The sequence below is a fragment of the Bactrocera neohumeralis genome, chromosome 2 (assembly GCF_024586455.1).
Source record: "Bactrocera neohumeralis isolate Rockhampton chromosome 2, APGP_CSIRO_Bneo_wtdbg2-racon-allhic-juicebox.fasta_v2, whole genome shotgun sequence".
Taxonomy (NCBI): domain Eukaryota; kingdom Metazoa; phylum Arthropoda; class Insecta; order Diptera; family Tephritidae; genus Bactrocera; species Bactrocera neohumeralis.
The window spans coordinates 54,754,063-54,807,495 of record NC_065919.1 but is presented as its reverse complement, the minus strand read 5'-3'; the positions used below and the strand labels follow the sequence as shown (position 1 = coordinate 54,807,495).

Below are 53,433 nucleotides of genomic sequence, written 5' to 3'. Positions count from 1 at the left end.
AATTAAATAAATGAAGGTAATTTTCAAAATTTCAGCCAAACTGAAAATCCTACCTTCCCCGTAATAGAAACTGACAGATACCGGCTAACCATACAGGTATGTAAATTGAGAAAACGGCCGTTAGTATTTTTATGTACATTTGCGCCTTCTCTATTTATTAACATTCTCTGCTCACATCAGCTAGTTCCCAAACTGTTTTGTATTGCTTGCTGTTAAGTTACGAAAGCTCGGAAAGCTGTTTTTAATAGTAACCTTAGTAAGCAACACTGGCTCTCAAAAATGTTTTAATGTCAATAGAAATATACTTTACTATTGGAAAAGTATTTACAATTTTAAGGGAGGAAACGTCGGAGATACTATAAAATATATATACAGTGCCTTTTAGAGTGATGTAATTCCTTATTATAAACACACACTTATACCATGTTCAGACCGACACTTAATCACACGATTTCGGCTGTTGAATGGATTATCCCACTAATCTTAAAAATTTATCAAGATTCCGCCATACAAAAATGACAGTTACAAATCACTTCATTGAAATGATTTAAAACTGATCCACGCTAAATCTCTCTGTGCGACTCTGATTTTACGCAATCTAATTGTCAGCACTGGAAATCTGTTACATTATCACAGCAGATTTAGACACTACAAAGGGAAAAAAATGTAAACAAACAAATTTTTTTAAAGCAATGAATCTAATTTCACCTGAAAATCAACTTAACAAATGAAAAAATGCATCCATTATTTCTATTATATGGACAATATTAAAAAAACGGCTTTTATTTCAAAATACTATATGACAATCTTCTCTTTTGATTAATATTAAGCGATGTGAATTCTTGAATGACAATAACAGCTATTTTTTGATCTTTCTAACCGCAGTGAGAACACTGTTGGGTTATGAAATGCTTAAATGTAATCTAGTCTTTTAAATTTTCGGTCTGAACATGGTATTAAATTGTGAAGGAATTTCAAATGCTTCTCCATTTAATATGAAGCACACTCCATACAATTTATCTAAATATATTACTATACAAATGGCATCCATGACTTTTTTTGCAGAAACGAATTCGATAAACCCAATATTCGTGTAATTTTTTCACTAAATCAAGTCGTATGTTATGGAGAAAACGTTCAATATTGACTTCTAAAGCTTGAAAAGAGTCTGGTCCATTGGTAAAGACAAACGCCACACGAAGTTGTTAAATGGTGTTAAATCATAACTTGTCGGAGGCCATTCAATCTCACAATTTCTTGAAATAATCAAATCTCCACATCTTCATATCATAATCATATTGCAGGAGCTACTTATTTGGACATTCTTCATTTTTCCTCAGTGACATTTACTAAATAATTTTTTGAAAATACCAAATTAGAAAAACCGTATTGAAGAATATGATTTTGCTAATTTCTTTATTTCTTTCAACAAAGTTAAAAATTAAGATAAACCCTTAGCTCAGTTCATACTCAATTTTCCAGTCAAAGATTCAGATGCTTTGGTTTAGTATATATTCAAATTACGGACTCTAACTTTGGACAATGGCTAATCGCTAAGCGATAAACGATAATGGTATATTAACCACTATTTACTATTATTATTATTAGCTAAGATTTCCAAAGAAATATTATGTAATTTTAGAACTAACAGAGAGGCTTAATTTATTTTTACTGCAGAAAATAATTTTTTGTTTCCATTTTTATATACATATGTACTTATAAAAACTTAGTACCCCTTTACTCGCACATTAAAGTAAGCAGGTAAAGCATACCCCAAAGTATTTAAGTAAATAACAATAAACTTGACCATAATTGTACAAAGAAGTAAAGAAGCACTGCTCGTATATGGCTAATCGATCGTAATAAAACATTTTCCGGTGCAATGACACTTGCGCTGCGTGATCTAGGCCCAACAGCGCCATTCTCAGCGTAGCTTCCACTTCTAGCGCAACTCGTAAGTAAATGGGCGAATTCCAAAACACAACGGTGCTTTCACGATAAGTTAAATGTTAACTGCTGTTACATACTGTGTCGTAATTTAAAATACATAATGTTGCATAAACAAGTAGGCAAGTGGGCGAGCGAATGCAAGCGCCATACTGACACACACACTTATTGCCACATATAGGAAAAGAACTCTTTTCGACCAACTATTGGCACACTTAGAAGCCATGGCGCGCACCTCTCCATAGGTGCATATGATTGTGTGTCAGTAGTGGTGAGGAAATTCTGATATAAAAGTAAAAGAAGAGACCTCAAAGACAACAGTTGACATTGGTCGCCGCGTTGACGTGAACCGAAGATTAATTCTAACGAAAAAAATGCTTGCCTATACAAAATTTTTGTTGTGCGTTCTAATGGCTGGTGTGGCCACGGCTGCGGATACCTCAAAGCCAACAACCACCAAACCCATTTCCATTACAACGGAAGTCATTGAATCATCCAAGGATCCTGTAGCGACGGCCACGCCTCCGGCCGATGGCACCACCGAGCAACGCGAAGCGCATTTCGAGATGATCGCACAACGTATGGACATCAGCAGCACTTTGGATGATAACAACGAGTATCATTACCTCTGCACAGTGGGCAAAAAGCGCACCCGTAAGTGCAAGAAAATTTTAAAGATTATTAAAAGTATGGTATTAAATTAGAATTTGCGTTCTTGCAGAGAACGTTATGTGCTTCGCCGAGGACAACACGCGCTGGGAGACACCGCACGATGTGAACTTGAAACTGCGTTGCCCCAAATCGGGCACAGGTTATGAGATCGCGTTCGCGCAAGTGGATGTCTGGATGACCTCTAATGATTTGGATTGTCGTGTAATTGAGGGCGGTGTGGGTTATGGATCTATTGGTCTGCAGCTGACCGCCTATAAAACAAATACGTTCCGTTATATTGCTGATGTCTTCTCGGTTTGACAATAGGAATCTTTGTTTATGTGGATGATATGATGAGGTATCAAATAAATGGTTTGAATTAAGCAATGATACGTTTGACTTTTCTAGAAAATTAAGAAATTTAGCTTGAAGACAACCATAGTAAGGAAGTACTGGAACAGCGACTAAAAGCGAAAACGTTTATAGAATCGGTCGTGTTTATAATTAATTCATTATATTGTATCATATTTATAACCAAAAAAAGTTTTGAGCAATAGCGGGATCTTAGAGACACCCAATGACGTTATGAGAAAGCATTTAATGCGAAGAAATACGTATCCCCCATAAATCTTGGTACAAAGTACCTAGTTCAAGCTAAGAGTAAGCATGACTGAACGATAAGGACTTCGATCTGAAAATTGCAATAAACTAAACGCCTACCTATCCAAAATTTATCCTGATATACTAAACATATATCCGGCATGCAAAGAATGCTTAGGCATCTTTATGCACGCTCCGTTAAGCCTACTCACCGAACACCGCTTACCCTTTGGTACGAGCATGCCGAAACAGCCTTCCGTTAAATGACTTCGAAGGTAGAGTTTACCCTCAAACATGGTCTAAATATTCGACAACAATAACCGAGCGTAGCACAATAATTATTATCTACTTATTTTTCGGCTCTCCATCAAACCGACCTTTTGTTTTATTATTCCGATTTTGCCTCTAAGTTTTCTAAAATCGATACCCAAATCCTCCTTCAGAACAAGTAGAAAAAGGGAATGGAGTTGATTAACATTTCAATTATAAAGGGTGATCCATTTCGAGGTTTCCTAGTTAAAAAACAAACACAGAAACTTCAAATCTAAGGGCAATGTTTGTTATCCTTCGAAACAACATTCTTTGGAAATTTGTTTTGAGGATTATCTCTTTTAAATGTTGACCGCGGCTACGTCTCAGATGGACCATCCGTTAAGTCCTATTTTCAATGACTCGTCGAGCATCTCAACATGTGGCTGGCGAATGATACGCGTGCTGTTTTGCTCCAAGGATTGGTGACCAATCTACCGACCCAAAAGTAGCGAATGTTTTTAATTAAGCTCAACGATTTGTTTTTCAGGCGTAATTCTTTCCATGATGAAATGCCAAACCATATGGAACAAACATAACATGACAGCTTGACACGACTCACGGGTATCTGCCAAAAAAAGGCTATTGAAAAAAGACCTTCGCTTGGATAAACTGTTATAAGGCTCTAGAGAGACTTTCTTGTTAAACTTTGAACTACTACGAATTATGAAGTTCAAAGCTTAAAATTTTCATCTTAATTACTTAACTCGGGTGACTCTTTAAAAGCTATAAAACCAAATAAGTGGAGAGCAGTAAAAAGTTGACCACACTTGCCTTTGAGGTCATAAGGTTATGTTCAACATTCGATAGAAAAAGTGCCGAAGAGGTTTGGAGATCGTATTTCAGCATAAACTGGAGCGTCCGTGTTATATTAGTCTCTTCGATCTCTGCGATATGAGTTTTGAAGTAAGAGCGATAAAATAGATATGACCTATAAAAAACAATTCGCTGCACAGATTAAAAAAATAAGTTAACAGTATTTTTAACATCCCCATCGAAACGAACGAAGTTTAAGTTAATTAAAACGGTTCATGGTACAGACTCTGCATAAATTTAGAAAACATTCTGTTTTCATTTTGTCAAAAGTGAAAAGCCTTCAATACAAAAATTTATTAAGAAACCCGCTCAGGTTTCCACACACTCAAATGGTAAATACGAGTACTTTATTTTAATCTTAAATTAGGCATTCGATCACTTCGATTGCGATATGTCAATTAAGTTGATATAAAATACAAACAATAACAATTATGGGTTCCTAAATACATACAAATGTACGAGCATATACACATACCACTCGTAGGCACCTGAGGCCCATACTTTTGCACTCCGTAATCAGTCTATTAGTTGATATCGGGACTGCGTGCCGACAAGTCGATTGATTTCCAATTAGAAATTGTTCAAACGCGTGATAAAAAATCATTTTTTTCCGTTATTTGCTTGTCTTTTTTTGTATTTTTTGCACTAATTATTGCCGAAATGCGTTGTCTGTAGAAAAATAATGAAAATGTTTGCTGCTTTTAGTGTAATTTTGTATGCAATAACCGCTTTATTTAGTCTGACAAATATTTTTCTGGCGTGTGGCGACAAAGTCAGTGTGGTGGAGTTGACCACTTTGTGGACGTTGAGCAATCAAAATGGCTGTAAGTGAAAGATTTCAAGAGAAATTAAAAAAAGTGCTCGTGTCTTGTAAATATTCTATACATACAGAGAATGCTCTATTAAACGGACGTTCTTTGAAGCGAACAGCTCTATTAACCGAACAAAAAGGCTGGCGTACAGTGTGAGATTTCACTGTCCAGTCGTCTTCAAAAAAGTAAATTAAATACTAATTTGGTTGTTGTAAGCGCCAAATCTTTATAACCTCAAAGTGCTCATATAAATCTCAGTCAGTGTAACTTATCGAATCAATTTGATTTTTGTGCGATGATTTCATATGCAAAATCACTTTTGCGATTTAATTTCACACCCTCTGTGATAACGGCTTTGTTTACTTTTTCGGCAAACCTTTGTAATATGTATGTATACAAATATGTATTTATATATATTCTATGCATATATATATATATACTTATATATATATATATATTTGAAAATAAAGAGTGGGCTTTCTACCTTTCCCCAAAAACGTAGTGATCCAGTGTAGCAATCAAAAAATATCTAACAATTTAGAGTACTCAATATAATTTTGGTGTTGAATCAATGCAATATATATGTATGTATGTATAATGCACAATGGAGATTCTTCGAAAACCGGTAACAATTTTCAGTTAGCCAAAGTGATATTAATAAATAACACGGAAAATCAATTAATGACTTACTGGGTTATAACCACTTATCGTCACAACAAATGAAGTCCTTAGGGGAAGACAAAACACTGGTCCCTCTTCCAAGAGACGGCGTAACGAAGAGAGTAAACTTCACAAAGAAATTTAAAATTACTCTCGGCAGTAAGGTGGAGTGGAGTAATTCTACGCTCAACCTTCTAATCAAGCGGCTAAGCGATCTTAGCTTATGAAGTCAAATCGCTGTTAGTGGAGGAGTGTATAGAAAGGCTAAACTGGCGGGTAGCCGGCAATAAGTTGGCCTACGAACTAGAACTACACCGTTCTACAGAACCATGCATATCGCTGGAGCTCCTCCACACTTTAAGGTAGTTGCTACACACGGAACAGAGAGTGAGGAGAGAATGACATTGGCAACAGACAATAGGAATGCTCCACGACAAATTACTATTGGGAGGTTACAACCTAACATGGGTTCTAGATATGATAAATCTCCCCCAAGACAAACTCCGTCTCCTTGTCGCGCTCTATACTGGGCACTGCAGGTTCAAAAAACACTGATCCAATATTATCATAGTGCAAACTGCCGGTTTTGCGGCGTGGAATCGGAATCTTCTAGATTACCCAGCAAATTGTAGAAGCAGACTCAAGACCGACTGCATGGACAGAGATCACATCACCTCCAAGCTACTGGAATTGTTTAGAGTGCTGGACCTCAGTGATCATATGTGATATAGGAGAGGGCACAATAGACCATAGATCATATTGCAAAACCTCAATTATTTTCTATCTATCTATTTTCTATACAGTTGCAAGTAAAAACCAATAATTATTTCAATAGATAAAAGAGATAATGATCGAAAGACTAGTCAAAACTTTGATTTTGACAAAATGCCGACTCCCTTAAAAAAAATTCGTTCTTTGTGAAAAAAAAACTTATATCTTCGAGTGAATTGAATTTATTCTCAAAAAAGCTTATTCCTTTCAACAATACCCGACAAATGTTTCAAAGAAGATTATGTAAAAATTTCAAGTCGCTCGGTCCAACCGTTTCGGAAAAAGTTTCTTACAGACTCTGAGAATAATGTTTCGAGAAAAAGTGTTTCAAATTTTGAAAGTCGAGGAGAATCTAAGTGAAAAGGTTCTTAATATACACTCATATCATCGAAACTAGCATTTTGCGGATCAACTTCAAAGACTTAAAAAAATAAGTGCTATAAGCTCTAACAAGTATTAAGTATAAACCAATTACTTTAAAAGTAATCATCAATAATATTGACAATTAAAAATATACTATATATAATCAGCATTGGATTTGAGTATGAGATATCTACGTCATATCCTTCCGTTTATGATAAATCATCGGTGTTATCAGTTTTTTTTTTGTTTTTATATACAGACATACCGTATATTTGTTAAGCAGCATGATCATTAACATTAATCAGTATCGTGTCAAAGTGTAGAAAGTGGCTGGAACATTCAAGTGTGACGCTGATAAGATAAGGAAAATTTTGTTTGTTTGTAGTATGTCAACTCTGTGCTTAATTGAGTGGCTTTCGAACACTAATAATCGTGCCATGGGAGTTTCGATAAGGCGGCTTGTTTACAGCGAACATTTTTATACGATTTATTAGGGAATCACGGTAAATAATGCTTTGCTAATTTAATGCCGGCGAAGGGAGCTTACGCCGTTTTTCGATATTTTGGGCAAAACGCTTATCCCCCCTGCCCCCCTGTGGCCATCTATATGTCGACTGGTGCATTAGAATCTGCTATCTTTATCGATTGTGAGTGAGAATTTCATGACATTTCATAGATTGGTAGTGAAGTTATTGTGTTTTAAGTATCAGTATGTTTGTGATACGGTGCGACCTCGTCCTTTTTGGAAAAATGCATTTGCCCATGAAAGGAAAGCGTTATGCAGACGTAAAGGCCATTCAAAAGGCTTGCACCGGCATACTGGCGGCCATACCGGCCATCGAGCTAAAACACTCGTTCGACATGCTTTTGGACCGTGCAAGAGCTGTATTGAAGCAGAAGAAGACTATTTTGAATAAAATAAAATGATTTTGCCAAAAAAAACCATTTGTTTTGTTTTTTTTAAGTCCTGTTTACTTTGGAACGCACCTTGTATGCCAATTTCGTAATCCAGATCCAATGGATGATGGAGATCTACACATTTTAAGACGGATTCAAATTACTAATATCTTAAGAAAAAGTTTTTAGCAGAAAGAGCAGTGGAAATAGTCAAGGGACAAGTCCCCTGCCTGAGTCATATCGTAGATGGCACTAGTAGAATTAAATATATAAATTCAATTAAAGATGATTTTTAGTAAGCCTAACCTCCAATAATTCATTATTTTGTGAATTATACCAACCGACGAACACATCACAAAAGTCCAGAAAATAATTTTGAAAAGATATCTTCTGTAAATGATATACTTACCATTTATGAATATTTTGGTAGAAGAAAACTCTGTGTAAAGTGGGAGTTCGCGCGGGCTTACTTTTGACTAAAAACAACGACGAGTTGATGATTCGGAGCAGTGTTTGGAGATGTTCAAGCATAATAAACCCGAGTTTTTGCATCAGTGTGGGACAAAAGATGAAACACGGCTCCACCATTTCACTCCGAAGTCCAATGTATAGTTATCCGAGTGGACTGCACACGATTAACCCGCTCGGAAAAGGCAACAGTCGTCTGGCAAGGTTACGACGCATAGAATAAGCTTTATTGACTACCTTGAAAAAGAATGATCATCAACAACGAATATCACATCGCGTCATTGGACCGTTTAAAGGGCGAAATCGCCGAAAAACGACCGTATTTGAAGACAAAGAAAGTGCTGTTTCACCAATCTAATGCACCGTGTGACAACTCAGAGAAAACGATATTAAAAGTCCATTAACTGGACTTCCACATCCACCGTATTCTCCAAAATGCTCGCTAAGAACAATGAAGGAGTGATCGGCGAAACTGAGACCTATTTTGAAACAAAGAACACATTTTACTGCAAAAATTGTATCGAAAAGTTGAAGGATCATTACAATTAGAATATCATCCTTGAAGGGAACTATGTTGAATAAAACAATGATTTAACGATAGATTGTACGAAATTAATTATTATTATAGTAAAATCATGCATGAAAAGTATTAGGGGAGTACGTATTTGTTTGTCATAAAGATATATTCTGATGCATTAAGGCCAGGTTCCTCCAAACAATTATCGATATGAACCAAACGGCATTCTACTCTTTAGATGTCTGGCTATGGCCTCAAGCAGAACCAGAAATATTCATTATTATTTAAAAAAGTTATAAACAATTAAAAGTGAAAAAAATGGTTAAAAAAAATTCATCGCCATTTTGAAAAAAAAATAAAAAAAAAAAATTTCAAGTAATTTAATATATGTACTTTCATATGTAAAAAAAAATTGATTACTCAACATGTTTTGTAATAAAAAAAAATCTATTGAAAAAAATTACGTTTTTTAGAGGAACCTGGCCTTAAGCAAATACCGATTGCTTTATTATTCGTCAATATTCTCTGATATATTTGTTTCTTTATACAAATATGTATGTATCATTAGCATTCAGTGAAAGTTTAGGTACTTCTTCAAGAGTCAAATCGAATGAAGTGATTAAACACTGAAAAGACGTTGCTTTTATATTTCAGGATTAGAGAAAAAACCTATTTTAATCATCGAAAATCGCTTAATTGTTTTTCAAAATATTCTCCATTAAGATCTATTTACTTTTGCACGTTTGCCACTCAGATTGAGAATCTCCAAAGCATGCAATTGCCTCTTTTTTCGTACACAAATAAAAAGAAATCATTCAGTGCCAAGTCAAGACTTATCAAAAGTTGTGTTTGCTGAAGAACTCCCGGAATTTGCAAGTTGCAAGACTGGCTAAAAACTATTTGGAAAACAGTGGCTGTGAAGTTTCACCTCACCCGTTTTATAGCCCAGACTTTGCCCTTTCTGACTACCATTTACTCCGGTCGTTGCATATTCTCGTGAAATATGGCCGCCCTCAATAAGACAGAGTATCAAAACATGGCTTCAATCAATCTTGGTCGCTAAACCGGCGCTATTGATTTGAAATGGAATTCACAAATTGCAAAAAGAAGGGCAATACTTTGAACACGTTTTCCTAAAATAAACGTCCTAATAAAAAAGAGAACGAAATATACTATTCTTTCTCACATTTATACCTTCCAGAGTTTGAGATAGAAGCCTCTACGCAATGGTGATTAATTTCTTGTTTTTATAGTTTGATATTTGGATTGCTATAATTTCATACATTTTAGCACATTAATACTTATTAGATTTCTTCTGAAATGCATTTACATAAAAAACTCACATGTGAGAAGTTTCCAGAGTCTCTCTATCTGTCTGAAAATTTTAGGCCACTCAAATAGTTAGTTATTCGATAGTTCTTAAAGTTTTTTATTGACTCGAAAGCAATAATTTTTTTCAAAAATTTCAAAAGCTGAATCTTCAACCTAAGAATAATACGTCGTCCACCTTTTTGGTCACTTTGTATATTTTTGTATACCTCCGATTTTCTTTGGAGATATCTGAAGACACAAATGTTCAAAACGAACTCGAAAAATACTTTTGGTACCAACAAACCTCTTAAAATACGCTATTTCTTTCGTATCTTAAACGCTAAAGTGTTTACACGTTTAATAACAGTTATCTTGTGATTGACAAGTATTTCATTAATTAAGTATTTGATAAAAAAACGAAACAAAAACACTTAAGTGAATGTCATATCAAAGATAATACTTTAGTAATATTGAACCAAAATTTAAGAATCAAGCACCTTCTAATAGTATTTGGTATAACAAAAGAGCTTCTGAAGCGAAATTTCTTTAAGGGGTTACATTGGACTACGGGTTTCAAAAAATTGAAATTTTTATTGTCTTATTAAATTCTACAATACTCTAAAATATTGTCCAAAATTTTCAAGTTAATCCGTGTAATAGTTTCGGAGATACAGCCTTGAAAACTTATGTGCTCGAGGCTAGCTAGGCTAAGTGCGCCGTCTTTAAATATTTTTCTTGTAACTGTGTTTTTGCAGTAGTTGGCAAGATTGCTCGAGAACTACTCAACCGATCTTCATGAAATTTTACACAAGTCTTTGAGATACAATTTTTAAAGACTTGGACAATGGATTTTTTTTCGATTACAACTGTTTGTAAACCAAAATTTCGCGAAATTTTCACTGAAATTTTAATTTTTTTTTTTTTGTAAAAATGCCAAAAATCCAATTTTCAGTTTTTCCCCTTTTAAGTTAAGGTTTTAACACGTTTTACTTTAGATGATCCTGTAAGGAGTTATTCTACCAACGGGGGGGCATCTTTTTTCCGAGGGGTCACCGGAAATGGCGTCGCAATGACCGAGTGTAAGATATTTTTTTTCCAAAAATTTTAGAAATCCTTTGCTAATAGTGTATATTTGTAACAATAAAAAATTCTAAAAAAATTGTTGAAAAATGTTGTTTCTTACCTCGAAGAAACCCATGTAACTCCTTAAACAGGCCATCCTAGGGAGTCTAATATCATTTGTATAAAATAGTGTTGTTGGCACCTGCTGAGATATGTTGAACGAAAAATTAAAAAAAAAAACGAAAATTTAGACACAAAACAAAAGGGGCTTTCACCTGTTTAATTTCGTTACTCAAATAAACCATCCAAATGCGGAAAACATTCCAATACACACTTAAAACCAAACAAACTTAAAAAATGTTGCTTGAAGTCAGTTTTCAGAAATGTTGACGTCAGTTTCAAAAAACATACATATATCTTTATTAAAAGAAATAGCAGATATTATGAAAAAGCTTCAAAACTTATTATTCTCCTTACTCGCAGCAATAACAAAGTCGGGACTTAAAATACCCATAAGCGTTTACTCGGCGCTGAGCTCAGAATATGGCGATGTTTTGCAGTCGAAAAACGATGTAGATCTGCGTTGGATCGCTTACGATAATTGGACCTTTACTAAGCATTTTAACGGTAATATAAGCCTCTCAGTCCATGTACACCTAAATAAATAATAACCCGATTAACCGATTAACTTCAGTCGAAGAAGAAGACTTTGCAAATGTAAACGCGATCAATCTGACGATTTACGGCATTGACACAGTGTCGACCATACGACTAAATGGCGTACATATTGGCAAAACGGACAATATGTTCATGCGTTACAATTTCGATGTGCTGCGTCTGTTAAAGCAAGAAAATATATTGGAAATAGAAATCCAATCACCTATTTGGAGGACCAAAGCGCTGGCGAACGAACAAGCGCCATGGATTATAGTGCCACCAGAATGTCCACCGGACTCTTTTAGAGGCGAATGTCATCGAAATCTGTTGCGTAAGATGCAGATGAGTTTTGGCAGTGATGTGGGACCAGCAGTGCCCTCGATGGGTATATGGTAGGTCACCGGCATTGGATTTGCTCTTTGAAGTTTAAGGAAATAAGATATTTTTTGTAGGAAAACTATAACTTTGGAGTATTATGAGGTCGCCATTTTGCGTGTAGTCGATATTGCCGTGGTGCCTAATACCACGCACTGGATCATGGATGTGCATACTTTCTTTGATACGAGTCTATCGTATGACTTCTTTGGAAATATTACTTTATTTGCACCGTAAGTAAAAACCGGTATAGTTCCAAGGCAAGCTCGAATTGATAAGATAAATCTTCAATATTTTACCTTTTTTCGACCAAACGATGTCACTGTTGAACTACCTGATTTAACTTCTTTAGAAGATAAATCTTCAATATAGTCCCATTTCATAACCAAACGAAGTCACTGTTAAACTACTTACCCGACTTCTATTTTATTCGAATCCTTAAACTAACGTCTAGCATAATTCTTGATTGACATTGCAGCGACCTATTAGATGAAAATCCACATGAGGTTGGTCTAAAAACTATAAGTTACCAATCGCCTAAAGTCTCCTTCGAAGTACCGGTGCCCAAGGTGAGTTTTGCAAGACCTTAACCTGAAATTAACTGTAAATAAACTCAAATGTTGTAAAACGGAACGTATAGGAATCAGTCAAACTATGGTGGCCTAATGGCTATGGCGAACCGAATCTCTACCCAATATTTGTGTCCGCGACATGCTGGGCTAAGACGGACAAGCCACTATTGATGGCAAAAACAATTTCAGAAAAATTAGTTTATATTGGCTTTAGAACTGTGGAATTAGTTGAGGATGCCGAAGAAGGTGTGTAGCCTTATAATAGTAATAAAAAATATATTTAAAACAACAACTGTGCTTCAGGACAGGGTCGCACATTCTACTTTAAGGTCAATAGTGTGCCAATTTTCATAAAGGGTGCGACATATCTACCCGCCGACATATTGCCCGAGAAGTATGATGACGCTGAAAATGGTGAGTCTAAAACTTATAGTTGATAGAGAGTACAATAGCAGATTGAGATTGGGCAGATTGCATGTATATTTTATGCGTTTTTTGTGACGTCAGTTTAGCGAGGCGCTACCGACAGCTTACTGACAGTAAGAACACCACAATCTTTGTTTTCTATCAATCATTTCTTGAAAAAAAATTCAAAAATTTCTATTTTCTTAATAAAGTGGAATACATTTTGCGTTTGGCTCACCAGGCGAATATGAATATGATACGTGTCTGGGGCGGAGGTCTTTACGAGTCAAAAACCTTCTACGATACCGCTGACAAGTTGGGTTTGCTGGTTTGGCAAGATATGGCATTCACTAATGCCACGTATCCAGCTTCTACCCTCTTCCTCGAGTAAGTAAAAAATATATGTAATTCCTCACAAAATTTAGAAGTTCTTATAAAACTTTTTCCAAATAGTTCAATTCGTGTTGAAACATCGCAGAATGCCAAATTTCTCGCGTCACATCCATCCTTAATATTAATAGTGACAAACGATGAGATCGAATTGTTTCTGGTGACGCATAAAAATGATTTTGGCTCCGAGCTTGAATACGAACGCTTAGAAAACGAATACAAACAATTATTCATGGGCACGATTAAACCGGAGCTAAATGTCATTTCACGCAATTCCTTCGATCCACGTCCTGGACCAATGATCTCAACACCATCAAAGGGTATTGAGGAGAACAAGAAAGATTTGCCACTCGATTTGCAGAGCATCAACTATGGCGATGGTTAGTTGTACATACATATATTTATAGAAAGTAGTTAAGTCAAAAATATGGTAATGCTTTCGAATTTTTCCAAACAGTGCACTTTTGGGAGGAAGATCTCGATGGTTGCGATCCAGATATATACCCACGCGCACGCTTTGTCAGCGAATATGGTTTTCAGAGTATGCCAGCAATAACATCGTGGAATCTGACAATGAAGACAAACGACAGCATCGCCGATTTGATCAAACATCGGCAGCACAACCCGCTTGGTATGACGCCGATGTTGCAGTTAATCGAACGCCATATACCATTTCGTGCATCCAGCTGGGAGCAAGACATCAACGACTTGGTCTACTTCAGTCAGCTTACGCAAGCTATGGCCGTTAAAACAGGCACGGACGTATTTCGCAGTCAGAGCGTAAATCGTCGTACGATGGGCGCCATATATTGGCATTTGAATGATGTATGGGTGGCCCCCACCTGGTCCAGCATTGACTACTACGGCAATTTTAAGGTACGTAAGCTTTTTTTTTAGATTATATGAAGACCGCGAATAGTTTAACGCCAATATTTTTAAAACTTTTGCTGGAATCTCCTTCTTCTTTATTGTCGGGTTTAGAACAGCGCGCCAGTCGTTCTTCCTGTATGCTGTTTATTACCAATTGAAGATTCCAAGTACAAACAGGTCTTTCACCACCTCCCTCCAACGGAGTGGAGGACCTCCCTTTGCTTTCCTCTTCTGCTTCCCCCGGCGTATACTACGTTGAATACTCTCAGAACTGGAATGTCTTCATCCATTCGGACGGCATGACCTTGTCAATGCAGTCGTATATCTTGTACAGCTCATCGTTCCATCGAATGCGATATTCGTCGTTCCCAATGCGCAAAAGACCACAAAACTCCCGCAGAACCTTTCTCTCGAAAACTCGTAACGCCAACTCATCAGATGTTGTCATCGTCCATGCCTCAGTACCATATTGCAGGACAGGGATGAAGAGTGACTTGTAGAGTTTGGTCCTTGTTCGCCAAGAGAAGACTTTCTCACATTCGAGGCGGTTTTAATATTTTCATTGGGTGTGTTTTTATGTGACAAACCCAGCGAATAACCCTGGGGAGTTGTGCGCCTTCTCACTTTAGCTCGCCTTCAAATGGATGTTTTTTAGCTACCCAGAGATATTTGGTCTAAGACCGGAAGTTTTGAGCTGCTTGAGCCATATGTAAAAGAATCGTTTCTGACCACTCCTAAGTGAATGGCGTTGAGAGAACTTTCCTCACTTTCGTGAACTTCTATACATGGCTCCATCCTCCAAGTAAACACTTAACTTAATGTTTTAAGATAACAATTAAATTTATTTCAAAAATTCCCGAACGACTAGTTGGTCCCAATTGAGTAGTTCTTCCTCAAATCTAACATTTTCCAATTTATGTGTTATGAAATAAATTCCTAAAATTTTCACTTTTGTTTCAGCTTCTTTACTATTGGTCCAAGGAATTCTTCGCTCCACTTTATATAGTCGCTTTGAATGATACCAACAATAAGCGCATCAATATAACGTTGATCAGAGAAGAGTACACGGAATATTCTGATGCGCGCAAATATGTTGAAACAATAAATTTCTACTATTGGGATAAATTGATTAGCAGAAAATCGATTACTCGTGATGAAGTTTTGGTGAGTTGAAGTACAAATCAAATGTCGTACAACTAATCGATCACTTTGACATCTCAAATGTTTTAGGAGACAAATTCGGCGCAAACGCGCTCAGTGTCGCTGGATGAAATCATATCTTCCCCATTTACTGTTAATAACTGCTTTTTAGAATTTACGCTGAGTAACACTAACGGAGAAGTACTGGCGTCAACATTTTTCTTGCCCACGAATATGAAGAACATTGTGGGCATAACTGATCCGAAAATAACGGTAAGTACTTTTATATACAAGTATAATATGTTGTAACCAAATTAGACGAAGTTTTTAACTGAATTCATTACAACTTTAGGAAACATTTGAATCCTTTCTCGAAAGTTTCGATATACAAAAAGTAACTTTCGAGAAACAGTTTTGATAAATAAAAAGTATTCATAGTTTAAAATGCTAAAATGGATTTTAAATAATCAAACTATTCGTTAAATTAATTATTTATAATTCTGGAATTTAAAAGGTTTTCAAAAACATCCACGTTTAGACTAATTATTTAAACTAAAACGATACTTTACTTTGGAACTACTAAAGTAATGAGGAATCCACAAAATATACATATAGTTTCCATAATATTCTCATTCTTTACGAATATCTCAGAACGTTATACTATCAAAAAAAAAGAAATCAGTTATAGCTTTACACCGGCAAAAGGATGGTGGGGCCCAAATGAGGACTACTCTTGTGTAACTCATTGCCTCTACCATACACTGCAGTTGTAAGGATGATGAAGGTACATTGATCTGGTGATCAATAAAAGATTTTTCCATACACGGCAAAGTGTATGGAAAGCATACAAAGAACAGTTAGAATGCATCCGTAGAACTCTTAGAAAAACGCCAAATTAGGCACTAAAACACATTTCTGTCCTCAGACATGTTATACGAGTATAAGCAACTAACAGCGAAGTCAGTTCTTAGACTGAGGGAATCTTCTTTAACTGACATTCTAAGATACTTAGCAAGGCTTTTAGAATTAAACTTTAATTCGGTATCGGGGATATTGCCTAAACTTCCACAGGAGAGTAAGATAGGGGTGAGGTGGACAAAGACACGAATCCAAACTGAATAAACCAGTGGTAGATGGTATATTTTCAGCAAAATAGATACCAGATTCGCCTTATGATTACAATACCACTGCAATTAAGAAAACCCTCCTTGTTTTGAGTAAGTAGTTGCTTGAAGCAATATATTTATATATACAGATAGCTTAGCGGCTTTGAAAACAGAAAAGTCTCTCAGTTTTTCATTGAAGATAGTGAAATAATGTCTTGCTCTAATATCCTAATTCACGACAACAATATTTCTGGCGACTGTGAAGAGTATGAATTAGCCAGAGCAATCACCACCGTACAATTAGATCCCCATAAAGAGGGACTATACCATACTTGCTTCTGGTTACTTGTAGATATTTAATCGGCAATCATGTTACAGATATAGTTGAGTATGGTCAATTCCTAACTTGCGCAACAAGCGAACTAACGTCGCGTGAATGGAATATGGAACACACATGCCGACTACTCATATTACAATTCAAAAAGAATGGCAGACATTAGAGCTATATTTGCTTTAAATTTGCTAACCGGTCATTGCTTTATTGACAGACATCCCAGCAGGTATCATGCAATGATTATTGTAGAAGCTGACAAGGTGTAGAGGAAGAAGAAGAAGAGGCTGTAGAACATACATATACCTTTTTCAACTGACGTAATTCAGCAGATGCAAAGGGTGGTTTAGAGAGCACATAATAGTGTGAGACGTTTTTAGTCCCGGTAGTTTTCCAAAGGGTTTACAAAAGGCCTAGGTGCGTCGTCAGACATCCCGACTAACTACCTATCTATATCAGACATCAAGGGTAAAGAGTCATATCCAACTTGAAGAAGCTCACCGCGTAGCTTCCACCTAATATGAATGTGCGGTATATCATTCTGAATTTCACTTGAAGAGTAAGGATTATTGTGAAGGAGTTTCGATACATTATGCGATAGCTGAGTCAATGAGAACCTTAGAAAACCAAATTACATAGAAAGAGGTGAATCAGACATTCAATATTCAACGGACAAACTAAGTCACTCATTTCATATCTGTATTTTTGTAGTTTGAATTTTTACAGCCACAGTTTTTGACCTTCATCTCCTTAGAACGCTCATTTTATTAAGCTTTTGAGGATCATTAACTGAGCAATCAACTAGTTTAGACTAGACTATAATAGCTTTACATTTTTTTCCTAGTTCCAAAGCACTTTATGATCACTAACTAAATGTTAAACGCTCTTTTTATTGCTCGTAAATTCCGCTCCCCTTCGCTATTTGACATATTTTTCAAATCTTTTAGGTCGAGATATCCTGGCGATATTGCAATGAGGACGCGCTGTCGCTAAAACGCCAAATCGCTTATAGTCTCTTGGTGCGTATCAATTCGCCAGCGCTGTACGTGTTCATACAAATCGTACATCCGCAAATCAAGAGATATAAACTCTCACATAACGGTTTCATACAAGCAGATCCGGTTAAAATCGTGCATTTGGAATATGAGCATGCGTCGGAATGTATGAGCATCTCGAATGAGAATATAAAAGTGCAAACCATGAACCAATATCTATTGGCAGACGCGGCGAAAAAGGCGCAAAATGCAACGAGCGCACGAAGACGGCGACGCCGAAAACTGGACTTGTGATAAGACGAATTTTCGATAACTGATGTTTAATATATAAGATCTGCATATACATACACATATCTAATATGTGTGTTTAGTGATAAGTGTGTGTGCGTTTGTTTGTACGTGTTTGTGATATATAATATATATGATTTAACAAGTGTTTGAGATTTATTGACAGGTGTGTCTTAATATGACAAAATCTGTTCATATGAAATGTTATTATTGTTATTGTAAGTTATAAAAATTGTAAATATATTTGGTTAAGTTATAAAGTACAGTGTCTGCAAATTGACGAAGCCTTCAATTCAATAATTTCAAGTGTTTTCTTAGCATCTTTATCGTTTTTGGCGCCAGCGGCCAACAAAATTTGCACGTGACAACTGTTCTAAGCCTAAGTTACTTGAATTTTATCTGCTAATTTGAAAAAATGCCGAGTGCACATTCAACAGCTGTTTTAGCCCGACCATTTCTTTCAATTTCGTTCGCGTATAAATGAAAGCTTTGCAAATCGTTTGCTCTCAGTCATAATTTGACAGTTTAACGGTGCGGTAACGGTAGTTTTATACCAGAGTTCAGAACAAATTAGTAGCAATATGATTTTAAAGAGGATAGCAGTCCTCTTTAGTCTTAGTTTAACAAGTTTGCTCCTTGGCGCGCGCTCGGAGCTGGTTGAAGTTATAGATCTCAATGCCAACTGGAGCATTACAAATCAAAATCTGAGTGAGTTCTTAAGTTCGACGAAAATTTCCAGAAATCTTCAGCATGGTTTTACTTCCAGCGGTAAGCAAAAGTAATATTCCACTGCCATCGGGCGTCTATAGTGTCCTATATGGCGAGGAAGTTTTGAACTCCTACAATGACATCAATATGCGTTGGATAGCGCTGGATAACTGGACTTATACGCGAACATTTAAAGGTAAAAAGTCTCTGAAAATTTATATTATCCAGCTCATCTACATTCTGCTGATTCCACATTCCTAAACTTTTGAAATTGAAAACTCTCAAATCGAAGTGACTTGCCGTAACCGCCGCTGTATTACTCGGTTAGGTCACATATTTCACTGACTTTTTACTCAACCTTCTTTCGCACAGTTGCTCGCAACCACTTGCCCAAGCACCTCTGCAATTTGACTTTCCACGGCATCGACACCGTCGCCGAGATACGCCTGAACAACCATGTCTTAGGGCGCACCGACAACATGTTCGTACGCTATAGCTACGACATAACCAAATTGCTGATCGAAGACAACGTTATCGAAGTACAGCTATTCTCACCGATACTGGCGGCAAAGAAACGTGCCGCAGATTTCGCTACTAATGCGACCAACTATCCGCCGAATTGTCCCTCGGACCGCTATCATGGCGAGTGCAATGTCAATATGCTGCGCAAGATGCAGTCCAGTTTTTCATGGGACTTTGCACCGGCGGTGCCTTCCATGGGAATTTGGTAAGTACAAAGCGTATGAATAGATCTAAGGAACCTAAGCGCATTGTCAAACACAGGAAAGGCGTATACTTGGAATGCTACGATGTTGCGATTATTCGAGATGTAGATGTGGTTATCAGCCGCACGAAAACGCACTGGAAAGCCGATATGTATGTGTACCTTGATGTGGGCGGATCAGAGGACTTCTTTGCTGAGCTCAAGTTCTACGCTTTGTGAGTTCACAATTTAAATATACTCAAATGAGGGCACTCAATACATTCTTTTGCATTTTAGTGGTATCTTGGAGGAGCCAGTTATCATTAAGGACTACACAAAGCAAAGGGTGTTGCGTAAAAATCCCGTTATAATGTTTTCACAAACTTTTCCCTTGGTAAGCTTAACAAATTGGCATATACATATTTAATAATTTTTCAAACATTCTCTAACGATCTATAGAACTCCGTTATTGCTTGGTGGCCCAATGGCTTTGGCAGCCAAAATCTATACACTTTTAATTTTGTGCTCAATGCATGGCTAGGTAACGAAGGGCCAAACATAGATTCGCCAACAGTCTCGCAGAAGTCAATTCGCATCGGTTTTCGTACAGTAGAACTTGTGGAACAGGAGCAAGCAAATCGTAGGAATTTGAAAAGAATTTTTCATATTTTCTAATGTAAAGAGTAACTGCGTCTGGGCTTTTCAGGTAATGGCTACACATTCTTCTTCCGCATAAATGGCGAGGACATCTTTATAAAGGGCGCCAACTATATGCCATCGCATGTGCTGCCGGAGAAGATGCAAGAACCCGAACGACGTAAGTACTTTTTATGCACAGTCGAAAGGGGCGTGATTTTAGGTGCAATTTTCGAAGCTATCAATAATATTTTGAAAGAAGTTTATGAACCGAACACTTTCGCACCTGGTCTCTGCTGTCAGAGGTCAATCCATGAAGCAGTTGTGATTAGAGGTCAAATTTTTATTGGTAGATGAAAGAATACTTATCAAGTTTGTAGCTTAAAAGCATTGAAGTCTCTAAGAGAAGCTACCGAAAAATATTTATAAACTCTAACATGTCCACTTTCTCACAGTCAAGCACCTGCTTACTTCCGCCAGGGATGCCAATATGAATATGTTACGCATTTGGGGTGGTGGCATTTATGAATCCGATCTTTTCTACGAACTCGCTGATACATTAGGTTTGCTCATATGGCAGGATATGACTTTCGCAAGCGCCATGTATCCAGTTGATGCGGCTTTCCTTGACTCTGTTCGCACCGAGATAGTGCAAAACGCACACCGCATCGCCTATCATCCTAGCTTGGTTGTATTGGCCGCCAACAGTGAAAACGAATTGGCCTTGGCTCAGAACCTGTACGGCACTTTGGTTGAACAGAAGCGCTTTGAGCATGAATATCGGACTTTATATGTGCATAATGTGATACACCAACTAAAGTCAATGCAACATCCCGCACGCGTTTCGCCGCTGTTGTCAACACCTTCGATTGGGAAACGAGGTGAGAAGTACAATTACATTGCGCCGGATCCACAAAGCGCACAATATGGCGATGGTATGAGTGTTAAATTTATTACACAAACAAACAAACTAATCTTTCTCTTCAAACGGATTGCAGTCCATTTCTTTGTGGTCCATGAAAACGGTTGGAATGTCAATATCTACCCAACGCCGCGCTTTGTCACTGAGTATGGCTTCCAGAGTTTACCGCGCACGGCAGCTTGGAAGAGCAGCATGAGGGCCGAGGATAATTTAATGGATATAATGCGTCACCGTCAACATCATCCCATGGCCATGCTGCCGATTGTGAATTTGATACGTCCAAATTTGCCGTTACCGCTGACGAAGGACGCGCGTTATACCGACGCACTGATTTATTTCAGTCAAATTGCACAAGCAATGGCCCTAAAAGTTGAAACCGAATGGTACCGCAGTCTACGCAACACCGAACATCGTACAATGGGCGCACTCTACTGGCAGCTGAATGATGTCTGGGTCGCACCCTCCTGGTCCACAATTGATTTCTACGGCAATTATAAGGTACTTGTTTGAATTTCGGTATTTGTTTTGAGTTCTAGATCTTAGCAGATGTCGCCTTAAACATAAACCAAGAGGCGAGTGAGAAAAATATGTGCTAATGTGACGTCATCATAAGACGCCATAAATCATAAAAAAACTTAGATTTAATCAATAAAGTAGCATATTTTTCTTGTTCCCCACAGCTCGCTTACCATTGGTCTAAGGAATTTTTGGCGCCGACAACGATCATTGCTTTACCCGACACCAACAACAATGCTATTAATGTAACGATTGCTTGTGATCAATTGGAAGTGAGCAGCGAAACTGTACATGTAACGGTACAACTTTTCAAGTATGACAAGCTAACCGCAGTGAATTATACCAAAATTGACACAACCTTGGTAAACTTGACATATTTATTAAATAAAGACACTACATAACCTCTTTTTTTTGGACTTTTAGAAAAGCAATAGCGCAACTAACATACGATCACTCGCCAAAAGCAAGATTTTCACCAATGACACCACTGAAAAGAACACCTTCTTGAAGTTTATACTACACAGAGGACCTATTGAAATCTCGTCGACTTACTTCTTTCCAATGTCCTTTAATAGCGCCGAAGGAATCAGCGATCCTGAGCTGGCGGTGAGTGTGCTTATGATTTAATTTGTATGAATTTATTTTTGTATGTCCTCTCTGCTCTTCGCAGTATGATCTACAATGGATGCACTGCATTGAAAAAGATCAAAAGTACGAGAATGCCTACGCTTTAAAGATCGCTGTAAAGCGTCCAGCATTCTTCGTCTTCATTGATATTATTCATCCGAAGGTAGGAAAGTTTAAGCTATCACAGAACGGCTTTGTTCAAACCAATCCCACCACGAAGGTGAATGTAATATTCAACGCGGATGAATGCATCATTCTACAAAATTCGAATGTGATAATTAAAACAATGCATGAATTTATTTCCTAAATGTGGAGAATACACTGCAATTAATTAAAGTAGACAAATTTGTGAAGAAAAAAATAATAAGTGTATGTGTTGAAAAATTAAGAAATATTGTTTTAATAAATTTTTCAAGTTACTAGAGCACAGGATTAGGTGTAAGAGGAAGATACTAACTCTGAAAAAGTTCGACCAAAAATAAAAATCTTCACATATTATTGTTTTAAATGCGAATTTTCGTTCAATATTAGAAAATATTTTGGTTTTTACTCGACTCAAATAATTCCTTTGACTTCAAGCCCAAGACTGAGTATTTTCAATTGGATTGTATAATATAATTCAAAGTATTACCATACGAAGCTTTAACATTTCCACCGCTTTCTAACAATTTGTGAATTCCAACCTAAAAAAACTTCACCAACTGATGGCCAAAAATGAGTTAAACCAGTTGTTGATAACATGTCCTGATTTGAATCATATTCCAGTGTGGGCGTTCTGCATCGACCGGAACAAATGATAGCCAGGAGGAGAAAGGTCTAAACAATAATGCGGGCAAAAATTCCCAGTCACTGTTTTCCAAATAGTTTTCAACCGTTCTTTCAACATGAATCCGAACGTTGTCATGATTGTAATTATTGCCTCATGTCTAGTCGTAAATTCCGGGTGTTTTTGGGCAGTCACTAGCTTTAATTAATTTTAGACGTATACAGCACACCCTTATGATTTCACCAAATGCAGAACCAGAGAACGTAAATTACGTAAATGATATACGTTCTCTGGATATTCGTTCTCTGGTCTCGACGATACCAAAATACGATGCGTCAGTTAGAAGCCTCTTGAGGTCGGAGAACAAGAAGAGGTCGTTTCAAGTTCTAAAAATGCTGAAAACGATCCAAGCTTAATGCATGCAATTTTCCCACCATGTTCATTGATTTCTGGCACGGTAAATTGGCCGATTGTGAGGACGCCACTTTCGCAGACCTTTATATACCCAAATATTTATGCACCATATAATCAAAACCTTTCTTTAATCCTTTTAAAGTGTATGAACAAGTATATGAACGGGTGTGTCAAGAAGTTTGTAACGCCCAGAAGGAAACGGCCCCGGCCGCATAAAGCATACAAATGATCAGCATGACGAACTAAGTCGATTTAGCTACAGCTATTGACAGCTAATTAGAAACGCTCTCTTTTTATAAGGTGCTCATGAGTATAATGATTAATTGTTTTGGTATACCGTTATTTATATTCCTAAAAACCTTGTATTGCTTTTGTTACTCTATGTACTACTAGTTTCGCTCAGTTTTGTAGTTGCGCAGTTGAAGTTCTGTTAATTTTTTCCCAAATAGTAAATGCGTTACGATATAGAAGGTGAATTAAGTGCGGCAGCTAACTAGAAGCAGTTGATTAAAGAATTAAAATTCCTTCTGGTACTAATTTTTATTAATCATATTATTGATTTCTGGTAAGGATGAGTTTCAAAGTTGTGGTTTAAAATATATTAAAATGTATTATTCAAGTTTTATAATGAGAAAAGGCTGCAGCTGTACACCTGCCCTACTTGGTTACAGTTTTGACCTTCGTCAGTCTGGAAAGACGTACAAAGAAATTTTGAATTAGGTCAAAAAAGTTTTTTTCATTTAGAATTTTGAAACTATTTCGAATGTTACACGCAAAGAAAAAACTTTAAAAACTTCAACAGAAATAGCGCGCTGAATTACTACCATCGCCCGAAGAGATCCAAAAAAGAGTTCCACTGACATTCTACATAAAACTCAAGACGAATATAATGTCCAAATATCCAAGAAAAACAATTTTCTGGCGTTTGGTCGAGTTTGGACTTCACGGCAGGGCAGCAGTCGCAGGAAATCGCTTCTGACTAAAATTCGAAGTAAACAACGCGTAGAATTTTCCAATTCTTATTGATCTTGGAAAACAAAACAATAGCAGTATGTTGTGTGGGGCGATGTACCAAAAATAATCGCATAGATCCTGATGGTCGAAGGTATGTTCGCCGGCCAATCTATCAAAAATTTGATTCTCGCTATGTTTCATGCGTAGTGAAGCATGGTGGAGGATCAATCATGGTGTGGGAATCTTTTTCCTGGAATAGTTTAGGTCCGTTCCATATTCTAAAAAATGTCCTTTCTGCCATGGACTAAGGAGGAATTTGAAATCAATTTTCGTGGAGCTTTCTCGTAGAAATGATACGAACTGTTTGCCCGGTATGGAAAAGTGTCAGTTAATGACAGACCTAATTATTACGGGTATTTTCAGAAAAATATAAGCCAAATACTCTTATTGAACTGAGAGAGGCCGAAATGTGTAAGTACGAAAAGCTTGACATGCTGGCCGATGGCGGTAATGCTCGGAAATTCTACGAAAAGATGTGGCGACTGACAAATGGTTTCAAGACCGAAGCATATTCTAGTAGAACATACAGAGGTAACTCTAGAACCGAGCATACTCGGACCTTATCAGTGCGGCTTCAGGCCTGGAAAATCAACAACTGACCAAATATTCACCATGCGCCAAATCTTGAAAAAGGCGTGAAAAAAGAATCGACACGCACCACCTTTTCGTCGATTTCAAAACTGCTTTTGACAGCACGAAAAGGAAAGTCAGTTCTTCTCGCATTCGGGTTTTAACCACAACCACCACGATACTCCCCGAGGGGCAAGTATTCTTTATCGACAGTGAGGCCGGGGGGGAATTCATAGCGCATCAAAACACGATAATCACATCACCTTACTCTTCGATCACAGTAATATCCAGCTGTACGCCAATAAAAAAACTTTATTTGAGTTTTGATCGCACATCAATTTCTTTTGCCATGTTCAATACACCCCTTCTTCTATCTTCTATCAAAATTAGTCAAAATAGTTCGAGCTTTTAATTGAATTAGTTTTTTATTACAAAAAATAATACATTCAGTTTGAATTCACATCTTGAATTGGACACCGACAGGCACATACACATTATTTACACGCTTAAAGCTAATACACAGTGAGAATTAGGCACATCATTTTCGATTACTATTTAAATTGTGCATCGGTAAACACTATAATTTAGCTAAAGTCAATTAGATTAGCCTTAATGATACATATAATTAGTACTTATAGCTATTTTTCCTACAATACTAATAAATTTCAGTTAAGTAGTTATGTTTAGAATCGGCTAATATTTCCACATTTCACTAGAGTAACCACTTCAGGAAGCTGCCTAAAACAGTTAAACCCAACAACAGCGCTGGAACTGTTACAGTAAGAAAGCTGCGTGTGCGATTACCCGAACCACGCGCCGCACGATAATCCTCTTCCGGCAGATACTCGCGTATGTGGCGGGTCTTATTCATCATCCAGTGGAAGGCCTGCATGTTGCCCTGGCGTTTCAACTCGCCACCGACAAATTCGCGCACTTTCGCATTGTACTCGTTGAGGTAGCGTTTCTGGTGGGGAAGGAGAAGAAGCGTGATCAAAAAATAAAATTATTTATCAAAAAGAAAAATGAAGTATGTATATTGAAATTTCAATTTTTTACGAAGCTCTGATGACCTATACAACTTTTCTCACCTCCATTGCATTTAAGAGCGTTGGATCGATTAACTTTGGCTCAAAGGGCACTAGAGTTACTTGACGAAATTCCAGAAATTTCATGCCATTCGGATGCGTCTTGCCGGTGTCGACTACTTCCAGCACATTTTTAAGCCGTACACCAAACTCGCCAGGTCGATAGAAGCCAGCCTCTAAAATATTGAAAAAAATCCGAGCCATAATTAACAGCTGCTTTACTACAAACCCTAAAACTGTTAACACCCACCGCTTGAAAAGAAATAGCCCTCCAGAAAACTATGGGAGCCTTCCTCGCCGTAAGCAATAGAGATTGGAGCTATGAATATAAATATATATTTTATTCTTAAAAAATATCTGCAAACATTTTTTCAAATTATACTTCAACTTACGTTCCTTAACCGCTCCGTAGGCGCCTATACCGCTACCCGTCGTCTGTGGATAATCCACCATATTTTCCCACTCCAAACGTCGCACCAAAACATCCACACCGGATGCACGCAAATTGGAGGGAAACCGTAACTTTGCCAGCACCAACATACCAGCCAGCACATTCGTATAGGCGCGTTTCATATCGGCTGTCGGCTCACCGAAAATAAACGTACGCGATACATCGGTTGTACCCTCGTAATATTGGCCACCCGATTCAATGACCAATAAACTCTGGTCGGTGACTTCGATATCGGTGACATTGCTGGAAATGTAGTACGGTAATGCGGAATGTTCGCCGAAAGCTACAACGCTACGCTTCGAAAGACCACGTGCATTATTCTGCGAGAGGCGCGAACGATCGATCTCATATTTCACCTTCTCCTCGGTCCATTGCTCGATGAAGAACTGCATTTCGAAATGAGAGCATTTAATAACTAAATTACTTCAACATACATCGGAATTCGTGGACACTTACTCTGTTCTCTAAAATGCTCATGGCTTCACAAATGGCTGCGGCATCACGCACATGCGCCTCACGCATGCCGCGCTGCTCTTCGGGAGTTTTCTGCGCGCGCATAAAAATTATGGGCGAAGCCTCGATGTAAACTATATTGCTTGGCAGTGCCGCGTAGACGGCCTCAGAAGCACCTTCTTCATTCACACATGGACCCGGTACGAATACACGTTTCCAGATTTGCGCATAAGTACGCAGATCGCTCCACACTTTGTTGTATTCTCGAATTCTGCGAGAATAATTTGTAGATTAGAAAAGGTGACATGTAAAATATTATATAATTTTTACTTCACACAACGTTCGTTGTAACAGTCTGTACGCAAATGGAAGTCGATGCCCTGTGTCATCTTACTGTGGTCAACATAGAAGAAGATCTCATCGTGGCTCACTATGAGGTAAGACTGGAAAATAACGAGTTCAAACTCTATTTATCTGTTCCTCTCGCTATATGTTTGGCAAACTTACCTTCACCACCGGTGTATATGGCAAGTCCAGTCCACGTATATTCAGCAAGTAGGCTATCTCGGTGAGTGATGTAACGATCATGGCATTACAACTGAATTTCTGCAATTTCATTCTCAACTCGTCCACTTTAAACTCCCACTTGTCGCCGGCGAACTGTAGTTCCTGCACGCGTATTGTGAAATTGGATGCTGGCGGACGATCTACCCATATCATGTCCAGCAAATTGTTATTAATTCTGCTGAGCACCAGCAGCCGATTGCCCAGCTCGCGCTCCCAACGCATCCACAAATGGTGCGGCACAAGATGTGGATCGGCACCAACACGCTGATTTGCATACAGTTTAGACTTCAAACATAAAAATATACAATTTTTAGTTATTTATCTAATATCAATTCTTCTTTGCCCTAACCGAAAGCCATCCCGTTATCGTTACAGTATCGTTCAGCCGATAAAGCTCCCATTCACAGTCGACTTCCACATCGGCTTGCTGCACATAACGATTGTCCACCCAGACCGCCGCCGAACGCGCCGTAACGACAGCAAATGCTCCGATACCCGTAAAACCAGTTAGATATTGCACGCGTTTGTCATTCTCGGCCATTTCCTGATTCAAATGCTCATCGTAGGGTGATAATATGTATGCATCGATCTCGAGACCGCGCAGCGAGGAGCGTATCTTCATCTGTTCACGCAACGCATGCAGACGTTGTCGGTATTCGGTTACAGGTCTTAGCTGGAAGAACCATGTACAAAATTTGTCGTTATATTGTGAAGGAAAAGAAGTAGTAATGTAAAATAAAATACCCTTAACACAAAATATAAATTTTAATCCTTTGAAATTTAACTCTCTAGGCAACATTCCTTTTAAAAAGCTCTGGGTTTGACCGTACTGTACTTCCGGAGTTTTCTTAAAGGGGAAATTGATTGTGTTTATAAGAGGTTGAGGAAATGTAACCATTCCTGCAATGCTCGATTTTTAAACTTCCACAGAGCAGGAGAAAGGAGAGAGAGGTTATATATGGAGGTTATGTTATATAAAATCTTACGGATGGCTCGAAAACGATGTAGTTGGTGCGCGAATATACTGTCCAGAATTGGGACAAACTTTTAATCTGCCGGACTACTGCAGAACATTTCAAGTTGAGGTCTTTGCTACTGCGAAAGCCTCAGAGCTGGCCTCTTATGCACCTTCAGGCAATTCCAGAGTTAGCATCTACGTAGACAGCCAAGCAGCAATCAATGCAGTAACCTCGTATCGCATTTCGACCAGAAGTGTCTTGGGAAGCAGAGCAGCAGTGAAAAGTGTTTCCTGAATTAAGCAACTTCACTTCTACTGGATGGCAGGCCCTAAAAGGAATCGCGGGCAATGAAATAGTGGACAAAATTGTCAAGAATAGTGTACTGCTAACATCCGAAAACGTGATCAACATTGGGAAACAATGCATTGTCTACACGACAATCTGGACAGGAGCATGATAAAGAAAGTCAAAACCCGATGGAGCGAACTACCTGGGTGCAAAACTGCAAAAGTTATGTACAAAACAATAAATCGGAAGTACACCCAATTTCTATTGGCACTGGATAGAAGAAACTGAAGGAATATGAAGGGAATACTAACTGTCACTGTCTAGTGGCGACACACACTGAAAGATCAAGAAGACTGCAGGAAATGTCTAGAGCAGGGCACCAGGGAAACAATGAAGCATCTCTTGTGCACTTGTTCCATATTGGCAAGACTACGCTGTAAGAATCTGGGATCCCTGCAGTATAATACATTGTAGGAGGTATCGATAGTGAGGCCGCAAAGTCTGTTAAAATTTTCGTCAAACGCAGGCATCCCAAAGGATGATTACTCCTCTTGGACCCAGCAACTGAACCCAATCTGGTATCCTAGAGGACCAAAATTGGTCAATGCGTGGCTTATTGGCCTACCAGATTAACCTTACCTAACCTAAGTGTAATTGAAAGAGAAGACAATTGACTATATCGGATAATTTTCCAAGGAAGGCGGATTGCAGTCACAAGACTATTTTAAAAGTTGAATGCCAGCTACGCGCAATTTAAAGAAGGCTTTGAAAGTCCTCCATTATCAGAATATATTCCCAATGATTTTCCCTACTTTCCGAGCATATCTTCAGTTACTCGAATTGGGTATTACCTAACATTAATAGCTGAATACTGACGAGCAACTGCTCTGTGGTATGCCAAAGTGTTCAATTAGAGCTTTTAGAAATACACAGCAACTTTCGTTTAGTCCACAATTAGTACAAGAACCAAATTCTATTTTACTGTACTCGCTAAACTTATAGGAATGCTTTGATTTACTTTAAGGCCTGGAAGTGAAAATCCTTAGACAAAACATTTTTCGCTTTAGAAACTCTATTGCCTCTTATGAGTCGACAACTTCCGCTCGCATGCAGATTGCAAACTTCGCCTCAGTTGTGCGGAAGGAGGATAATCATTGGGTTTATTATTATCTTATAACGCCAAACAGATATTGTTATTTCTTAAACTATCGACCAATGGCTAATACTTAAAAAATAAATGAGGGAAAAATCTTAAAATTCACTTACCAATTTTCCCTTGCGATATTTGCAGACCTCACGAAAGTATCCGGTCGGTTCATTGGCCGCTGAGCTGGTGACTAGCACAACTGTAAAAACAATACAACACAACCAAAATTATGAACTCAATTAGTTGATCATTCAATTACTCATTAAGTCATTAGTAACAAGAAAACAGGCTTTTCGAGCGATCATTTAAAGTGTTAACAACAAATGGGATTGGTTCTGCGAATGACATAATGCCGGCATTATTCGGATTACCGAAAATGTTGTTATGGATTTGAGTGCAGAAAGATTTGAAAGTACAAACTGCAAATAATAGAAAGTACAAAAGAGTATACAATATAAAATTGAGAAATTGAGAGAGCTTTTCAGCAAAGCACTCAGTGTAAACACTCCTCTAATAAGTTTGTTTTTTTTTCGTGTAAAAATAATTAAAATAATTTAGTCTCGGTAAATATAGCTCACATGCGTCACACGTTCATCTCTGTCAAGTTCTACGTCAAATGGAAAATTAGTTTCACCCCCACCCCTTTTTTTGTTCACGCAGTATATTGGCATCGCAATTGCAAAGGCACCCCCATTTATCATAGCCAAGAGATATTTATATTGAGAGTGTCGGCATTTTGTCAGCTGAAAGTCAAAATGTCCATAAAATTTGGTGAAATATATGTTAAACAAACATACACAAGACTATATTATATAGGTGCCATAGAAACTGGGTGAAATGCTTGTGCAAATTAGAGAGGTTTGCCACAAATTTTATGTCAGCGCTACTAATTTCCCCATTCATTTATATATTAAATATTATCGCTTGTATTTGTAGCATTGCAACAGCTGTCGCGCGAATTTCGAAATGCGATTTTTGAATACTTAAATTAAATTCGTAATTTATTGCTCTATTTTTGTGCAAAGATTATTTAGAGAAGTATTAAATACGAATTCCTAAGGTGGGAGTATGAGATTTATAATAAAATTTAAATAATAAATTGTATGTTGTTAAGAATGAAATCATAACATCAATTGATATTAATGAACTGAATGTTTGTCAAATATGTGTTTCAAAAAATAAGACTGTATTCAAAATGCTCAAAAAATATTTGTATCAAAGAAAAAAGCGTTAACTTCGGCAGTACCGAAACTAAAGTGTAATCCATTTAGAAGTTCCCTACTTAAAAAAAAAAACACAGAAACTTCACATTTATTGGAGGAGTGTTTATTATCGTTTGAAAAAACATTCTTTGTCATTTATTTTCTGAAGATTATTTCTTTCAAATATTGAAAGCGCCTACGTCTCAGCTGGTCTATCTGTTCAGTCCAATTTTCGATGACTTGTTCGAGCATTTCGACTGATAACTGGCGAATAACACGGGTGATGTTTTTCTCCGAGGCCTTAATCGAAGCTGAGATCACGAGCTTTATTTTCAGGTATCAAATATTCGGTTATCAGTCGCGTTAACGATCGCCATTGACGGTTACGTTCTCACCGGCATCATTTTTGAAGAAATATGGACCGATAATTCCACTGACCCACAAACCACACCAAACCGTTATTTCTTCAGGATAAAAAGACAGCTCTTAAATCTCTTCAGAATGCTCTTCGCGAAAATGCGAAAATTTTGCTTGTTTACATACCCATTGAGCCAGAAATGTGCCATATGCTTGAACAAAATTTGGCTCGAAAACGTCAGATCTTCTTGGAACTTTTCAAGAGCCCATAGAACGAAGCGATATCGCTTGGGAAGATCGAGTTTTTGCACAAGCTGTATTTTGAATGGTTTCAATTTAAGATCTCGACGTAAAATGTGCCAAGTCGTTCCATACGTCAGTCCGAGTTGCTGCGAACGGCGCCGAATCGTCCCTTCACGGTTTTCATGTACCATCTCAACTACGCTTGCAATAGTTTCCTCACTGAGTGCTGGACCCTGGCTATTCGGTCGAAAATTATCCAATAATGAATGGTAGGTCGCAAGATGAGTGATGGTTTTTCGAATAGTACGCTCAGTAGGCCCATTGTGTTAACCATAAGTTGAGCGAAGCGCGCGAACCACTTCTTTCCGAACGAGAATATTCGTAATAAAATTGAACGATTTGTAAACGATACTGAACAAACCGAAGACAACATGACAAAAGTTCACACTCTCGTATTTTCTGACAACCGATTGAATAAGCGAGGGATAACTGAAGCTAACGAGACCACATGCATCATATCATGTATGAAATACTATACATTTTGGACATGAGAAAGCTGTCGGCGCGATATGTGTCGCGTACAATCACTACGCACAACAGGGGCAGCTTTGAGATCAGCAGTTTAAAAGAGTTTGAAGGAGTTTCAGAGTGCTTTCGTGACCGTCCACGACACATATATATGTTCTAAGGAAGGCGAAACTGATGTATTGGCCGAATTAGCTATCTGTTTCGACGGCGTATTATTCAACAAAAACAAAGAGCTTCAACCTTTTTCACATCCGAATGAATGTTCTTAACCACCGATCACTCTATTACCAAGTCACTCCACAACAAACTTCATTAAAATTCTGTATGAAGTTGAATCTGTTGAATCGTTGAACTATATCCCTTTAATCATAGCGCACTTTAAAAACTAAATATAATATTAATTTATAGCATTGTTATGCCTGAGCTGACAGGCTACAAATAATTAAAAGTTAAATCCCCTAGGAGATTTCACGCATTAATATATACAATATTTTATATAAAAAATACGAAAAGTTAAAAAGTGCCGTTGAACCAATTTCATGGTCGGCAAAAAAATTAAGAGCATATGGCCCACTGTGGATTGATGCTGCCACAGTTGAGTGATGACGCTACTACCGATCATAATTACCGCGGCAACCGACCACATCACACAACTATGGCGGTACCAGCGCAAGTATAAACGCTTGATTTATTTCCAAAGTGCCATGACAGAAGATTTTCGAAAAAGATTTCAAGAAAATAGTGCTAAATACTTTATGTTATTGTTAAGTGACGGCAGAGTCATGCTTGTTAAAAATATGAAATTACTAAAAAGCGAAACGAAATTATTAATCACGTATACGCACCGTGCACCGCCGCATTTACTCATGACGTGCACGAATTAAAAATAAAATCTATTTATCAACAGAAAAAGGCTCGATGTTTGTTTGTATATACATTTTATGTAGACATTGTGTTTAATGAATTTGAAGTGGCTTTTGGAAATAGAATTTTTTGAAAATTCATTTTTTTGTTCTAGTTTGAAGGCCGTTATTTTAAGGTTTTGAGTTGAAATTACTATTGAAATTTTTTTTAACTACAATTTCACTTGAAATGTATGTACTATATGTTTTTGAAATGAACTTGGAACGAAAACGGTCCAATAAGCATTTAACCTGTAAATGAACAAGGAAAGTTTTAGAAAAATGGCGTGTCACTTTTCAACACAACCATCTTTTGATTCGATACACAAGAATTAGTGAGGTTAAGTTTTTTCATTCAACATTTTACTGTGATAAAGTATCAGTACAGCTGCTGGCGTATGATGATGATTTTGATATCATAGATCTCAACAACCGCGCCATTACTTCTGTTTTCTCTAGACTGGACAAGGAAGCGAAGCAAATGGGTCTGGTAGTGAACGAGCGCAAGACGAAATATCTTCTGTCATCAAACGAACAGTCGTTGCCTCGCGACTTGGCTCCCACGTCACTGTTGACAGTCATAACTTCGAAGTCGTAGAAAACTTCGTCTGTCTTGGAACCAGCATTAACACTAACAAGAACGTCAGTTTCGAAATCCAACGTAGAATACCTCTTGCCAACAGATGCTACTTCGGACAGAGTAAGCAACTGAGAAGTAAAGTCCTCTCTCGACGAACAAATACTAAATTCCACAAGTCACTCATCATCCTCGCCCAGCTATATGGTGCAGAGGCATGAACGATGTCATCATCTGATGAGTCGGTGTTACGAGTTTTCGAGAGGAAGGTTCTACGGAAGATTTATGGTCCTTTGCGCTTTGGCAAAGGCGCCTACCGCAGTCGCTAGAACCATGATATATTCGACTACATTGACATAGTTCACACTCCAGTGCTGAGAGTATTTAAAGCAGTACTTTCCGGGAAAATCAGAGGAAGAGGAAGGCCTCCACTCCGCTGGCAGATGGAGAATAACTACACTTGGAATTCAATTGGCACCAAATAGCAAAAGGAAAGAACGACTAGCGCACTGTTGTAAGCTCGGCTATAAAAGCGTAAGCGGTGTCCACGCCAATAAAGAAGAAGAAGATGTAAAGTCGGACAAGGTGCAAAAGCACATTTTCTTCATCGAATGGTAACTTTTTTTAGAATTTGGCTTCGACTCTGTCCAATAATTCGGTACAACAGATCCCTGTGAACATTTTGAGCTTCTTCAAGCACATTCCATAAAACAAGGGTGCTAACGGTATGCATAGCTTGCTTGGACGGCTGGTACCATCTGATGCGCAGTTGATCACTCGAAACTAATGGAATAAGCTACTGCTGCTTGACATTGGCTTGCATTCACTTAGCTTTGTTATTGTACAGTAGAAATATAGTTTTGAGTCGAAGTGTCTTTTGTCATTCTATGAACTATCCATATTGATGTGGAAAAGATACCTGACGCAAAGGTATGTTAGCTACGCGCAACGCTCTAAACATCTATACTGATGGCTCGAAAATGGGCGATGAAATTGATGCTGGCGTGTACTGTCCAGATTTAGGAATAAGGCAACCTTTTAATTTGCCGGACCACTGCAGTATATTTCACGCTGAGGTCTTTGCTATTGCGAAAGCCGCGAAGCTGGCCTCTAATGCACCTACAATCAAAGTAGTAACCTCGTATGGCATATCGGACAGAGGTGTCCTGAAAAGCACGGCGACAGTAGAGAGTGTTGTCAGAAGCAAGCAGCTTTACTAATACTGGGTGCCAGGCCACAAAGGCATCGAGGGCAATGAAGTAGGTAACGAGTTTGCCAAGAATGGCTAACATCCGAAAACGTGATCAACATTGGAAAACCCATACATTGTCTTTACGACGATATAAACAGAAGCATGGCAAAGAAAATCAAAACCCGATGGAAACAAGTTACATGGGTGCAAAACTGCAAAAGTCATGTGCAATACAGTAGATCGGTAGTACACAAAATTCCTATTGGCACTCGATAGAAGAGACTGTAGGAACATGATGGATTACTAACTAGTCTCTATCTGGTGGCGACAACGCCCGCAAGATGGGCTGACAGATCGAGAAGACTGCAGTAAATGTTTAGAGTAGGGCACCAGGGCAAAAATGGAGCATCCCTTGTGCACTTGTTCCGCATTGGCAAGACTACGTTGTAAGCATCTGGGGTCACCACGGTGTGATACGTTGGAGAAGGTATCGACAGTGAGGCCGCAGAGATTGTTAAAATTCACGTCAAGCGCAGGTATTCTCTTGCACTTAACAACTAAGCTACATCTGGTATCGCAAAGAACGAAACTGGTCTATGCGTGGCTTATTGGCCTACCAGATTAACCTAACTTAACCTAACTTTTTATTGATGATGTCGTCGTTTAGCTCCTAAATTCAATTATTCGTTCAACTCTGCTGTAGATCCCACCTTGAGTAAATCCGAGAAGACGATGGCCATCACTTTTCTAGTTTGGGCTATTCGCCTTCTTTGAAACAAGGTTGCCAGGTGAAGCACACAATTTCGACTGCAGCTTGGTTTCTGCTACCTACCAGTGGATCCATGTGTCGTCAACGGTAATAACATAAAAGATTTTCGGCTTGTACTCAAACTGCTTCAAATAGTGCTTCGAAGTGGTTTCACGGTTGGGCTTTTTGTTCGGAGTAACCAAGCGCGGCATCTATCGTTCCGACAGCTTTCTCATGTCCAGTATGTCATGCAGAGTAAGGCTCACGCATTCTTTTAAGATACTTACTATATCTACATCTCATGCACCTGCAATTGGCAGTTTGGAAACGCAATATCGTAGACTTTCGTCATGTTAATGCGAACATTTTTTTGGACAACAAAGCGTGGCTCATCAAAAATCATCTGTGATCATGTTGAAACTTACTAAACCAATTTTTAACGATCTCCACCGATGAAGAATCAGCGACAGGTATTCCTCGTTTTTTTTTTCTAAAATCCGCGGGAGAACCTCTTCCGCACAGGGAATCGTACAAAAGTACGATGAAATTTTGGCTGCAGCTGCCTATGAGAACGTCTATTGCAACATCGGCTTGATTTATTGTCATTAGCGGTTGTTGTTAACTACTTAACGGACCGCCCTCGTATATGTAAGGGCCTTCAAGCATAGCAATTCATGGCGAAAGAATTATAATTGATTGATTGCAAATTCTTGGCTACAGTCAAAAAATTAAATTTTTATTTGTTTTCATTTTAAAAGTATTAACCCCACAAGTGCCTTTATTAAGTATTTCGAAATATGAAAAGCGAAAATAAATTCAAAAATATTTTAATTACTGCCAATCGGAGCTCAAGCATTTAACTTTGTCGATTTTTTTGCTACAAATTGTTGGATTACATTAAAATACTTCAACAGTGGCGGCCATAAAAATAAGACATTAATATTTTCCACATTTCATCTACCACCAACAAACACTGAACACACAAACAACGAGCGGTCAGGAAAATCTCTCTGCCAGCACACATGTACTCACCTAGAATGCTCAACGCCAATCGCCAAATCCATTTAGCTGTCGACATCTTTGCGGAATGCTCTGCTCCAGCTGCTGTTGCCGTTGCTATTGATGTTTATGTTGTTATTGTTATTGCTGCTCATACAATTTTCATAAAGTTTCACGACTATCTGAACGTGCGCGGCACACAAATGGCTCCGACTTCAGCGAACACGCACACCCACACGCTCACAGTCGCCACAACAAATCACTTTTCCGCAATTAACGCAAAGTGCGGTGTGAGTTTTCTTTTCGCAAATCTCATAAACTTTCTAGGCCTCAATGCAATTGCTATGCTTGTATGTAACGCATTGAACGCTTGGCCGTTCGCAATTTAGATGCCGCACACTCTGACACTACCCGGTAGCGCTATCTGAAAGAGAAGACATTTGCGGTTGCGTTGCGGTGAATGCGGTTTCGTTATCGCGCCCGTTTTTTGATTAGCGATTAAAGTGCGAAGTAAACAACACAGATGCCTTAATCGTTGCGCACACATTGTTGCTGCTGCGCTTGAACGACTGAGATTTAGCTACTTTATCTGTTTTCTGCATTAGTGGAGACATACATACATACACGCGCACATTTGTTCACATATTTGATATGCAAGATACGCGTCTAGTGGGCATGTTTCTCTAATGACACGCGTAGTTAAATTAAAATAGAAAATCTTAAAGATTTGCTCGAGCATTTTTATTATTAAGAATTCCTATACGACTTGTGTGGTATGCATATAAATTGATAGTAGGCATGTAAGAAGAGGCTACGTTCAGGTACGGGGAAGTATATATGTCAGTCTTGTGACTGATACCCATAGCATTGTGAAATTATGAAGGGAACACCTCTCCAGCCTACTTAATGGCAGTGAAAGCATAACTCCAGGCAATGGTAAAATCGATTTCCCAACACTAAAAAAAGAGCAGACGTTCGACGTTCCATTGCCCAACCAAGAAGAAATTCGAATAGCAATTACCCGCTTGAAAAACAACAAAGCGGCAGTGGCCGATGGGTTGCCGGCCAAGCTATTCAAGCACGGTGGCGAAGAACTGATAAGGGGCAAGCATCAGCTTCTTAATAAAAAATGGTCGGACGAAAATATACCCGACGATTGGAATTTAAGTGTGCTCTGCCCAATCCACAAAAAGAGAGACCCCACAATCTGTGTCAACTACCGTGGGATAAACTTTCTCAACATCGCAGGTTCTATCAAGCGTATTGTGGGAAAGATTACAGCTCACCATCAACAGAGTGATTGGACTTTAGCAGTGTGGATTTAGATCTGTAAAATTAACAACTCACCAGTTATTCACCATGCCCCAAATCTTGGACAATACGAGTGAAAAGAGAATCGACACACACCATCTCTTCGTCGATTTCAAAGCTGCTTTCGACAGCACGAAAAGGAGCTGCCGCGATGTCTGAACTTGGTATCCCCACAAAACTAATACGGCTGTGTAAACCGACATTGAGCAACACCAAAAGGTCTGTCAGGATCGGGAAGGATCTCTCCGAGCCGTTCGATACCAAACGAGGTTTCAGACAAGGCGACTCCCTATCGTGCGACTTCTTCAATCTGCTGCTGGAGAAAATAATTCGAGCTGCAAACAACATAGAGAAGGTGCAATCTTGTACAAAAGTGTCCAGGTTGGACAAAGAAGCGAAGCAAATGGGTTTGGTAGTGAACTTCGGAGTGGTACCAAAGATAATTTCGTCCAGCATTAACACCAGCAACACCGCCAGTCTCGAATTCCCTCGCAGCGTAACTCTTACCAAGAGGTGCTACTTCGGGCTGAGTAGGCAATTGAGAAGTAAAGTCCTCTTTCAACAAACTTAGACCAAATTCTAAAAGTCACTCGTCATACCCGTCCTGCTATATGGTGCAGAGGCATGGACGATGACAACATCTGATGAGTCGGAGTTTCGATTTTCCTCTTTCAACAAACTTAGACCAAATTCTAAAAGTCACTTGTCATCCACGTCCTGCTATATGGTGCAGAGGCATGGACGATGACAACTTCTGATGAGTCGGCATTACGAGTTTTCGAGAGAAAGGTTCCACTGAATATTAATGTCCTTTGCGCATTGGCAACGGCGAATGCCGCAGTCGATGGAACGATGAGTTGTACGAGATATACGTCGACATTGAAATAGTTCAGCGAATTAATAGACCGCGGCTACACTGGCTAGGTCATGTCGTCCGAATTGACAAAAACACTCCAGCTCTGAAAGTTTTCGAAGCTTTACCCTTCGGGGAATGCAGAGGTAGAAGAAGATTTTCACTTTATTGAAGTGATTGAAGGAGAAAGACCTGTCTACACTTGGAATCTCCAATTGGCGCCAAACAGCGAAAAGAAAGAACGACTGGCGCGCTGTTATGAAATCGGCTTTTTCTATCTGATAATAAGAAAAATATTGAAAACCGTTAGGTAGAGAACTTTTCCCTATCAATCAATTTTTCAGAGTACCAAGCGAAAAAAAAACGTTCGCTTTTTTTTGGCTCACTCTCATGTACACGAAGTTTTCCATTTCATCTACGATAAAGACGAAAATGCAAGCCAAGCGGCTGTAATTGTAAGTAGTCTTTGTGGACCTGATACCAGTAGCTGCTTTCATATGACCTAACTTTTAAATCGGCACAACAATTGGATCATCTGAAGAGAGTAATCACTTAAAAGCGGTCAGAGTTGCTTCCATATGACCTAACTTTTAAATCGGCACACAATTGGATCGTCTGAAGAAATTAATCACTTAAAAACCAGAGTTGGCCAATAGGGGAGGAATTGTACTCCATAAGCACAATGTCAGACCAAACATCGTTGGTGTTTCGCCAAAAGTCTCGAGATAACAATAATATTGCGTTTTTGCTAGTATTTATATTTAATATTAGACACTTTTTTATTTTTTTTTGTACTACTAATTTCCATAGCATCTGGTACACTTGACTAATACTATAAAGTTTTGTTTTTCTAACAGTAATCTAAAAGTTTTTCCTTGTCCCACATTCTTGACTGATTATCAACACCAAGCAAATTTGCATTTTTCAACAGATAAGAGTATGACTTGAGCGGGTGCAGTTCATTGCAGTATTTATAATAGAATTAATGTTATTCATTTTTAATAGAGATTGTGAGCACTGCATTATTCCGTTTGAAGAGTAAAAATTGCATATGAGTAAGCACTTTATTTTTTTAGATCAGTCTAAGCAAGTAAAAGAGATACAAAGTCAATACTCGTAATTGTCATTATGCTTACTATAACGGCTGGTCTTTATTAAAGTTAACAACGTGCAAAGCACATTTTAGTCTGAAACGACTACACTAGAATCGAATCGAAATTTTTCTTATATTTCGTTCGTCGTTCTTATGGTTTTTATGGAACTTTCTTTACAACTGCAACTGTGATGATCTGCTAGATTCTCTGCCTTTAGAAAATGGTATTGATTTGGAATTTCTTTCTCTTTAAGGATATTTTTCATTTAAGAACTTAGTAGCGAATGATTTCCTCTGTATATGAATTGCTAATTTTGATCTTACAGAATTGGCCCTAACAGCATTCGTCGAATATTGAAATACATACTTAATAGGTATTCTGGTCTACTTGATAAGAGGTTCTGGGTTTAAGACCAATTAAATTTATTGCAAAATTATGTATTCAAATCATAGCTTGAAAATTTTCTTTCTAACCCTCGCCATCAGTTCGAATTTAAAGGTATTCACTAGATCTAAATACAAAAAAACTTCAAAAAGGTATAGTAAAAAAGTCCTTTTGATAGGTTTAGTAACCTGTACAGTGGTTCTCTTGATTTTAAACTATTAATTCAAATCAGTACATACAAAAATTGGACCTTGCGAAGGAAGCAATATCGCAGAAGTGGCCAGCTTTGCCTATTAGGAGAGAAATTGTGTTCCTCCGGAACAGTGCCAGGCCGCTCACACAAATGGAGACTCCTTGGAAGCACTGGAGCTTGATGTGCGGTTCTTATGCATTCACCTTAAAGTCCGAACCGGTCATCAAGTGATTGCTGCATGTTCCCGTTTATCGCGAATAATTTTGTTAATGCAAGTGTCTCAGATGTTGACTATTCAAAATGTAAACAATTTCCTTTATAACATATAAGTGTAGTATATAATATGACGATCATTCTTCTTCTTCTTTATTGGCGGAGACACCGCTTACGCGATTTTAGCCGAGTTAACAACAGCGCGCCAGTCGTTTCTTCTTTTCGCTACGTGGCGCCAATTGGATATTCCAAGCGAAGCCAGGTCCTTCTCCACTTGGTCCTTCCATCGGAGTGGAGGTCTTCCTCTTCCTCTGCTTCCCCCGGCGGGTACTGCGTCGAATTCTTTCAGAGCTGGAGTGTTTTCGTCCATTCGGATGACATGACCTAGCCTGCGTAGCCGCTGTCTTTTAATTCGCTGAACCATGTCAATGTCGTCGTATATCTCGTACAGCTCATCGTTCCATCGAATGCAGTATTCCCCATTGCCGCAAGGACCATAAATCTTTCGCAGAACTTTTCTCTCGAAAACTCGCAACGTCAACTCATCAGTTGTTGTCATCGTCCAGGCCTCTGTATAATATAGCAGGACGGGAATTATGAGTAACTTATAGAGTTTGGTTTTTGTTTGTTTAGAGATGAGTTTACTTCTCAATTGCCTACTTAATTCGAAGTAGCACCTGTTGGCAAGAGATATCCGGCGTTTGTTTTCGAGGATGACAATGTTGTTGGTGTTGATGCTGGTTCCAAGAGACGAAATTATCTACGGCTTCAAAGTTTCGACTGTAAACAGTGACGTGGAAGCCTAGTCGCGAGTGCGACGACTGTTTGTTTGATGACAGGAGATATTTCGTCTTGCCCACGTTCACTACCAGACCCATTTTCTGTGCTTCCTTGTCCAGCTTAGAGAAAGCAGAACTAACGGCGCGGGTGTTGAGGCCGATGATCATGACGATCATTCAGATTTAATAAATAATGACTCTAACTCAATTCTACTCTGGATACTATGGTATGTTCACTACCCCTAATTTCGGACCTTGAGACCCAGTAGTGAATAAAAGATAGCAGCCGTAGCTGAGAGTGTACACGAAGACTGTAGAGAGTCGATTCGGCGCCGTTCGCAGCAACTTAGACTGACGTATGGAACAACTTAGCGTATCGTATTACGTCGATTCTGAAATTGGAAGCGTACAAAATACAGCTTGTGTAAGAACCGAAGCCACCCGACCTACCTAAGCGCCCTCCGGCGTTTTTGAGCCAAATTCTGTTCAGCGATGAGGCCGATTTCTAGCTCAATGGCAAGGGCATTTTTCAAGAACTGTCATTTCATCCATTTCATCCAGAAAAAAAACCACGGTTTGGTGTGGTTTGTGAGTCGGCGGAATCATCGTAAATGGCGACATTTGGTTTCAACAAGACGGCGTCACTTCCCACATATCGCATCAATCAATGGATTTATTGACAGAACGCTTCGGTGAGCAGATAATTTCACTTTTTGAGCCGGTCGATTGGCCACCAAGATCGTGTGATATAACACCGTTAGACTTTTTCCTGTGGGTATATGTAAAGTCTTAAGTCTATGCTTACAATTCCGTTTCGATTCAGGAATTGGAGCAAAACAGCACGCTATCATTCGCCAGTTACCAGTCGAAATGCTCGAGCGAGTCATCGAAAATTGGACTCAATGGATGGACCATCTGAGATGTAGCCGCGGCCAACATTTGAAAGAGATAATCCTCAAAAAAAAAAAAAAAAAACCAAAGAATGTTCTTTCGAAGGATAACAAACATTCCCCTTTAAATTTGAAGTTTTTATAAAAGTAGGAAACCACAACCAGGTAGCACTTAATCCAATTAATGTAAATATACGTCAGAAAATATTAGCAGTGATAAGTCTGTAGCACGCGTAATTGGTGATGTTTTGTTCCTGGGTAGAACTGGTTTTTTGCAGAAGAAGTAGAAAAATTTGGAACTTTTTTAAACCGAAAACCCGCGTGCTCATCGCTGACCATGGAAGATACGTACATATATATTTCGGTAAGTATGTATATTATATATACGTGGTTTGAGGGCTTGTTAATGTGCTTCACACACCCACCATGCAACGGAAGCGAAATTTTATTGCTTCCTCTCGGACGAATGTCTTGTTTGTTTGTAATACTGCTAAGTTTAGACGAATAAAAAAGCAATGTGCATATTAGCCGTTACCGTTTCGGTTGAATAACACTATGTCGAAGAGAAGTTCAAGTCAAAAGAAGTTCAAAATCCAAAAACTGAAGTTGCTTTTATAATTTTTGTATTCCACGCCTGAACAATAAAGCGACGCCAGTAGAAAGCTGCACACTTTATGCGTCTAAAAACTCAGCGTACTTATTTGGCTACTGGTTAATTAAAAACGAATTGACAAATTAGAATTATTGGTTAGCACAAACGCGACCTTCCGACGTTGCCAAATTTGGCGAGCCCAAGCAATAAATAAAAAATACTTTTGTAATTTAATGAAATTGTATGCTTGCTTGCTCATTCCAACAGCTCATTCCAGCGCCAGCCAATTATGAATGCGGCTTGCTATGGGCAGCCAGGCACACATACTACATATGTGTATGCATGTACATGCATTTGGCATATATATAGATAGTATATATATATTGTATGTATTATATATCATATAGCATCTAAGCAGCTAAATTCTGCACTTCATTTAAATGTAATAGTTTATTTAGTAAATTGTCGTTGGTGGCATTTCAACGGCTTGCCTTGTTCCAAGCGCTGTGTGGGCTGCAAGTTTTGCAAAAAACAATGCAACAACAACACTTTTAATTGTAGCTTAACTATACTAGCAATTTACACTAACGTCAGTTGAATGCAACAGCTGCCAACAAGGGCAAATTCTATGCAAATTCATATTTCTTTTTTGGACTAATAAAATTAGTTAAGCGTTGGCAAACGCAAGCAGAGCTGCATAAACGTACGTATGTGTGCGTGAGTATGTATATATTAGGCAATGCAACAAATGCGTAAACGCACACTTTTCTGCATGTGTGTATTTCCTTCCTGCACTTGTTTACTTGTGACTTTGTATGCATGTACTACTTATGTATAGTTGTATGTGTGTGTGCTATATTTGCTGTCCGTATATTTATATAAGGAAATATCAGCTGTTTATTGCGCTGGCAAACAATGTTGCAAGCAACTATTTATGACATTTGCTTTGTGGGCGAATTGTAATGCAACCAACACTTGCTGTCAAAGGTCATATGCGACAAAATGGCATATATGGATAGTGTCAAGGACATGTGCCACTCACTTTGTGATACTTTTTTCAAGACTTTGCAATAAGCCAATTCTTCCAAGATTTGAATATGTGAAATTGGTATATCTGGTTACATAATCTGTTTAAATAAAAGTGCTTTCCACACAAGAACTGAATTTTGATCGTGCAGTTTGTATGGCAACTATATGTTATAGTGGTCCAATCTGTATAATATTTTCGGAAATTGTAGCAATATCTTGGCCAATATATCATGCCAAATTTCGGGTAGATATCTTGTAAACTAAAAAAGTTTTTCACATAAGAACTTGATTTTGATTAGTCAATTTGTATGGCAGCTATATGCTATAGCGGGCCGATCTGAACAATTTATTCGGAGATTATAGCGCTGCCTTTAACATTAGTCCATGTCAAATTTCAGGAAGATATCTTATAAAATAAAAAAGTTTTTCATACACGAGCTTGATGTTGATCAGTCAGTGTATACAAGTATGACAGCTATATTCCATAATGAGCGGATATCGCCGATTCCGATAAACAAGATTCTTGGTGAGAGACGTGTGCATATGTTAAATCGATATCTCAAAATCTGAGGGACTACTGCGCGTATACACAATTAGATGGACAGCCGAAGATGACTAAATCGATTCAGCTCGTCACATTGATCATATAAAATACTGCTTTATAAGGTCTCCGACGTTTCGATCAGGGTGTTATAAACTATATGGTAGAGTTTAGATCATAAAATTAACAATGTAATGATTGAAGGAGAAGACGTGTTATTCTCTTTAACGAGCCCCAAATATATAACGGTCAACAACTCGTTGTTTAATATTTGATCACATTTTAAAACTTTTGAATCCAAGCTGCACTGCATTCTCCAGATACCTAGTTTTTAAGGTGACACCTCAAGTTATTTAGTTTCCTCCTTCTTAAAACACGAAGTCTTTCAGTGTATCGACCAATCATACATACATACATTTTGTGATGTTCTAAGAGCTGATATATGCTTCTATGGGAACTTGTATTTATCTTATTTATAGGTACAATGAAACAAATGTAAGTGCGTTAAGAAAAAAATATTCGATAATGTACAAGAACTTATGTAGTAATAAAAGGTTTATTTTTGTCTCAACTGGTTTCATTTAACCCGTTGTGTTGCCTCAGCCTGTATTGTACTACAATATATACCATACATCATGTAGAGTATCGGATCAGGCAAATACATAGTATTGGAAAATAAGCTTAAACTCAAAGAGCTGGTTTAGCCTCCCATATATGATGGAAATGTAAGTATGTAGCACCAAAAATTAATTTATTTTACTAACCAGAGATTACGGTATAAACGACAGACAGGAATATTACCGAAAATTATGCTTAAAATCTAAATTTGTGAACAACACACAACTACTCTTACTGAATTATGATCAGCGAAGGTAATTAGTAAGTTGAAGATGTTATCAATCCAGCCATAAATATTATATAAAGCATTAATGCTTTGCCCCGCACTCACTAATGTCATTTATAAAGAAACTACAAATGATTTATTAGCTGTGTTCGATTCGACAAAACATGGAAAGCAGCGAAACAAATAAACATCTTTATTCTGCTATAATGAATGGGGGATAGAATAGCGAGCGGGTATGCTATCTCTTTTATAAATTCAGACATTTTTTGGAGAGAAAGCAGAGCTCGAACTTAACATGAAAATAAATCGTGAGTCGAAAACGACTATTATTATACACTACATAATGATCGATCATATATTAATTGTGACATCTACATATATAAATGCATATCTCATAAATAACGAGTGATCCAAGTAGAGGTATTTTTTTCAGTAACCTTTTTTAACAGCCCACGGGTCAAGCTGTCATGTTATTTTTGTTCAGTATCGTTTGGCATTTCATCATGGAAAGACTTACGCCCGAACAACGTTTACAAATCGTTCAACTTTATTCCACAAATTCACGTTCAGTAAAGATTATGTTTCGAGCGCTTCGCTCAACTTTTTGGATAATATGCGACCGAATAGACCACGTCCAGCACGTAATGAAGAAAATATAGCAGCCGTAACTGAGAGTGTACACGAAGACTGCAAAGAGTCGATTCAGCGCCATTCGCAGTAACTCGGACTTACGTATGAAACGACTTGGCGCATTTTACGTTGGGATCTTAAATTGAAAGCGTACGAAATATAGATTTTGCAACAACTGAAGCCGCTCGGCCGTCCCAAGCGACATCTCTTCGATCTATGGGCTCTTGAGAAGTTCTAAGAAGATCCAACGTTTTTGAGCCAAAATAGCAGCAGTTGGGACGAAGAGCAACCGGAAGAGATTGAAGAGCTGCCATTTCATCCAGAAAAAATAACGGTTCGGTGTTGTTTGTGGACAAGTGGTCCATATTTCTTCACAAATTATGCCGGTAAGACCATAAACGTCAATGGCTACTGTTATCGCGCCATGATAACCGACTATTTGATGCCTTATATTGAAGCTCATGATCTCGGCGACTTTTAGGTTCAACAAGACGGCGCCACTTCTCACACATCGTATCAATCAATGGATTTATTGAGAGAACACTTCGGTGAGCAGATATTTTCACGTTTTGGGCCGGTTTCGATTGTCTAAAGTCTATGCGGACAATCGCTACCGCTACGATTCGCCAGTTATCACTCGAAATGCTCGTACGAGGCAACGAAAATTGGACTTAACCGATGGATCATCTGGGATGTAGATATTTGGTAGAGACAATCTTCAAAAAATAAATGTCAAAGAATGTTCATTCGTACAATAATAAATATTCCCGAGTTGTTACAGTATCAGATTGGGTTATACTGGCCCATTGTCACGCCATAAATTGCCTTGTAACGCCAGAGTGATATTCAGTTTGAGCTAAAGTATTCAACATATACCGGACATCATCGCTTTTTCCTAACATTAGGAGCGAGTTCATATCTAAATTTGATACATCATTTAATTTTTTGAAGCGAAGCTTCAAAATATCTAAGAGAAGTTGTAGATAAGGCAGGACATAGTCATAGGAGGATTGCCATTTTCTCTTTGCTGGTGACGTATACTCAAACTGTATGGAAACAATTCCAAAACTCAGAGTTCAGAATTTCTTTGGGGGATTTCCTTCCAACAAACTTTTGATATTGATGTTACTTCGTAAATTTTTCCGAATTTGTGTTAAAATCTCAGTTTTTGTAGGTTTTGACAGCCAAAACGCTCCGTGAATCCGCCACTGGTTATTTTAATCTAGTACATTTTGATATTTTAATTTATATATTTGAACTTTAGCGACTTGTTAGGAGTACTTCATGTTACCACCTTATCATAAAGTGCCAGAAATGAATTTGAAGAATCACATAACAGCGTATATTACATATAAACACTTGGTAAGCAACATAGTCTTAACTCATTTAAACATTAACACCAAATTCACCCCCTCCATGCCAAGTGTTTCAGCCGGCAGAAAGAAATAGTTCAAAACAATTAAAATAAACTGAAAGAATAAACATTAGAAATTTATGAACTACACACGTACGCGGCGAGACCAGTTGATTTGGGCCAAACAAACGAGAACGTGAACGTGAGTGTGAGTGTGCTCCTGAGCATAGTGCACTTGATTTAGGCCGCAAAGCAGAAGATACACTTTTCAAATGAAGCCTCATAGAAATTTGGATGTTTTTTGAATTTAATGTGTGTATGTATATATGTATTTTTATATGTATGTGCCTCCGTAAGGTTTGCCTGAACATTGAACATGAACATTCCGCACGATAATTAATGCTCTGGCTATTTTAAAATCGAAAATTTGCTTATTTATATGGAGCAGCAATCATTTGCCACCGACGCATGCCATGTAAACACGGCAATATATACGTACATATATGCATGTGTTTGTAGGTGTGTGTGTGAAAATTTTTGAGACTTGCAGAGTATGAAAGTTGCAAAAATTAAAAAAAAAAAATTTTAAATAATTTTTAATGTAAATAATTGTAAATAAAAAGAAGCAGCGCTAATTTAATAATTAGTTTCTGCAATTAACTACACTCGCGCGCAAAAATTACTATACAAAGTACTATTTTGTTTATATGCACGCTAATTTGCTGCGCATAGAAAAAACAAGTGACTCATGCGGCGCACAGCTGAGGCAGTGCCAAATAAAATTATGTTGCGTATATATTTCAAAAACTTTTTTCAACGAGCCAAATATTTTTTTAAACTTTTTTTGTTTTTTTTTTTCAATCACAAAACACCTTGAAAACTGAAAATTTCGACAATTTTTTTTTTTATTTTTGAACTCTTGGCAATGACCGCGTCAAGATTTAAGATTGGAAAAGCAACGATGCGTGCAAAATAAATGTATATAAAATATATGTGTATGTATATGTGGCGCGCTGCTAAATCGTCCTTTTAATTTGTAACACTTTTTTAGGCAGCAACGTTACTCATACGCAGTGTGTGACTTTATAGTAGTTATTATTATACAATATCATTACAATTTTTGTTGTTGTTTTTTTAACGAATTCGAATTTTCTATACAAACAGCTGATGTTCAGCATCAAAAGTTTCACAAATTTGAATTTTTTCTTCAAAACTTGTTTAACCTGTTGGTTACTCGCACTTTCGTCACACGCGTGTATACCATATATATTGCATAGGCCAATGTTATGTGTGTCAAAAGACTTAGAATAACGAAAAACTAATAATTTCCGTTACGTTTTTCTCGCTTTCCTCGAACCGCACGCAAGCAAAGCAAATAGCGAACTAAATGCGCGCGCCACGCTCAGCGTAGAATAATTTCTATTTTTTTCAAAATCTCAAAGTACGAAATAAATTCATTGCATTATGTTTCGAACAGCGCGCCAGCATGCGCTTGTGTGTGTTTGTGAGCAACAGTACATACTATAACAACGACACAGCGAAATAAAAAGTTCATGCGTTTGGGAAGTCAGCGGAGCTTTGGCGGCAAAATGGGTTAAGCAAAAGAAAATCGCTGCTGTTGGCTGGCGACAACAGTTTTCCCTCAAAATGGCCATAGAATCGCAATAGCGCCATCCTTGTGTGTGTTTGTGAGCAACCACATACTCGACCAAGTTGCCTCTTTGTCAGTTTGACAGGCACAAATGCACACTCACACACACACGTGCATACATCAATATTGTGCTTAGAGCGACAGTTAGCGCTAAGTGTTTGTGCGTTTGGCCTGCGCGTTCATAACTCGTAAATGCGGTGACGATGGCAGCGCTTGCTGCGGCCGCTCTGCTCTGCTTCTAAAGCATTACGCGTCGATGCGTTCAAATTACTTTGCGGTATTGGCTTTATGACTGCAGTTCCTGAATGAAATACATCGCCATACATAACTACATGCAAGTGCACATGGTATGTATGTATGTACAAGCGCTACCTTGTTGTAGGTAATGAAAAGTCTTTACCAATCGCCACTACGCTTAGATACATATACCCTTTACACATTGTAAACAAAATTTGTTGCTGGAATTCTAAAGGAAATCTTTACCTCCAAGAAAGTGCACACGCGTTTGCCTCACGAGGAAAGCGTTTACAAAACCGATTCCCAATGAACCGAAGTTTTAGTTTTATATACCAAAATTCTATCAAAGTATTTACATTTATTGAAAAAAATAAAAGATTTCTTTGCTTATTGCAAATATGACCCGGACTGATCTGTTATAATCGATAAATATATATTTTTTTCCTTATGCGAGTCGTCCATCCATTTCTATTAGTGCCCATAAAATCGTAAATGTTAAAGAAACAGTGCTCAGACCTATTGCTATATATTTCTAAATATTATGTCGTATGATCAAATTTGACCCGGATCTCATTTGAATCGAATCAACACATTTTGATGCCAAAGAGATTCAAAAATCTTTATCGAGTAGAGGTCGCAAAAGAGATGCTTGACAACGTATCTAGGGAGCCTAGAAGTACAGGGTGGAGCACGAATCGTGCTACAAAAACAAATCGTAATAACTTAATTTTAATCAATGCTTTACATTTATTTCTTTTATTGTAATGAAATTTGTATTTTAATTTTTATAGTTAAATATTTCAAAAAATTATGAACCGTAAATGAGCGACACCTAATTAGAAAATTATTCACTGCTGCCTGAAGAGTTGAAGTCGGGATTGCCTCAATTATCGTTTTAATGGACTGCTTCGATTCAGTCAGAGTTCCAGGTTTTGTTTTGTACACCTCTTCCTTGACATAACCCCATAAACAAATACACTAAATGAAACTACGCACGACACAGTGACGTGTTCTGGGTAAAGTTCCGTCTTCTGGATTATTTTTGGATTTGATTCACTCCATCATATACGACAATTTGGGTTGTATACATTTACGTTTAGAAAAATGGGCCTCAGCAGGCATAAACAGGCAATTTATCAAGTTATTGTCTTCTTCGGACATTTCAATAATTTTTTTGGTAAAATTCCAGGCGAATTAGCAAATCGAATGGGCTTAAGCGGCTTGTTATTTGAACTTTGTACGGACACATTTTTAAGTCATTACGATTTGTTTTTGTTGTACGATTCCTGCATGTATAGCATTAATGGGAACGAGATATGAGTTTATGAGTATGAGGTCCAAACTATCGAGTAATCTAGCGAATAGTCGTACTATATCCAGATACTACCGGCTACTTTTTAGATCGATTACATCTCTTAATGAATCATTCAGTTGGTTTCTTTGAAGTTACTGCCAATTTTGTTTAAAAAAAAGTTTTAGAATTAAACTATAATTTTAACTGGGATGTGATTTAACAACTTATTCTTATTGGTCTGAGATTTGAGTAAAAACAGTGAGTCACCCTTTCAATAAGGTTATATTAATAAAGTCTTTTTCAATTTAAGCCATTAGTCAACCTTTTTTGCTACCAGATATTTGTTAGAATTTTATCAGGCCCCGTTTTGTCTTCGAGATTTCAAATATAATATTAATTTATCAATTTCAAACGATTAAATAATCTCGCGAGCGCAGTAAACTCTGCTCAACCATCATCACTTGTGCAGTCTCAAAAGACTGCTTGTCCTGAATAAATTGGAAGAGTAGGATCTCTCTAGGGTTCATCTTGTCCCGCATATAGGCAACCAAACTCTCTTCGATTTAGGTGGAACCGAACCGAATTTCAAGAAACGTATTTAAGGAGTGTTCCAAGTAGGTACTTTTTTCAAGAGACTTACGCCTGAACAACATTTTTTATGACGAAAATTGGCATTCTGCAAAGATCGGCCTACCGCATGTACTATTCGCATAACCATCACCCATCTTGAGACCCAGCATTCATTATTGCATAATATTCGACCGAATAGACCACGTTCAATGCGCAGTGAAGAAAATATAGCAGCCATAGTCGAAAGTGTACACGAAGACTGTGGAGAGTCGATTTGGCGCCGTTCGCAGCTACTCGGACTAATATATCGAACGACTTGGCGCATTTTACGTCGAGATCTTAAATTGAAAGCATACAAAATGCAGCTTGTGCAAGAACTGAAGCCACTCGATCTTCCCTAGTGACATTGCTTCCCTTTATGGGCTCTTGAAAAGTTCCAAGAAGATACGACCTTTTCGAGCCAAATTTTATTCAGCGGTGAGGTCCATTTCCGGCTCAATGGCAAATTTGCCGCATTTGGGACGAAGAGCAACCTGAAGAGATTCCAGAACTGTCATTTCATCCAGAAAAAAAAATTGGTGTGGTTTAAATCATCGATCCCTAATTCTTCACAAAGGATGCCGGTGAGAACGTAACTGTCAGTGGCGACTACTGGGGTAACCGAATATTTGATTTGATGAAATTGAACCTCGTGATCTCGCAACATTTGACTTCAACAAGACGGACCACTCCCACAGATTGCATCAATCAATGGACTTATTGAGAGAACACTTCGGTGAACTGATAATTTTACGTTTTGAGCCGTTCGATTGGCCACCAAGATTGTGTTATATAACACCGTTAGACTTTTTCCTGTAGGGATATGAAAAGTCTAAAGTCTAGGCGGACAATCCCACTTCGCTTCATGCTTTCGATTAAAACATCACACGTGTAATACGCCAGTTATCGAAATGCTCGAACGAGTCATCGAAAATTGTACTCAAGGGATAGACCATCTGAAACGTAGCCGCGTCCAACATTTGAAAAAAAAATCTTCAAAAAATATATGCTAAAGAACGTTCTTTCGAATAATAATAAACATTCCCCATTAAATTTGAATTTTCTGTGTTTTTTCTTTAAAAAAGTAGGGAACCTCGAAATGGATCACCCTTTATCACCATCCAAATGATGGAGTTTCAGAGGACCCGCTTCAATATCCAATCTCAACAATTTAGTATGCTACAGTCTAATTTTAAGAATTAACAAAAAGTTAGAATCACTCAAAATTTGTAACAAACTTTGGTTACAAAAACAGAACTGGCACATTAAAATGATATAGATAGATATATAAATATGTATGTATGAATAATATTTATTTCCAATGCATTTCTCTCTATTATGAAATATTTCTTTTCACATATATCATGACGAGTATTACATATTATTACATCTCCATGGTTATTTGGCTGCTTTCGATTTTATTATGATATTTCCCTATCGATTTCTATCAATCAAAAATTAAATAACGGTAACGCATTAAAGCTTTAAATAACTCAATTCTAACCACGCTTCAGTCAGCTCAAATGCTAGAGGTGGCTCTGGAGTATCAATGTGTGCTCGACTGACTTCGGTTGGGTTGACTGCTGACTGCTGACTGTTTTGTGTAGATTGAGATTTATGTCAATACTTTGACAACGCACTCAAGTGTTACTAATGAATATCAACGAAATTGCCGAATATGCATGTCAATATTTAAAGTGATCCAATTGAGTGGTAGGAAAATTGTTTATTTATTTCTAGCCAAATATTTTGAATGCTTTAATAGATTAATTAAAGTGCGCCCACTGTGCATGAGTGGCACGCACCGTGCTCCAGCATTCCACAGCTGTTTATTTGTTTGTTTCCCTTTAGTTGCAGCAGTCCATTTGAATTTATAGATACAGTAGATTGCACGTAGAGTTCTTTTTTTATTTTTGTGGGTAATTTTTTATACCCGAGAGCACCATATTTCATGGGAGTATTATTAATTCGTTCTATTTATATCGATAATTTGTAGTAATATGATCATAAAATAATATCGGAAACTTCCTTATAACGCGTTTTCGATT

At 37.9% G+C, this 53,433-nt stretch overlaps 4 protein-coding genes across 7 annotated transcripts; 3 read left to right on the top strand and 1 right to left on the bottom strand.

Annotated features, from left to right (window-relative positions):
- Positions 1 to 2,321: 2,321 nt before the first annotated feature.
- LOC126767861 (uncharacterized) lies at positions 2,322 to 2,951 on the top strand. The gene is made up of 2 exons (XM_050485535.1): positions 2,322 to 2,601; positions 2,669 to 2,951. The coding sequence occupies exons 1-2, from the start codon at positions 2,322 to 2,324 to the stop codon at positions 2,917 to 2,919; spliced, it is 531 nt and encodes a 176-aa protein (XP_050341492.1). The 3' UTR covers positions 2,920 to 2,951.
- Positions 2,952 to 4,873: 1,922 nt separating this feature from the next.
- LOC126767249 (beta-mannosidase-like) lies at positions 4,874 to 18,589 on the top strand. The gene is made up of 13 exons (XM_050484812.1): positions 4,874 to 5,147; positions 11,668 to 11,811; positions 11,879 to 12,233; positions 12,294 to 12,449; positions 12,695 to 12,785; positions 12,857 to 13,034; positions 13,092 to 13,202; positions 13,406 to 13,580; positions 13,647 to 13,963; positions 14,041 to 14,459; positions 15,414 to 15,617; positions 15,684 to 15,866; positions 17,978 to 18,589. Exons 1-13 carry the CDS (start codon positions 5,006 to 5,008, stop codon positions 18,317 to 18,319), a joined length of 2,817 nt encoding a protein of 938 aa, XP_050340769.1. The 5' UTR covers positions 4,874 to 5,005; the 3' UTR covers positions 18,320 to 18,589.
- A 253-nt stretch (positions 18,590 to 18,842) lies between these two features.
- Positions 18,843 to 22,780, top strand: LOC126754311 (beta-mannosidase-like). Its single transcript, XM_050466317.1, has 12 exons — positions 18,843 to 19,021; positions 19,080 to 19,217; positions 19,394 to 19,748; positions 19,805 to 19,960; positions 20,022 to 20,118; positions 20,184 to 20,364; positions 20,431 to 20,541; positions 20,816 to 21,295; positions 21,359 to 21,780; positions 21,963 to 22,160; positions 22,222 to 22,404; positions 22,469 to 22,780. The coding sequence occupies exons 1-12, from the start codon at positions 18,895 to 18,897 to the stop codon at positions 22,730 to 22,732; spliced, it is 2,712 nt and encodes a 903-aa protein (XP_050322274.1). The 5' UTR covers positions 18,843 to 18,894; the 3' UTR covers positions 22,733 to 22,780.
- Positions 22,781 to 25,588: 2,808 nt separating this feature from the next.
- On the bottom strand, positions 25,589 to 48,995 carry LOC126757274 (xaa-Pro aminopeptidase 2). 4 transcript variants are annotated; one of them, XM_050471081.1, is made up of 11 exons: positions 48,930 to 48,995; positions 36,921 to 37,311; positions 30,259 to 30,338; positions 28,095 to 28,418; positions 27,686 to 28,030; positions 27,509 to 27,621; positions 27,182 to 27,449; positions 26,667 to 27,111; positions 26,525 to 26,593; positions 26,278 to 26,450; positions 25,589 to 26,153 (listed from the first exon to the last, which is right to left on the bottom strand). In XM_050471081.1, the coding sequence occupies exons 2-11, from the start codon at positions 36,964 to 36,966 to the stop codon at positions 25,902 to 25,904; spliced, it is 2,115 nt and encodes a 704-aa protein (XP_050327038.1). In that variant the 5' UTR covers positions 36,967 to 37,311; positions 48,930 to 48,995; the 3' UTR covers positions 25,589 to 25,901. The 4 variants fall into 4 exon arrangements, with proteins under 4 accessions (XP_050327038.1, XP_050327014.1, XP_050327021.1 ...); XM_050471057.1 differs by having other exon boundaries at positions 48,818 to 48,980; XM_050471064.1 differs by having other exon boundaries at positions 48,856 to 48,980.
- Positions 48,996 to 53,433: the final 4,438 nt, after the last annotated feature.

Coding starts and splice junctions, on each gene's coding strand:
- LOC126767861 (XM_050485535.1), top strand. CDS start 2,322: ATGCTTGCCTATACAAAATTTTTGTTGTGCGTTCTAATGGCTGGTGTG. Junction 2,602..2,668: donor AGTGGGCAAAAAGCGCACCC/GTAAGTGCAAGA, acceptor GCGTTCTTGCAG/AGAACGTTATGTGCTTCGCC.
- LOC126767249 (XM_050484812.1), top strand. CDS start 5,006: ATGAAAATGTTTGCTGCTTTTAGTGTAATTTTGTATGCAATAACCGCT. Junction 12,234..12,293: donor GTGCCCTCGATGGGTATATG/GTAGGTCACCGG, acceptor TATTTTTTGTAG/GAAAACTATAACTTTGGAGT. Junction 13,203..13,405: donor GTATGATGACGCTGAAAATG/GTGAGTCTAAAA, acceptor TTCTTAATAAAG/TGGAATACATTTTGCGTTTG.
- LOC126757274 (XM_050471081.1), bottom strand. CDS start 36,966: ATGTCGACAGCTAAATGGATTTGGCGATTGGCGTTGAGCATTCTAG. Junction 28,419..30,258: donor AATATCGCAAGGGAAAATTG/GTAAGTGAATTT, acceptor TGGTTCTTCCAG/CTAAGACCTGTAACCGAATA. Junction 27,112..27,181: donor TGAGCATTTTAGAGAACAGA/GTAAGTGTCCAC, acceptor TTCGAAATGCAG/TTCTTCATCGAGCAATGGAC.
- LOC126754311 (XM_050466317.1), top strand. CDS start 18,895: ATGATTTTAAAGAGGATAGCAGTCCTCTTTAGTCTTAGTTTAACAAGT. Junction 19,749..19,804: donor GTGCCTTCCATGGGAATTTG/GTAAGTACAAAG, acceptor TGTCAAACACAG/GAAAGGCGTATACTTGGAAT. Junction 20,119..20,183: donor TTTCACAAACTTTTCCCTTG/GTAAGCTTAACA, acceptor AACGATCTATAG/AACTCCGTTATTGCTTGGTG.